Below are 64123 nucleotides of genomic sequence, written 5' to 3'. Positions count from 1 at the left end.
ACCTCTGTAAGGTCACCCCTACGCTCCAAGGAATAAAGTCCCAACCTGCCTGACCTCTCTCCATAACTCAGTCCCTTGAGTCCCGGCAACATCCTCGTAAATCTCCCTTTGCGCTCTTTCCAGTTTAATGGCATCTTCCCTATAACAGGGAGACCAAAACTGAACACAGTGCTCCAAATGCAGCCTCACTAACGTCCTGTACAACTGCAATATAACTTCCCAACTTCTGTACTCAGTGCCCTGACTGATGAAGGCCAGCGTGCCACAAACCTTCTTCACCACCCTGTCTACCTGCAACGCCACTTTCAGGGAACCGTGTACTTGTACTCCTGGGTCCCTCTGTTCTACAACACTCCCTGGGGCCCTGCCGTTCACTGTGAAAGCCCTACCCTCATTAGTCTTCCCAAAATGCAACACCTCAACTGATCCGAACTAAACTCCATTTGCCATTCCTGTGCCCACTTACCCAACTGATCCAGATCCCTCTGTAGATCTTGACAACAACCTTGTCAACGGCACCACCATTATAGTGTTATCTGCAAACTTACTAACCATGCCTTGTACAGTCTCATCCAAATTGTGGGTGTAGGTGACAAACATCAGTGGGCCCAGCGCCAAGCCCTGGGGAACACCACTAGTCACGGGCCTCCAGTCCGAGAAACAACCTTCCACCCTCTGAGCCAAATGTGTATCCAATCAGCCAGCTCTCCCTGGATCGCATGCGATCTCACCTTCCAGAGCAGCCTACCATCAGGCCTTACTGAAATCTATATAGACCACGTCTTGATGAAGGCCAGCGTGCCAGAAACCTTCTTCACCGCCCGGTCTACCTGAGACACCACTTTCAGGGAGCCGTGTACCTGTACTTCACGGTCCTCTGTCAAAGTCCTGACCTGCTCAATCGCTCTCCATAACTCAGTCCCTTGAGTTCTGCTCCTGCCCCTTCCCCACCTCCCTGCCCATCCTTGGCCCACCTTCCTCTCCTTCACCATCCCTCCTGTGTTAGTGCAGATACTCCTCAAGTCACTGTGAGGAGAACGTCCTGCTCCCTGTTCTCTGGGATAGCAGGTTTCTCCTGAATTCCCAAACGGATTTATCAGAACTCTGCACGGTGCTCCTGGTGTGGGTCTGACCCAGGGACGGGGAGACGGGACCCGTGCACGGTGCTCCCGGTGTGGGTCTGACCCAGGGATAGGGAGACGGGAACTGTGCACGGGGCTCTCGGTGTGGGTCTGACCCAGGGACGGGGAGACGGGACCCGTGCACGGTGCTCCCGGTGTGGGTCTGACCCAGGGATGGGGATACGGGACGGGAACCGTGCACAGTGCTCCCGGTGTGTGGGTCTGACCCAGGGATAGGGAGACGGGAACCGTGCACGGTGCTCCCGGTGTGTGGGTCTGACCCAGGGATAGGGAGACGGGACCCGTGCACGGTGCTCCCGGTGTGGGTCTGACCCGGGGATAGGGAGCTTCTATCCCGCTGTTATAAGACTATTGAACGGTCCCCTAGTATGATAAGATGGACCCTTGACCCGTCAATCTACCTCGTTGTGGCCTGTGCACCTTATTGTCTGCCTGCACTGCACTTTCTCTGTAGCTGGGACACATTATTCTGCATTCTGTTATTGCTTTTCCCTTGTATTAACTCAATGTACTGATGTGGTGAAATGATCTGCATGGATGGTAGGCAAAACAAAGTTTTTCACTGTACCTCGGTACATCTGACAATAATGAACCAATTTCCAAGAGGACAGGCTGAGCAGACTGTGCCTGTACTCTCTGGGGTTTAGAACAGAGAGACCTAGGGGTACAGGTACACGGCTCCCTGAAAGTGGGGTCACAGGTAGACAGGGTGGTGAAGAAGGCGTTTGGCACGCTGGCCTTCATCGGGGTCAGGGCGCTGAGTACAGGAGCTGGGACGTTATGTTACAGCTGTACAGGACGTTGGTGAGAACTGTGTGAAGTTCTGGTCGCACAGCTACAGGAAGGACGTCATTGAGCTGGAGGGGGTTCAGGAAAAATTCACCAGGATGTTCCCGGGACTGGAGGGCTCGAGTTACAAGGAGAGACCGGACAGGCTGGGACTGTTCTACCTGGAGTGAAGGGGCGTAGCTAAGGTGGGTCACAGTCTTTTCCCCCCAGGGTCTAAAACTAGAAGGCACAGGTTTAAGGTGAGAGGAGAAAGATTTAAAGGGGGCATGAGGGGCAAGCTTTTCACACAGAGGGTGGTGGGTATATGGAACGAGCTGCCAGAGGAACGAGCTACCTGAACAACATTTAAAAGACACTTAAATAAGGTACGTGGATGGGGAAGGTTTAGAAGGTTATGGGCCAAACGTGGGCAAATGGGACTGGCTTAGATGGGCATCTTGGTCAGCATGGACCAGTTGGGCCGAAGGCCTGTTTCCGTGTTGTACGGCTCTGTGACCCTCTATAATAGGCAAGGGCTTTTAAGGTTTGGGAGGAACATCTTGCACTAGCATTATCCATAAATTTTTCGATATTAATTTTGGTTTAGTGCGGGGAAGTGTGGTAGGTTGTGTGTTGCTCCAGATTCCAGCATCTGCAGTCTCTTGTGTCTCTGACTTGTGAACTCCATGCCTCAACTAATAAAGACGAGCGTGCCGTACGCCTTCTTTACCGCCCTGTCGACCTGTGCGGCCACTTTCAGAGAGTGATGGACTTGAACCATGAGATCCCCCTGTAAACTTTGATCACTTTGCACCAAAATGGACTTTGTTTTTTTGTTGTTCTGATTGTGTTCTTTCTTGTAAAAATTGTGTAATTTATGTTTTTCCTGTGAATGTTGAGTATCTGATGCTATGTGCCTGTGATATGAGACCTGGGACTCAACACTTTCCTCTGCACTATCTTTGACCTCCTGACCAACAGACCGCAATCAGTGAGGACAGGCAACAATACCTCCGGTACGATTATTCTCAACACTGGTGCCCCACAAGGCTGCGTCCTCAGCCCCCGACTCTACTCCCAGTACACTCATGACCGTGTGGCCAGATTCTGCTCTAACTCCATCTACAAGTTTGCAGATGATATCATCGTAGTGAGCCAGATCTCAAATAATGATGAGTCAGAGTACAGGAAGGAGAAAGAGAGCTCAGTGACATGATGTCATGACAACAACCTTTCCCTCAATGTCAGCAAATCTAAAGAGCTGGTCATTGACTTCAGGAAGGGGGGCGGTGCACATGCTCCTGTCTACATCAACGGTACTGAGGTCGAGAGGGTTGAGAGCTTCAAGTTCCTGGGAGTGAACATCACCAATAGCCTGGTCCAACCACATAGATGCCACAGCCAAGAAAGCTCACCAGTGCCTCTACTTCCTCAGAGAGCTAAAGAAATTTGGCATATCCCCGTTGACCCTCACCAACTTTTACCGATGCACCATAGAAAGCATCCTATCTGGATGCATCACTGCTTGGGACGGCAACTGCTCTGCCCGGGACCGCAAGAAACTGCAGAGGGTTGTGGACACAGCCCAGCACATCACGGAAACCAGCCTCCGCTCTGAAGACTCTGTCGACACTTCCCACTGCCTTGGTAAAGCAGCTGACATAATCAAAGAACCCCACCCACCCAGACATTCTCTCTTCTCTCCCCTCCTGTCAGGCAGAAGATATAAAAGCCTGAAAGCATGTACACCAGGCTCAAGGACAGCTTCTATCCCATGGTGATAAGACTATTGAACAGTACCCTGGTACAATACGATGGACTCTTGACCTCACAATCTACCCTGTCATGACCTGGCACCTTATTGTCTACCTGCACTGCACTTTCTCTGTAACCGTAACGCTTCATTCTGCATGCTGTATTGTTTTCCCTTGTACTACCTCGATGTACCGTGTAATGAATTGATCTGTATGAATGGCATGCAAGACATGTTTGTCATTGTACCTCGGTACAAGTGACAATAATAAACCAACACCATTGCTGCTGCAAGTAAGATTGTTCGTCTTGCCTGTGCACACATGTACGTGCGTACATTTGCAAATTATTTGCCAGTCGAAGAATAATTTGTGTGCATGCTTAGAACATAGAACATTACAGCACAGTGCAGGCCCTTCGGCCCACGATGTTGTGCCGACATTTTATCCTGCTCTGAGATCTATCTAACCCTTCCCTCCCACATAGCCCTCCATTTTTCTATCATTGTCGCCCTGGGAAAAAGTCTCTGACTGTCCACTCGATCTATGGCTCTTATCATCTTGTACACCTCTATCAAGTCACCTCTCATCCTCCTCCTCTCCAAAGAGAAAAGCCCCAGCTTGCTCAACCTATCCTCATAAGACATGTTCTCCAATCCAGGCAGCATCCTGGTAAATCTCCTCTGCACCCTCTCTAAAGCTTCCACATCCTTCCTATAATGAGGCTTCCAGAACTGAACACAATAAGGTACAACATATTTATTTATTAGTCATGTGTACATCGAAACACACAGTGAAATGCATCTTTTTGCGTAGAGTGTGCTGGGGGCAGCCCGCAAGTGTCTCCACTCTTCTGGCGCCAACGTAGCATGCCCGCAACTTCCTAACCTGTATGTCTCTGGAACATGGGAGGAAACTGGAGCACCCGGAGGAAACCCATGCAGACACACAGGGAGAACATACAAACTCCTTACAGACAACAGTGGGAATTGAACCCAGGTCGCTGGCGCAGTAATAGTGTCACGCTAACTGCTACACGACCGTGCCGCAATACTCCAAGTGTGGTCCAACCAGAGTTTGATAGAGCTGCAACATCACCTCACGGCTCTTGAACTTAATCCCCCAACTAATGAAGGCCAACGGGCACAGCAGTGTAGCGGTTAGCGTGACGCTATTACAGCACCAGCGACCCGGGTTCAAATCCAGCTGCTGTCTGCAAGGAGTTTGTAAGATATCTTATCTCATACGTCTTCTTAACCACCCTATCGACCTGCATGGCAACCTTGAGGCTTAAGAGTTTTTCATTTCCATATGCATTCACTGTTTTGAGAATAATTTGTTTCTGTTTAAGGACCTTAATTTGCACTTATGTGTCCCCAAACCTGGGAATAATTTCTGTTTGCACCATTTATTCAATGTAACTGCACTGTGTAATGAATTGACCTGTTCGATTGGTGTGCAATACAAGTTTTTCACTGTACCTCAGTACAAGTGACAATAATAAACCAATACCAATACACTTTGCAATTTAGTAAATTTTAAGTCTCTGCTGCTGCAAAACAGCAGATTTCAGGCGGTGATAATTGGATTTCATGGGATCCAAGGGGACAGTGCAGTGTGGATCCAGAATTGGCTGGCCCACAGAAGGCAAAGAGTGGTTGTTGAAGGGTCGTATTCTGCATGGAGGTCGGTGACCAGTGGTGTACCTCAGGGATCTGTCCTGGGACCCTTACTCTTTGTGATTTTTATAAACGACCTGGATGAGGAAGTGGAGGGGTAGGTTAGTAAGTTTGTGGATGACACAAAGGTTGGAGGTGTTGTGGATGGTGTAGAGGGCTGTCAGAGGTTACAGAGGGACATGGATATGATGCAAGGTTCAGTTGAGAAGTGGCAGATGCAGTTCAACCCAGATAAGTGTGAAGTGGTTCATTTTGGTAGGTCAAATATGATGGCAGAATATAGCCTTAATGGTAGGACTCTTGGCAGTGCAGAGGATCAGAGGGATCTTGGGGTCCGAGTCCATAGGACGCACGAAGCGGCTGCGCAGGTGAACCCTGTGGTTAAGAAGGCATACGGTGTATTGTCCATCAATTGGGGAATTTAATTTAGGAGCCGGGAGGTATTGTTGCAGCTATATAGGTCCCTGGTCAGACCCCACTTGGAGTACTGTGCTCAGTTCTGGTCGCCTCACTACAGGAAGGATGTGGAAGCCATAGAGAGGGTGCAGAGGAGATTTACAAGGATGCTGCCTGGATTGGGGAGCACGCCTTATGAAAGCAGGCTGAGGGAACTCGGCCTTTTCTCCTTGGAGCGACGGAGGATGAGGGGGGGACCTGATAGAGGTGTATGAGATGATGAGAGGCATTGATCAGGTAAATAGACAGAGGCTTTTCCCCAGGGCTGAAATGGTGGCCACAAGAGGACACAGGTTTAAGGTGCTGGGGAGTAGGTACAGAGGAGATGTCGGGGGTAAGTTTTTTACTCAGAGAGTGGTGAGTGCGGGGAATGGGCTGCCGGCAACGGTGGTGGAGGCGGATACGATAGGGTCTTTCAAGAGACTGTTGGATAGGTACATGGAGCTGAGCAAAATAGAGGGCTATGGGTAAGCCTAGTCATTTCTAGGGTAGGGACATGTTCAGCACAGCTTTGTGGGCCGAAGGGCCTGAATTGTGCTGTAGTTTTTCTATGTTTCTACATGTGGTGAGGCTCCCTCCACACCATCCCATCACACACTGTTGGGGTCCAACATAGTGTGAAGTTCCCTCCATTCCATCCTGTCACACACTTCTGGGATCAGACACGTGGTGAGGCTCCCTCCGCACCGTCCCGTCACACACTCCCGGGGTCGGACACGGGGCGAGGCTCCCCCCGCACCGTCCCGTCACACACTCCCGGGGTCGGACACAGGGTGAGGCTCCCTCCGCACCGTCCCGTCACACACTCCCGGGGTCAGACACAGGGTGGCTCCCCCCGCCCGTCCCGTCACACACTCCCGGGGTCGGACACGGGGCGAGGCTCCCCCCGCACCGTCCCGCCACACACTCCCGGGGTCGGACCCTCCGCACCGTCCCGTCACACACTCCCGGGGTCAGACACGGGGTGAGGCTCCCCCCGCACCGTCCCGTCACACACTCCCGGGGTCAGACACGGGGCGAGGCTCCCCCCGCACCGTCCCGCCACACACCCCGGGTCGGACACGGGGAGAGGCTCCCCCCGCACCGTCCCGTCACACACTCCCGGGCAGACACAGGGTGGCTCCCCCCGCACCGTCCCGTCACACACTCCCGGGGTCGGACACTTTTAAGACACTGTTGGACAGGTACATGGACCTGAGTGAAATAGAGGGCTGTGGGCAAGCCTAAGGTAGGGACAGGTACAGCACAGCTCTGTGGGCCGAATGGCCTGAATTGCGCTGCAGGTTATTTCCCACCCCCGTTTCTCTGATAGCGGACCTGAATGTGACTTGACCGACTGCGTTACCTTCGCCGTCAACGCTGGCTCCAAGGGGTAGGCGCTAGGGGAATGCAGCTGGGCCGGGCTGATTGACAGCCGCCGGCGTGACGTGGGACTACAACTCCCAGCATGCCCCCCGTCGTCTCCTCTCCCGCCCCGCTGCGGGGTTACGTCACCGCGTCGCTCAGCGGGGGGGGGGCGGGCCCGGCAGATCTCGCGAGAGCAGGCGGTGGTCGGGAGCCGGCGGGCCGTCGTCGGTTGAGGAGAGCGGAGGGATGGCGGCGGCGGCGGAGACTCGATTCGGTCGCTTTTCTCTCGCTCGTCCCGACCGCCGGAGGAGAGGAGGATGGCGGACCGAAGTACGCCAACCTGCCGGGCATCGTAAGTATAACGCGGGCGGCCGAACCTTCCAGAAAGCGCGCGGCCGCGCCCCCCGGCCGCCGCCGGGGCCGTGACGTCACTGGGCGGGGCAGGGGCGCCGGCCACGCCCCCAAGTGACGTCGCGGCCTCTCATTGGTTGGCACCCAACGACCTGTGGAGGTCTGGCCCTGGCCCGCCTCTTGGCTCAGCCCCGCCCCTTCAGCTTTTCAATGATTGGTCCCGCCCCCTGCCCGTCACACCTGGCCCGCCCCCTGCCACTCAGCCTGGGTACCGCCCCTGCTGTTCCAGGGCGGGTGATTGGCCCCGCCCCCTGCCACTCACCCTGGGTACCGCCCCTGCTGTTCCAGGGCGGGTGATTGGTCCCGCCCCCTGCTGTTGGAGGGTGGGTGATTGACCCCGTCCCCTGCCACTCAGCCTGGGTACCGCCCCTTCTGATCGAGGGTGGATGATTGGCCACGCCCCGGCCACTCAGCCTGGGTACCGCCCCCTTCTGTTCCAGGGTGGGCTGTGATTGGCTCTTCCCTCAGTACTGCCCATTTCTTTTCAAGGGCTGCCAATGATTGTCCCGCCTCCTGCCCCTCACCCTCCGTACCGCCCACTTCTGTTCAAGGGCTGGCAATGATTGGTCCCTCCTCCTGCCCCTCACTCTCCGTACCGCCCACTTCTGTTCAAGGGTGGCAATGATTGGTCCCTCCTCCTGCCCCTCACTCTCCGTACCGCCCACTTCTGTTCTAGGGCTGGCAATGATTGGTCCCACCTCCTGCCGCTCACCCTCCGTACCGCCCACTTCTGTTCAATGGCTGGCAATGATTGGTCCCTCCTCCTGCCCCTCACGCTCCGTACCGCCCACTGCTGTTCAAGGGCTGGCAATGATTGGTCCCTCCTCCTGCCCTCACTCTCCGTACCGCCCACTTCTGTTCAAGGGCTGCAATGATTGGTCCCACCTCCTGCCCCTCACCTCCGTACCGCCCACTTCTGTTCAAGGCTGGCAATGATTGGTCCCTCCTCCTGCCCTCACTCTCCGTACCGCCCACTTCTGTTCAAGGGCTGGCAATGATTGGTCCCTCCTCCTGCCCCTCACTCTCCGTACCGCCCACTTCTGTTCAAGGGCTGGCAATGCTTGGTCCCACTCTCCTGCCCCTCACTCCGTACCGCCCACTTCTGTTCAAGGGCTGGCAATGATTGGTCCCTCCTCCTGCCCCTCACTCTCCGTACCGCCCACTTCTGTTCAAGGGCTGGCAATGATTGGTCCCTCCTCCTGCCCCTCACTCTCCGTACCGCCCACTTCTGTTCAAGGGCTGGCAATGCTTGGTCCCTCCTCCTGCCCCTCACCCTAGTACCGCCCACTTCTGTTCTAGGGCTGGCAATGATGGTCCCTCCTCCTGCCTCTCACCCTCCGTACCGCCCACTTCTGTTCAATGGCCAGCAATGCTTGTGCTGACCAGGACTCCACGCCCTGTCTGACCAATGTTGTTGCGGCTGCAACGTGACGTCCCCATCTCTGTACTGAATGCCTTGGCCTATGAAGGCAAACAGATCCTTCCTCACCACTCTCTGCACCTGCCTTGCACTTCCAGGGAGCTACGTACTCGCATCCAAGGCCTCTCTGTATCTCAGTGCTCCTAAGGTCCCTGCCATTTTCTCTGCATGTTCTCCCAGGATTTGTCCTCCAAAGTGTATCACCTTGCACTTGTCTGGGTTAAGTTCCATTTGATGGGTGCTTGATAGTCGGTGTGGATATAAGATTATTAGTCACGCGTACATCGAAACACACAATGAGGTCCATCTTCTGCGTAGAGTGTGTCCCCCCCCTGCCCCACCCGCTCCAACTATCATTCCCCTCTCTCCCCAAACGCTCCCCATTCTCAGCTCTGTTACATATCTGAGTCCAGCACTGGCAGTGCCTTGTGTTGCTGCCTACCTCCCACAGCAGCCATCTCCCACCTCCGCCTCCCCCCCCCACCTCCGCCCGCCCTCCCCACCTCCGCCCTCCCTCCCACCTCCGCCCTCCCCACCTCGCTCCACCTGTTTGTTTTCTTTCCTCTGTCTCCTCTCTCTGTCTCCCTCTCTCTGTCTCCCTCTCTCTGTCTCCCTCTCTGTCTCTGTCTCTCTCTCACACTCTGTCTTCTCTCTCACTCTCTGTCTCTGTCTTGTCTCTCTCACACTCTCTGTCTCTCTCTCACACTCTGTCTCTCACACTCTCTGTCCTCTGTCTCTGTCTCTCTCTGTTTCTCTCTGTCTCTCTATCTCGCTCTCTGTCTCTGTTTCCTCTCTATCTCTCTGTGTGTGTCTCTCTCTATCTCACTCTCTCTGTTTCTCTCTCTCTCTCTGTCTCTCTATTTCTCTCTCTCTCTCTCTCTGTCTGTCTCTGTCTCTGTTCTCTTTCTCTATCTCACGCTCTATCTCTGTCTCTGTTTCTCTCTCTCTCTCTGTCTCCATCTCTCTGTCTCCCTCTGCCTCCATCTCTCATTCACCTGCCACCGTCTCCCAACTCCACCCTGCTCCTTTCCCCCAGCTGGCAGCACCTCCCCCTCACCTTCACCCCTCCCCAATCCTCTCTCACCACTCCCCCTCTCCCCTTATACCGGCTATCTCCCCTCTCCACTCTCAGTCCTGATTTGACCTGGACGTCGACTGTTCCCCTCCCCGCCCCCCCCCCAGATGCTGCTCGACCCGCTGAGTTCCTCTGGCACACTGTTTGTTGCTTCAGATTCCAGTGCCTGCAGTCTCCCGTGTCCCTCTTGGATCGGAAGATCTCCCCTCCACGGCCTCCAGCCCAATAGTGCCCCAACCACCTTCTCACTTCTGTCTCTACCCGTGATCCACAAAAAGGACCTCCCGGTGGCCATCCGCTTTGGTCGCCCCACCCCCCCAACCCCACCCCTCTTACCCCCACACCGACGTGTCCTCTGCTGCCACGTCGGGGCCGGCCGCAGGTTGGAGGGACAACACCTCGTGTTCCGCCTTGGGAGTCTCCAACCTGGCGGCCTCGACGTCGGTCTCTCTAACTTCTGGTAACCCCCCCTCCCCTTCTTTATCTCCCCACACCCCACTCCTTTGACTTCCCTTATTCCTGTGGCTCGCTCCCCCCGCCTCGATGACCTGCCCACCTCCCCTCCCCCTCCCCTCCCCCCCTCCCCTCCCCCATCCTTTATTCCATGTTCCACTGCCCTCCCCCACCGGATTCCTCCTCCTTCAGCCCTTGGCCTCTTTCTACCTGTCACCTCTCAGCTTATTACATCTTCTCCCCACCTACCTACCTACCACCTCTCCCCTGGAGTCACCTCTCCCCTGGACTCCCCCTCCCCTGCCTGCGTGTGCTCCTCCCCCTCCCCCCCTTCTTATTCTGGCTTCTGCCCCCTTCCTCTCCAGTCAGGATGAGGGGTCTCGGCCCGAAACGTCGACTGTTCATCTCCCTCTGCGGACGCTGCCCGACCCACTTGAGTTGCTTTTTGTGTGTTGCTCCAGATTCCAGCGTTGTTTTTGCCTGCTCCTGCCCCCCCCACCCCCCCAACCACAAGCATATCTCCTCAGACCTTGACTCTATGCGGTCACTTTCCCAACTACCATTTGGACAACTTCCAATTCACGTGCCCCCACCGCCTCTTCTCCTCCAGTCGTCATACACCTCCTTTCTCCACCCCCCACCCCCCTCCCCCCCTCCCCCCAGTCAGGGTGGCCTGAAAGCCCTTTGCTGCTTTCTGCGACAAATATCCAACCAGTTCCCCCCTCCCCTCCCACCCCAGCAACACTCTGCTCCTCCTGCCTGAACTTTTCTCGTCATCCTGTGACTCCAACTTCTCCCACTGATCTCCTTCTAGGGCCCGGCGTCACCTCTCATTTGGTGATTGCTTTCATTAGATGCTTTATTGCACCAGAATCAGATTTAAAACCACCGGCATGTGACATGAAATTTGTTGTACTGTGCAAAGATGTAAAATTACTATAAAAAAAGAGCAATAATGGGGTGGTGTTCATGGGTTCATGGACCGTTCAGAGATCTGATGGCGGAGGGGAAGAAGCTGTTCTTGAATCGTTGAGTGTGGGTCTTCAGGCTCCTGTACCTCCTCCCCGATGGTGGTAACGAGAAGAGGGCATGTCCCGGGGTGGTGAGGGTCCTCGGTGACGGCTGCCGCCTCCTTGAGGCACCGCCTCTTGAAGATGTCACAGCTGGGAAGCAGCTCCTGGCTGACTTCCCCAGTGATGTGATCAGCCCGAAGAGGGTGCCAGCAATCTGGGCTCCCAGGAGAGCAGTGTAGCTGGCGTTTACTGGAGCAGGGAGCAGATATTGCAGCGACCTGGCATCTCACTGCTTGGATGTAGGAAGCACAGCTGCCAATTAGCCCACGAGCAGCAGCGTGATCCACAACAGGATAAATCTTTTATCAGTTCAGCTGGTTGAGAGAGAAACGTCAGCCCAAGGACACCAGAGAGAACACCCTTCCCTCTCCCCCCCCCCCCGCCATTCTTCAAAATGGGGAAACGTGGGAAAATATAAACGTGCAACCATATAAAAATTTGCAGTGTTGCGTTCAGTTCTGGTCGCCGCGCCCCCCCCCCCCCCCCCCCCCCCCCCCCCCGGAAGTGTGTGGGGGGCTTCGGAAAGGGTACTTGGGTTGTTTTCTCCAGAGCGGCGGAGGCTGAGGGGAGACCTGACGGAGGTTTATAAGATAGTGAGATGCATAGATGGGGTAGACAGTCAGGATCTTTTCCAAAGGGTCAAATTGTGTATACCAGAGGGCGTGCATTTAAAGTGAGAGAGGGAAAGTTCAGAGGAGATGCGCAGGGCAGGTTTTTTTTTACACAGAGAGCGGTGGGTACCTGGAATGTGCTGCCAGGGGTGGGGGTGGAGGCAGATACGACAGAGGGGTTTGAGAGGCTTTTGGACAGGCCCATGGATGTGCAGGGGATGGAGGGAGGGGGACACTGTGCAGGCAGAAGGGATTAGGTGTCACTAGCTTAACTAGTTTGGCACAACATCGTGGGTCAAAGGTCCTGCTCCCGTGCTGTACTGTTCCATGTTCTACGTAATCCTTCCCCGCATCCTCTCTGGGACTTACTCCTCCTACAAGATGAGGTTGCAATATGGCGCCAGAGCGTGGCGACTCGCTGCAAGCTGCTCTCTACAGATCTACTCATTACCCTTACTATAATCGTTCTAACCCAATGTGACGGCACTGTGTAATGAATTGATCTGTACGATCGGTGTGCAAGACAAGTTTTTCACTGGACCTCGGTACAAGTGACAATAATAAACCAATTCCAATACCTGCAGCCCACATCCCAAGGTTCTACAGGTCGTTGGGTTAATTGGCTGCTGTGAATTGCCCCTGATGTGTAAGTGAGGGTTAGAATCTGGGGGAGTTGATGGGGACGTCGGCAGAATAAAATGGGTTAGGGTAGGATTAGTGTAACACAAAAATGGGCTGTTGATGTTAGCACAGATGGTGGGCTGAAGGGCCTGTTTCCGTACTGTCTGAATTGGCAAGGGGAAATTTGAGGAGGGATTTCCCCTCTGATGTGAACTGGATTGTGGATGCTGAGTCATTCGGTTAATTCAAGGCCTTGTAATGCAGAGTGCCCTCGTGAACCTTGGGTCAGACCAGCTGAAGGGACAGTGCAGGGCTGGTGGGACCTGGAGCCCTCTCACTTGCACAGTGGCGCAGCGAGTAGAGCTGTTGCCTCCCAGCCCCAGAGACCCGGGTTCGATCCCAACCTCCGGTGCTGCCTCCCCGTGAGATTTTTCCCTGGGTGCTCCCGGTTTTCTCCCACATCCTAACGGCGTGCGGGGTCGGTGGGTTAAATTGACCCCCCCGTGTGTGGGTTAGATTCCTGGGGTCGGTTTACAGCAGCCCATTAACGGGAGCGTGGGGGTCGGTGCAAATGGGTTGGTGATGGCTGGCATGGACTCGGTGGGCCGAAGGGCCTGTTTCTGTGCTGTGTGACTGGTGACCGGACATGTTAATGATGGGGTGATCTGGAATTTGAACCGACCCATGCCGTCAACAAGAACATAGAACTTAGAACAGTGGAGCAGAGGAACAGGATATTGTGCCAAACTAATTAAACTAGTAGTTAAATGCCTAACTAAACTAATCCCTTCTGCCTGCACAAGGTCCATATCCCTCCATCTTCTGCACATTCATGTGTCTAACAGCCTCTCGAACCCCTCTGTCGTACCTGCCTCCACCCCCACCTCTGGCAGCACATTCCAGGCACCCACCGCTCTCTGTGTAAAAATAAAACCTTTTTTCCTCTGAACTTTCCCCCTCTCTCCTTGAATGCATGCCCTCTGGTATTAGACATTTCCACCCTGGGGGAAAGACCAATGAGAAGCAGAGATAATTAAACACTTGCGGTACCACAACACAGAGTTGAAGCACAGAATCCACTACATTCTGCCCTTGTCTGCCTGGCCAATTTTAACCTGATCTCACAAGAGAAAGATGCTGAATTTACGCAGCACTCTTTCCGGATTTCTCGGGAAATCGCAGAGTACTCTCGTATTAGAATTGGTTTATTATTGTCACATGTACCGGGGTACAGTGTAAAACTTTGTTTTGCCTGCCGTTCACACAGATCATTTCACCACATCAGTGCATCGAGGTAGTACAAGGGAAAAGCAATAACAGAATGCAGAATAAAGTGTCACAGTTACAGAGAAAGTGCAGTGCAGGCAGACAATAAGGTGCACGGGCCACAACGAGGTAGGTTGAGAGGTCAAGGGTCCATGTTATCATACTAGGGGACCGTTCGATAGTCTTATAACAGTGGGATAGAAGCTGTCCTTGAGCCTGGTGGTATGTGCTTTCAGGCTTTTGTATCTTCTGCCTGACAGGAGGGGGAGAAGACAGAATGCCTGGGGTGGGTGGGGTCTTCGATTATGTCGGCTGCTTTCCCGAGGCAGTGGGAAGTGTAGACAGAGTCCATGGAGGGGAGGCTGGTTTCCGTGACGCACTGGGCTGTGTCCACAACTCTCTGCAGTTTCTTGCGGTCCCGGCAGAGCAGTTGCCGTACCAAGCCACGATGCATCCAGATAGGATGCTTTCTATTGTGCATCGGTAAAAGTTGGTGAGGGTCAACTGGGACATGTCGAATTTCTTTAGCCTCCTGAGGAAGTAGAGGCACTGGCGAGCTTTCCTGCCCGTGGCGTCCACATTGTTGGGCCAGGACGGGCTGTTGGTGATGTTCACTCCTGGGAACCTGAAGCTCTCAACCATCTCCACCTCAGCACTGTTGATGCAGACAGGGCATGTATTGCACCCACCTTCCCGAAGTCAATGACCAGCTCTTCTCTGTTGTCATGACACCATGTCACTAGGCTACTGTCTCTATCTTGGGCAGAGCAGTAAGGCCACGTGAGAGGTTCACCAATCCCTGCTGACTCTCGGATCAGCTCATATTTTCCAGCCATCCCCTCCCCGATGATCGATTCCAGTAAAAGCTCTTCGGGCTGACGTTCAGCTGGCCAGGCCTGCAGTCTCCTGGCTGCTACCTCCCCGTCTCGAGTAACAGGTTGCCGTTTCCCAGAATGTCGGCATCTTCGGAAAATCACAACTCCCCCTGGCCCCGCCCGCCTGCCTCCTGCCTCTCTGTGAGACTGCAGATGCTGGAATCTGCAGCAACACACAAAATGTTGGAGGAACTCCAGTGGGAAAGAGCGCAGAGGGAGATTTACCAGGATGTTGCCGGGACTCGAGGGACTGAGTTAAGGAGAGAGGTTGGGCAGGTTGGGACTTTATTCCCTGGAGCATGAGGGGTGACCTTACCGAGGTGTACAAACCCACGAGGGGCATCAATTGGGTGAATGCGCACAGCCTCCCCCCCCCCCCCCCCCCCAGGGTTGGGGAATCAAGAACTAGAGGGCACAGGTTTAAGGTGAGGGGGGAAAGAGATTTAATAGGGACCCGAGGGGCACCTTCTTCACCCAGAGGGTGGTCCGTACGTGGAACGAGCTGCCAGAGGGAGTGGGTGAGGCCTCTTCCATACACGCACCACCCTCTGGGTGAAGAAGTCGCCCCTCAGGTCCCTCACCAACCAAGAAGTTGGTGGTGGAGCTGTCCCGAAACCTCTCTGTGCTCTGTTACATCACGTACATCAAAAACCTCTGCACTGTACAGGTGCCCTCCGCAACCTCGGAGGCTCTCCCAGATTCCAACCAAGAATTCCCCCTCTGATTTCCCCAGACTCCTCACCTCAAACCTCTTGGACACTCTGCTTTCATGCTTCCACCTCTGCTAAGAGTTTCTTGCTCCCTACCGTACCTACACCTCTCGTAATTTTGTGCACTGCTGTCGTGTCCCTCCCCACCTCTCCAGCCTCCTCTGCTCTGGGGAAGACAGACCGTCCAGAAATTGGTCCGGTGGTACAGTGGGTAGAGCCACTGCCTCCCAGCCCCGGGGACCCGGGTTCAATCCCCACCTCCGGCGTTGTCTGTGTGTGTTTGTCTGTGTGCGTGTGTGCATGTCGGGCTGTCTGTGTATCTGCGTGTGTTATCTGTGTGTGTCTGTCTCTGTGTGTGTATGCGTGTGTTGTCTGCGTGTCTGTGTGTGTCTGTCTGTCTCAGTGTGTGTCTTTGTCTCTGTCTGTGTGTGCACGTGTCTGTGTGTCTGTCTGAGTGTGTGTGTGTCTGTCTCTTTGTGTGTCTGTGTGTGTGTTGTCTGCGTGTGTGTGTGTGTGTGTGTGTCTGTGTGTCCCTGTGTCCGTCTGTGTGCGCACGTGTCTGTGTGTGCGTGTATCTGTGTGTCCCTGTGTCTGTGTGTCCCTGTGTCCGTGTGTGTGTGTGTGTGGGTGTCTGTGGCGTCTGCACGTCTCCCCGGGGGCTTCGGTTCCCTCCCCAGGTCCCAATGACGTGCGGGGTCGGTGGGTTAATCGGCCGCTGTATGCCACCCCTCCCAGTGTGTGTGGGTGAGGGGGAGAATCTGGGTGGAGTTGGTGGGAGTGTGTGGGGTGGGGGGGAGATCGGCGCAGACGGGGTGGTCAACGGTCGGGGTGACTTCTCCACGTGGGTGTGGGAGGCGCCTGGCAGCGGAGGGGACCTGCGACCTTTGACCCAAGACCTGACCTCTGCTTCGCGTTCCAGGCCTTCAACGAACCCGACGTTTACGAGACGACTGACCTGCCCGAGGACGACCAGGCGCAGTTCGAAGCGGTAAGACCAGCAGACCTGTTTCTGACTGTTTATCTTCTAATAGTTTGGTGCTCCTGTCCAACCGCGGTTGATTCGGCTGTCCTAACGACCCCCCCCCCCCCCGGCCAACTTCACCTTCACCCCTTCGGCCAAAACTGGCCAGGTCCCGTGGGGTCTGTGGTAGTTGGGGGCAAAGCCCAGGACTGGAGAGCGTTCCCCCGCCGCAGCGTCCGGCTCCCGGACAGGGCAGAGATCTGCACCGCTTCCAACAGCAGTGCTTCGTTTGGCTTCGAGGTGTGGATTCTCCTTCCAATGCTTTACCTCGCCCCTCTTGAATCGTGAGAGATCGGAGCGGGAGTTGGGCCCCCATCCTGCCCCACCGACTGAACACCATCGTGGCTGATCTGCTCCACCCTCCCCCCTCCCCCGTCCTGGTTCCTCCGACCTCTCAAACATTTACCTCCCCCACCCCCCAGTGCTCCGGCCTCTAACCCCCCTCGGGGGCAGAGAATTTCTGAGATTCCCCTCCCTCCAAGAGAAGACGTCCCCACACACCTCAGCTTTAAGTGACCCCCACCCCCCCCAACTCTGTAACTGTGTCCCCTCGTTCGAGACCCTCCCACTGGGGGGAACATCTCCACACCTCTCCTGTGACGTCCCCCTCAGGGTCTGAGGTGTTTGTACAAGGGCACCCTCGTTCTCCTAAGCCCCCGAGGAGTAAGGTATAAGACAAGATAAGATATTTATTTATTAGTCACACGTACATTGAAACACACAGTGAAATGCATCTTTTGCGTAGAGTGTTCTGGGGGCAGCCCACAAGTGTCGCCACGCTTCCGGCGCCAACACAACACGCCCACAACTTCCTAACCCTGTACGTCTCTGGAACGTGGGAGGAAACCGGAGCACCTAGAGGAAACCCACGCAGACACACGGGGAGATCGTACAAACTCCCCACAGACAGCGGCCGGAATTGAACCCGGGTCGCTGGCGCTGTAATAGCGTCACGCTAACCACTACACTACCGTGCCACCCAAACTGACTTCTCTTCAGGGAGATGTTCAGGGCACTGAGGACAGGAGTTGGGGGGTTATGTTGCTACTGTACAGGATGTCAGTGAGGTCACACCTGGAGCACTGTGTGCAGTTCTGGTCACCCTGTTACAGGAAAGACTTGAGGGAGTGAGTTATGGAGAGAGGTCGGGCAGGTTGGGACTTTTTTCATTGGAGCGTAGGAGACTGAGGGGTGACCTTACAGAGGGGTATAAGACCACGAGGGGCATCGATAGGGTGAATGTTCACAGTTTTTTTAACAGGGAAAGGGAACCAAGGACTAGAGGGAGCAGGTTTAGGGTGAGAGGGGAAAGATTTAACAGGGGACCTGAGGGGCAACTTCTTCACCCAGACGGTGGTCCGTATGTGGAACGAGCTGCCAGAGGGAGGTACATTAACAACATTTAAAAGGCACTTGGACAGATCCGTGGATAGGTTTAGAAGGATACGGGCCAAACGCGGGCAAGTGGGACTTAGCTCAGCTCGGCATCTTGGCCAGCATGGACGAGTTGGGCCGAAGGGCCTGTTTCCACGATATATGACTTCCTGAAAATGAGAGCTGATTGGAGCCTGACAGGGGAGACGGTGGGGGGGGGGGGGGGGGGGGGTATTTCCGCCAGCTGGGATACCCGGAACCAGGGGTCCCAACCTCAGGATCGGACATTTAGGACCAAGATGGGGATAAATACCTTCATCCAGTTTCAGGTTCTATCCCCAGTTGCTGACTCTACCCAAGGCAGATTTTACATACGAAGGGAATCGAGGGACGTGGGTTTAGAACAGTCCAGCACAGCAACAGGCCCTTCGGCCAACCATGACGCCAGTTTAAATTAATCCTCTCTGCCTGCCCGTGGTCCATATCCTTCCATTCCCTGCCTGTTCATGTACCTGTCTAAATGCCTCTAAAATGTTGCTGTCGTATCTGCTTCCACCCCCACCCTGGCAGTGTGTTCCAGGCACCCACCGCCTTCAGTGTTTTTAAAAAAAAACTTGCCTCATTAATTTCCTTTAAACTTTCCCCTCTCGCCTGCAATAGTATTTGACATTCTACCCTGAGGAGAAAAACTGTTTGCCATATCTATGCCTGTCATGATGTTATAAACCTCTATCAGGTCTCCCCTCAGCCTCCGCCGCTCCGGAGAGAACAACCTGATTCTGTCCAACTTCTCTTTATAGCTCACGCCCTCTAATCCAGGCAGCGTCCCGGTGAACCTCTCCTGCACCCTCTCCAAAGCTCCCCCCCCCCCCCCCACACTCTTCCTGTAACGGGGCGACCAGAACTGCGCACAATACTCCCAAGTGTGACCTAACCACAGCTTTATACAGCTGCAGTGCGAGTTCCTGACTCTTGTACTCAGTGTCCTGACCGATGAAGGCAAGTATGCCATCCAGATCAGTGCAGGAGAGTAGTGCTGAGGTATTAGATCAGCTGCGGTCTTGTTGAATGGAGGAGCAGGACTTGAAGGGCCAAATGGCCGGCTCCTGCTCTTACCTCTGGTGTTCTGGAAAGGGTAGATGCTGGAACCTTCAGCGTCACAAGACGAAGCTGGGGGCACTTTGCAAGAGACCCCAAGTCCATGGGCAATCTCCTCCTGTGCCATCCCGCGTGCTTACCTGATTCTGAATCCAGGAGACGCATTCCTCCCGGATGCTGGGCTGGATTTTCCCCGTGACTCTGCTGACCTGTGTCCCTTGGTGCCCAGGAATTCTGGAGAGCCCCACTTCCCATGGTGCATGGTGGGAGGAGACTGAAGGAGCCTCACTTCCCATGGTGCACCCTGAGAGGACACTGAGGAGGCATCACTTCCCATGGTGTACTCTGAGAGGCCACTGAAGGAGCCTCACTTCCCATGGTGCACCCTAGAGGCCCACTGAAGGAGCCTCACTTCCCATGGTGCACCCTGAGAGGCCACTGAAGGAGCCTCACTTCCCGTGGTGCACCCTGAGAGGTCACTGAAGGAGCCTCACTTCCCATGGTGCACCCTGAGAGGCCACTGAAGGAGCCTCACTTCCCATGGTGCACCCTGAGAGGCCACTGAAGGGGCCTCACTTCCCATGGTGCACCCTGAGAGGACACTAAGGGCGCCTCACTTCCCATGGTGCACTCCCAGTGGACACTGAAGGAGCCTCACTTCCCATGGTGCACTCCCAATGGGCACTAAGGGCGCCTCACTTCCCATGGTGCACTCCCAGTGGACACTGAAGGAGCCTCACTTCCCATGGTGCACTCCCAGTGGACACTGAAGGAGCCTCACTTCCCATGGTGCACTCCCAGTGGACACTAAGGGCGCCTCACTTCCCATGGTGCACTCCCAGTGGACACTGAAGGAGCCTCACTTCCCATGGTGCACTCCCAGTGGACACTAAGGGTGCCTCACTTCCCATGGTGCACTCCCAGTGGACACTGAAGGAGCCTCACTTCCCATGGTGCACTCCCAGTGGACACTGAAGGAGCCTCACTTCCCATGGTGCACTAAGTTGCCTCATTCACTACTGCTTTGCTGGTGTCTTGGAATCTGCTAATGTTGGACTGGTTTTTGAATTGAAATGTTTACAGACTGTGGGGGGGCTGGTTTGTGGGACCAGGGTCTGTTAGATATGAACCCCCTGAGCCGACCTCCACCTTAACCCATTCACAAGTTCACCCCTCCCTCCTTCACCCAATCCCCCCCCCACCCCACCACCATCTCCCTGTTCCCCCACTATCGGGATGGAGAGAATGTATCTGTTCTGCACCATTTCTTTTGTGCACTGCACTGACCTGAGTTTTTCCTGACAATGCTTTCCCTTCCGACATCCCTTGCCTGGACGCTAGTTTGCTCAAGTAAGAGCTTGTTTTTTCAATGCTTGCGTTTCCTCTGCATGCTCTTGTCTCGTGCCCTGCATGCAGATCCAGCGTGCTGTGTCTCCTGTGTCTAAACTGTGTTTAACGCCCTTGGTGGTGGACGGAACCTTTCCCTGGAACCAAAGCAACCGTATCGGAGGGAGAGAGTGGTGTGTGTGTACGTGTGTGTGTGTGAAAGACAAGGTGGCAGCACATCTATAGAAGTTTGTTTTGGTATTGGTTTATTATTGTCACTTGTACCGAGGTCCAGGGAAAAACTTGTCCTGCACACCGATCGTACAGGTCAATTCATTACACAGTGCAGTTACATTGAGTTAGTACAGAGTGCATTGAGGTAGTACAGGTAAAAACAATAACAGTACAGAGTAAAGTGTCACAGCTACAGAGAAAGTGCAGTGCAATAAGGTGCAAGGTCACGACAAGGTAGATCGTGAGGTCAGAGTCCATCTCATCGTATAAGGGAACCGTTCAATAGTCTTATCACCATGGGTAGAAGCTGTCCTTGAGCCTGGTGGTATGTGCCCTCAGGCTCCTGTATCTTCAGCCTGATGGGAGAGGGGAGAGAGAGAATGACTGGGTGGTATTGGTTTATTGGAGAGGGGAGAGACTTGAAGAAAAGGTCGTGGTTGAGGCAGGTACAATTCCGACATAGTGCACTCAGTACGAGAGATGGGACGTCACGTTACAGCTGTACAAGATGTTGGTGAGACCACACTGGGAGTATTGTCTGCAGTTCTGGTCGCCCAGCTACAGGAAGATTCACGAGGACGTCGTCGGGACTGGAGGGCTCGAGTTACAAGGAGAGCCTGGACAGGCTGGGACGTTTTCCCTGGAGCGAAGGAGGCTGAGGGGTGACCTTATAGAGGTAGATAAGGTGGACGGTCACAATCTTTGTCCCCCAGGGTAGGGCAGTCCAAAACTGTAGAGGGCCCAGGTTTAAGGTGAGGGGGGAAAAGCTTAAAGGGGAGCTGAGGGGCAAGTCTTTCTCACACAGAGGGTGCTGGGTACATGGAACGAGCTGCCAGAGGAAGTGGCAGAGGGAGGTTCAATTTCGAGGTTTGACAGACATTTGGCCAGGTTCATGGGCAGGGAAGGTTGAGAGGGATTTGGACCAAACGCGGGCAAGTGGGGCTAGCTCAGCTCAGGCATTTTGGTTGGCAGCATCCTGGCGAACCTCTACTGCACCCTCTCCAAAGCCTCCACACCATTCCTGTAATGGGGCCATGTTCCAACATGTTCAAGACACTTGGACAGGTACATGGATAGATAAGATCTTAAATAGTCACACGTACATCGAAACACACAGTGAAATGCATCTTCTGCGTAGAGTGTTCTGGGGGCAGCCCGCAAGTGTCACCACGCTTCTGGCGCCAACATAGCACGCCCACAACTTCCTGACCGTACGTCTTTGGAATGTGGGAGGAAACTGGAGCACCCGAGGAAACCCACGCAGACACACGGGGAAACGTACAGACTCCTTACAGACAGTGGCCGGAATTGAACCCAGGTTGCTGGCACTGTAATAGCGTCACATAGAACAGAGAACAGTACAGCACAGAACAGGCCCTTCGGCCAACCAATGTTGTGCCGACATAGCTATTCCCTCCTACCTACAGAATGCCCAGATCCCTCCATTTTCCTCTCATTCCTGTGCCCATCCAAGACCCTCCTAAAAGCCCCCAATGAATTTGCCCCCACCACCCTATCAGGCAACACATTCCAGGCATCCACCACTCTCTCAGTAAAAAACTTATCCCTCACATCTGTTCTGATCCTACTCCCTCTCACCTTAAATGCATGCCCTCTGGTATTGGATCGCTCAGTAATGGGAAAAAGATATTGCTTGTCCACTCCTCATGATTTTATACACTTCCAACAGATCACCCCTCAGCCTTGGCCGCTCCAGAGAAAAGAGCCCAAGTTTGTCCAGCCTCTCCTGATAGCACATGCCCTCTAATCCAGGCAGCATCCAGGTGAACCTCCTCTGCGCCTTCTCTAAAGCATCGACATCCTTCCTATAGTGAGGTGATCAGAAGTGCACGCAATTCTCTAAATGCAGCCTAACCAGAGTTCTATAGAGATGCATCGTAACTTCTTGACTCCATTACTCAATACCTCGATTAATGAAAGCAAGCCTTCCTTAAGCCTTCTTAACCACCCTGTCTACCTGTGTAGCCACTTTCAATGAGCCATGAACTTGCACCCCAAGGTCTCTCTGCTCTTCAACACTGTTAAGGGTCTTGCCCTCGTGTACTACCTCTTGACATTAGTCCCACCAAGGTGCAACACCTCACATTTATCCATGTTAAACTCCATCTGCCATTTAAAGAATCGGATGATATTCCGGTTTGCTAATGACTACCATTGGTGAGTAAAGAAAGTGACTGAACTGGGAGGCCCTTGAGGATTGAGGAGATGATGGCAGGATTGGTGGAAAATTGGTGAAGGAACTTGAACTCAAGGATGTGACGTATTCCCCAAGAGCATCTGTGGAAATTCAAAGCATATATGTGTACATATCATTACCTAAGTACTTGAAAGTAGTTCAAGCCACGTAGCCAGAGGTAATAATGATATATCAACAAGTTGCCGATCTTGTTTCGTAATATCTTCTTTCCAAGTATCACATTGCCAGTCAGGATGAAGAAAATAACCAGTGGCATAACATACAATATCCAGCTGATTAACCTCCTAGTCACGCTAACCGCTACACTACCATGCCTGCCCGTAGGAAAGGCTTGGAGGGATATGGACCAAATGGAACAAGCTCAGATAGGCACCTTGGATGGCATGGGCAAGTTGGGCAGAAGGGCCTGTTTCCTCACTGTGTAACTCAACAGTTCCTCACCTGCTGCAATGTCTCTAACTTGTCCTTGGAACGTCCCGGACCCCTGAGCCCACAGCTCTCTGGGAGAAGGGGTTCCAGTGATCCACGGTCTTCTTGAGGCCACTGGGCTTAGGCCCAGGATGGCTGACTCCCTTCATCCTGAGACCCTGCTGCCCCTCTGGTTCTTCTGGATTCCGTCTTCTTCTCAAGCCTCTGCTGCTGGTGCCTCGGTACAGTGGGCATCATCATGGTTCAGTCACTGGTGGGGTCTGGGGTGGATCATCCCTGCCCCCTTGGTCGTGTCTCCGAGCCAACACTCCTCGAGGCAGTGGGAGTTCCGACCCAGTTTTACCTTCCAGAGACGGGGCTCAATCCTTGACCTTCCATCCCGAGGGCGTTCCCGCTGGCCATGAGCAGCCCAGTGCCCACCGAAGTGGATAGGGCAGTAAAGAAGGGAGTATGGCACGCTTGCCTTCGTCGGTCGGGCACTGAGTACAAGAGTCGGGAAGTTCTGTTGCAGCTTTATAAAACTCTGGTGAGGCTGCACCTGGAGTATCATGATCGGTTCTGGTCGCCCCCGATACAGGAAGGGTGTGGGGGGGGGCTTTGGAGAGGGTGCAGGAGAGGTTCACCGGACGCTGCCTGGATTAGAGGGCGTGAGCTGCAAGGAGAGGTCGGACAGACTTGGGTTGTTCTCTCCGGAGCGGCGGAGGCTGAGGGGAGAGGTTTATAAGATCACGAGGGGCACAGATAGAGTAGACAGCCGGTATCCTTCTCCCCCCCAGGGTTGAAATGTCTAAAACCAGAGGGCATGCGTTTAAAGGTGAGAGGGGAAAAGTTCAGGGGGGGGGTGGAGGTGGGGCAAGATTTTTTACACAGAGAGCGGTGGGTGCGTGGAATGTGCTGCCAGGGTGGGGGTGGAGGCAGATACGACAGAGGGGTTTGAGAGGCTGTTAGACAGCCCATGGGATGTGCAGGGAATGGAGGGAGGTGGACACTGTGTAGGAGGAGGGATTGAGTTGAATTTGGCACTGTGTCCGGCGCAGACATGGTGGTCCACGTCAGCGAGTGCTGGTGGCAGGGACAGGGCAGCTGTGGAGGGGGTGGAGGTAGCCTTGGGTTTAAAACTGGGATTGGCTGGGTACTCAGGAATCATCAGCCTGCCAGGATCTGCATTCCCTGCTAATTAACCCCGCCCCCGCCCCAGACCGGGTCTCTGTGGAGCTCGGAGGCAGCAGCTATACTGGCTGCACCACTGGTCACCTGAGCTGGGATTGATGGTCAGCCACAGACTCGAATAACCGTGCTGTGACTCTCTATGAATCCACAATAGTTACACGGCACGGAAGCAGGCCCTTCGGCCCAACTGGTCCATGCCGACCAAGATTCCCATCCAAGCTAAGCTGGGGTCCCTGGTTCTAGACGTCCCAGCTGGTGAAACCCCCCCTCCCCGTCTCCTCTGTCAAGCTCCAATCAGCTCTCTCATTTTCAGAAAGTCGTAGTCATACAACAGGAAACAGGCCCATCGGCCCAACCGGTCCCTGCCAACCCAGATCCCCATCCCAGCCGGTCCCATCTGCCCGCGTTTGGCCCCATATCCCTCTGAACCTTTCCCATCCACGGACCTGTCCGAGTGTCGTACCTGCCTCACCCACTTCCTCTGGCAGCTCGTTCCACGTACGACCACCCTCTGGTTGCCCCTCGGGTCCCCTATTAATCTCCTTCCCCCTCTCACCTTAAACCTGTGCCTTCTAGTTCTTGATTCCCCAACCCTGGCTGGGGGGAAGACTGTGCGCATTCACCCTATCGATGCCCTAGTGGATTTATACACCTTTATAAGGTCACCCCTCACGCTCCAAGGAATAAAGTCCCAACCCGCCCAACCTTTCTCTCCATGACTCAGTCCCTTGAGTCCCGGCAATGTCCTCGTAAATCTCCACCAACACCTTGTACAACTGCAACATAATGTCCTGACTTCTGCCTTCAGTACCCTGACCAATGGAGCCAGAGTGCGGAATTCACAGCTCATTAAAACAGGCGAGGGAACCACAGGGCACACCCTCCCCAGAGCAGACAATATGTGGGGCGTTGGGGTTATTTATAAGTGGCAGCAGAAGTGACTGGGTGTTCACGGAACGCAGGGTGTTGCATTGCGATGGTAAACATGCATCAGCTTCGCTTCAGACAGTTGACGATATTTTATTGAAGCTAAGGCAGTCTGTTGTCTGCTTTCCTTTGGGAAAGATGAATGGATTGATTAGCCTGTCCTATACCATCGCCACCCCCTCCCCGCCGTTCTCCCACTGTTGATGCAGCACAGCCATCTTAGGAGGTCCAGCATGGGAAACAGACCCTCCGGCCCCCGAGTCCGTGCCTGCCCTCCCCACACTGATCCCATTTTACACCCACCCCCCCGCCCCCCCCACCACCCCTTGCGCACACACTCAGCGGGCAGTTAACATACGGTCCCACACGCACACACACACCGGTACACGCAAAGTACATGCAAGCTCCACACCGACACACACGCACGCTGTGCAAACTCCGCACTGACATACACACACACACACACACACACACACACACACACACACACACACAGAGTCAGTCACACACACATGCGCACACACAAACACACACATACAGTTACAGACACAGTCAGTCTCTCACACACACACACACACACACACACACACACACACACACACACAGTCAGTCATGCGCACACACACACACAGTCAGTCATGCGCGCGCGCACACACACACACACACACACACACACACACACACACAGACGCACACACACGAGGTGAGGGGGTGGGTGCGGGAAGTCTCCCCGCGGTGTGCCGCTGAGATCTGGGGTGACCTGCCTTTAAAAATGGCAGAAGCAGATCTGTCGCAGGGAACCACTGGAGCTGCCGGAAAACAGAGAGGGGTAACCGACCAGCGAGCTCTCCCACGGGGCTGGCAAAGGCTCTGTGGGCCCAATGGTCTCTGTTGTGATTCCGGACAGGTGATGAAGATCACCAGGCAGCCAGGGTACGTTGAGACAGAGGGAAGGGGAAGATGTATTCTGTGCAGCAGGGTCCCTGGTACGTGTGTGGTTGTGTCCCTCCCTGTCTTTCTTGCTCTCTTCGCCTGTCTCTGTTTCTGCATCCCCTCCAACCCTCCCACTCCTCTCTCTCCCTCCCTCTCTCTCGCTCTCACCTGTCTCTGATATACTTTGCTCTCCTGCTCGAGCTCTTTTTACACTCCATTTTCTCTCTCAACCCTTTTCTCCCTCTCCCCTCCCTCTCTCCCTCCCTCTCTCCTCCTTCCCCCCTCCTCCCCTCCCTCCCTCCCCTCTCTCCCCCTCCCCTCTCTCCCCCTCCCCTCTCTCCCCCTCCCCTCTCTCCCCCTCCCCTCTCTCCCCCTCCCCTCTCTCCCCCTCCCCTCTCTCCCCCCCCCCTCTCTCCCCCCTCCCTCTCTCCCCCCTCCCCTCTCTCCGCCTCCCCCCTCTCTCCGCCCCCCCCTCTCTCCGCCTCCCCCTCTCTCTGCCTCCCCCCTCTCTCCGCCTCCCCCCTCTCTCCGCCTCCCCCCTCTCTCTCCGCCTCCCCCTCTCTCCCTCCCCCCTCTCTCCGCCTCCCCCCTCTCCCGCCTCCCTCCTCCCTCTCTCTCCCTCCTTCTCCCTCTCCCCCTTTCCTCCCCCTCCCTCTCCCCCTCCCTCTCCCCCTCCCTCTCCCCTCCCCTCTCCCCTCCCTCTCCCCCTCCCTCTCCCCCTCCCTCCCCCTCCCTCTCCCCCTCCCTCTCCCTCCCTCTCCCCCTCCCTCTCCCCCCTCTCTCCCCTCCCTCTCCCCTCCCTCTCTCCCCCCTCTCTCTCCCCCCCTCTCTCCCCCCTCTCTCCCCCCCTCTCTCCCCCCTCTCTCCCCCCCTCTCTCCCCCCTCTCTCTCCCCATCTCTCTCCCCCTCCCCTCTCTCCCCCCTCTCTCCCCCCCTCTCCCCCCCCTCTCTCCCCCCCCTCTCTCCCCCCCCTCTCTCCCCCCTCTCTCTCCCTCCCCCGTCTCTCTCCCCCCTCTCTCTCCCCCTCTCTCCTCCCCCTCTCTCTCCCCCCCTCTCTCCCCCCCTCTCTCCCCCCCCTCCCTCCCCCCCTCCTCCCCCCCCTCTCTCCCCCCCCTCCCCTCCCCCCTCCCTCCCCCCTCCCTCCCCCCCCTCCCTCTCCCCCCCTCCCTCTCCCCTCCCTCTCCCCCCCTCCCTCTCCCCCCCCCTCCCTCTCCCCCCCTCCCTCTCCCCCCATCCCTCTCCCCCCCCCTCTCCCCCCCCCTCTCCCCCCCCTCTCCCCCCCCTCTCTCCCCCCCCTCTCTCCCCCCCTCTCTCCCCCCCTCTCTCTCCCCCCCCCTCCCTCTCCCCCCTCCCCCTTCCCTCTCTCCCCCTCCCCTCCCTCCCCCCCTCCCGCCTCCCTCCCCCCCCTCCCTCTCCCCTCCCTTCTCCCTCTCCCCCTCCTTCTCCCTCTCCCCCTCCTTCTCCCTCTCCCCTCCTTCTCCCTCTCCCCTCCCTCTCCCCGCCTTGCCTCTCTCCCACTGTGCACCTCCTTCCAGCAACAGCCCTCCACCTCGCCCCTGATGGGGATAAACCCCCTGCAGTCCCTGGTGGGCTCAGACGCCGGCTGATGGTAATTTCCCCACCTGACGTCGTAATCGTTACTTTCCCGGGAAGGTGGCCCGGGGCGTAACTTTGTGTACGCCTGGGCAGGCGGGAACACACATGGAGACCTCACGGTGACTGTTGTCTCCTTTTGCCAGGCAGTTACCCCCACCCCCCTCTCCCCCGCACCACCCCCCGCTGTAACTGTGCATGCCTGTCTGCTGCTTCCAAACACTTAACCTGTTTTGATTAACGAAATGAGGCAGGGGTTGGCGGCAGAGGGCTTGTAGCTGGTGTGCGTGTGTGCACGTGCGTGTGTGTGTGTGTGCGTGCGTGCGTGTGGGTGTGTGTGTGCCCATCTGTGTAAACACTATTAATGTGGTGCTAGGCTTGTGCTATCAGCTTCATTAATATCTCACTGTGTGTCTCTCTCTCTCTCTCTCTCTCTCTCCTTTGCTCCCACCGCCCCATCTTCTCACCACCCCCCCCCCCCCCCCACCCCCCCTACTACTTTTGGTACTATTTTGGAATTACAAGGAGCTGGTAAGAATACACGTTGGTGGGGGGGAGGAGGGTGGGGGGTGTGGGGGTGCGAAATGAAGCCCTTTAACCCTTTGTGGGGGGGGGGGGGTGAGTGGGCTGCAATGTTAGAACCTGGAGCCACACACAAAAGCTCTGGAGGAACTCAGCGGGTCGGGCAGCTTCCGTGGAGGGAGCTGAAGGACGGTGGACGTTCGTCTGGATAGCCGGTGAGGGGAAGGGCTGGGGGCACACGACAGGTGGATCCAGGTGAGGAGGGGGCAGGCAGGCAGAGGAGGTGGGGACGGAGGTCAGCAGGTGATTGGGGGGTGGGGGGGCTGCGGGAGTTGGGATTTGTTGGGGGGGGGGAGGTAGAGAATGGGACCAGATCAAGGGAGGCGGGAGAGGGGAACAGTGGAGGGGGACCCAGTGGGAGGGGCGTTTGTGGGTGACAGACAGATGGAGTGGTTGGAGGAGGGGGAAGGAGGGTGATCAGGGCGGGGGGCTGGGGTGGGTTGTAGGTCAGGAAGAGAGAGAAAACGTATTGGTTTATTATTGTCACTTGTACCGAGGTTCAGTGAAAAACTTGTCCTGCACACCGATGGTACAGGTCAATTCATTACACAGTGCAGTTACATTGGGTCAGTACAGAGTGCATTGAGGTAGTACAGGTAAAAACAGTAACAGTACGAAGTAAAGTGTCCCAGCTACAGAGAAAGTGCAGTGCAATAAGGTGCAAGGTCACAACAAGGTAGGTCATGAGGTCAGAGTCCATCTCATCGTATAAGGGAACCGTTCAATAGTCTTATCACCGTGGGGTAGAAGCTGTCCTTGAGCCTGGTGGTACGTGCCCTCAGGCTCCTGTATCTTCTACCTGATGGGAGAGGGGAGAAGAGAGAATGTCCCGGGTGGGTGGGGTCTTTGATTATGTCGGCTGCTTCACCAAGGCAGCGAGAGGTAAAGACAGAGTCACAAGATCGCAAGACAAAGGAGCAGAAGTAGGCCATTCAGCCCATCGAGTCTGTTCTGTCACTTCACTATGAGCTAAACTATTCTCCCATCTAGCCCCAGTTCCCGGCCTTTTCCCCATATCCCTTGATACCCTGACTGATTAGATACCTATCAATCTCCTCCTTGATCACCCCCAATGATCGGGCCTCCACAGCTGTACGTGGCAACGAATTCCATAAATCCACGACCCTCTGGCTAAAGAAATTTCTCTGCATCTTTGTTCTAAGTCGGTACCCTCTAATTCTAAGACTGTGCCCTCTAGTCCTGGACTCGCCCACCAAGGGAAACAGCTTGGCCACATCTACTCTGTCCAGTCCTTTCAACATTCGAAGTGTTTCTATGAGGTCCCCTCTCATTCTTCTGTACTCCAGTGAGTACAGTCCAAGAGCCGACAGACGCTTCTCATATGTAAGCCCTTTCATTCTGGGAATCATCCTCGTAAATCTCCTCTGAACCCTCTCCAACATCAGTACATCCTTTCTAAGATAAGGGGCCCAAAACTGCACACAGTATTCCAAACGAGGTCTCACCAGTGCCCCACAGAGAGGAGGCTGGTTGCCATGGAAAGGGACAGGTCAGCTGAAGCTGGAGACATCAGTGTCCATGCTGTTGGGGTGCAGACCGCCCAGGGGGAATACAAGGTGCTGCTCCCCTAGTTTGGGTTGGGCCTCACCCTGTCAGTGGAGGAGGCCGAGGACAGGCAGGTCGGTGTGTGGCGGAGGGGGCAGGGGTGTTACAGTGGCTGGCAACCGGAAGCTCCAGATGGCACAGTTCATCGTCCCATTCCTCCTTCCCGACACAAGGGGCGGGCGGTCTTAAGCCTCACAGTTGATGGCAGTGCCAACACCCCACCCCCTGCCCTCCTCGCCATCCGGGATGTGCCTGTCAAAACCCCCCCCCCCCCCCCCCCCCACAAGTGGGGGCCGCCACAGCTATTTGGAAACCCGTTCACCGCCTTCCGTGGAGTCACGTGGCAAGGAAACAGGCCCTTTGGCCCGCCGGGTCCGGGCCCACCATCGCCCCACCATTTTATTCCACACCCCCCTCACATTCCCACCGACTCCTCCCCCACATTCTACCCCTCACCCACACGATTCGCAGCGACCGATTAACCCACCAACCCCACACGTCATGGGGCTGTGGGGTGGGAACCAGAGCACCCGGGCTGTCCTTGGAGAGACTGCTGGTCACAGAGGGTGGCGAACTCTCAACCCCAGGGCGGGGGTTTGTGGAGGGGACTGGGGGTTGGGGTATCTAAAGAGGAGCTCTTGGCTCAGAAGGCGTACAGCACGCTTGTCTTCATTAGTCAGGGCACTGAGTTATGAGTTATGTCAGGGAGTTATGTTGCAGCTGTATAAAACTCTGGTCAGGCCGCATCTGAAGTTTTGCATTCAGTTCTGGTTGCCCCCGTTACAGGGAGGGTGTGTGGGGGCTTTGGAGAGGGTGCGGGAGAGGTTCACCAGGACGCTGCCCGGATTAGAGGGCGTGAGCTATAAGGAGAGGTCGGACAGACTCGGGTTGTTCTCTCCGGAGCGGCGGAGGCTGAGGGGAGAGGTTTATAAGATCACAAGAGGCACAGATAGGGTAGACAGCCGGGATCTTTCTCCCCCCACCCCAGGGTGGGAATGTCTAATACCAGAGGGCATGCATTTAAGGTGAGAGGGGGAAAGTTCAAAGGGGATGTGCGGGGCAGGTTTTTTTAGGGAGCAGTGGGTGCCTGGAATGTGCTGCCAGGGGTGGGGGTGGAGGCAGATACGAAAGAAGGGTTTAAGAGGCTGTTAGACAGGCCCATGGACGTGCAGGGGATGGGGGGAGGTGGACACTATGTAGGTAGAAGGGATTGGGTGTCAGTTCAGCACAACATGGTGGGCTGAAGGGCCTGTTCCTGTGCTGTACTGTGTTCTTTAAGCTGGGGGAATTTGAGGGCTGTGCAGAACTGCTGCCTTCCAACAGAAGGGGTTTCAGTTCCGGGGAGATGGGGGGGGGAGATGGGGGGATCTGTCAGAGGGTTCGCAGAGAGATGTGAAGCCATGGAAGGTGCAGAGCAGCTTTCCCTGCTGATGACGGGGTCGTGGGTGGGGCAGGCTGAAGTTTACCAGAGGTTCCCCTTGAGGCTGCAAGGGTGGGGGGGAGTGAAGGTGGGGGAGTGAGTGAGAGGGGTGGGGGGGGGGTGGGGGGCCATTATTTGCAAGGAGGTACCAGCCCCAGATCCCTTTTTCGCCCTCAGGTGGGTGTCTATTTTCTCAGGGGCCCCTTGTTCAGAAGGGGAGATTCAGGAGACAGCAGAGGCATACAGCATGGAAACAGGCCCTTCAGCCCACCCGTCCGTGCCGACCAAGATTCCCATCCAAGCCGGTCCCATTTGCCCGCGTCTGGCCCATATCCCTCTGAACCTTTCCCACCCACGGACCTGTCCGAGTGTTGTTAATGTCCCTGCCTCACCCACTCCCTCTGGCAGCTCGTTCCACGTACGGACCACCCTCTGGGTGAAACAGTTCTTATTAAATCTTTCCCCCTCTCACCTTAAACCTGTGCCCTCTAGTTCTTGATTCCCCAACCCTGGGGGGGTGCGGGGGGGGAAGACTGTGTGCATTCACCCTATCGATGCCCCTCATGGTTTTATACACCTCCATAAGGTCACCCCTCACGCTCCAAGGAATAAAGTCCCAACCCACCCAAACTCTCTCCGTAACTCAGTCCCTCGAGTCCCGGCAACATCCTCGTAAATATCCCTCTGCGCTCTTTGCCACCTCAATGGCATCTTTCCCACAGCAGGGCAACCAAAACCGAACGCGGTGCTCCAAGTGCGGCCTCACCAATGTCTTGCACAACCGTGACATAACGTCCCAGCTCAGTGCCTGGGCTGATGAAGGCCGGCAAAACAGAAGAGCCGGGGAGGGGGTCAGATGGGTTCAAAGCCAGGAACATAGAACATATACCAGTACAGCACAATACAGGCCCTTCGGCCCACAATGTTGTGCCAATCTTTAAACCTCGCCTCAGACTATCTAACCCCTTCCCCCCACATATCCCTCTTTTTTAAATTCCTCCATATGCTTATCTAGCAATCTCTTGAATGTGACCAATGTACCAGCCTCCACCACCACCCCAGGCAGCGCATTCCATGTCCCAACCACTCTCTGGGTGAAAAACCTCCCTCTGATATCTCCCTTGAACTTCCCACCCATTACCTTAAAGCCATGCCCTCTTATATTGAGCATTGGTGCCCTGGGAAAGAGGCGCTGGCTGTCCACTCGATCTGTTCCTCTTAATATTTTGTACACCTCTATCATGTCTCCTCTCATCCTCCTCCTCTCCAAAGAGTAAAGCCTGAGCTCCCTTAGTCTCTCCTTATAATGCATCCTCTCTAAACCAGGCAGCATCCTGGTAAATCTCCTCTGCACCCTTTCCAACGCCTCCACATCCCTCCTATAATGAGGCGACCAGAACTGGACACAGTACCCCAAGTGTGGTCTAACCAGAGTTTTGTCGAGCTGCATCATTACCTCGTGGCTCTTAAGCTCGATCCCACGACTTATGAAAGCTAACATCCTATAAGCTTTCTTAACTACCCTATCCACCTGTGAGGCAACTCTCAGGGATCTGTGGATATGAACCCCCAGATCCCTCTGCTCCTCCACACTGCCCAGAAGGGTACAGACGGAGGGAAGCAGGGAGCGAAGGTGATGGGCTGGCGAAGGCAGGGGGATGCCAGGAGAAACCGTTCCCCACAGCGAGAGGGTGGGGATAAGTGAAGGGGGGGGGTGGTTCAGACGCAGGTTAGAAAAGGGCTACGGGTGGGGAAGGTCTCGGATTCAGACGTGGCCTCCCCCCACCCGACGCCCAGCTGACCGCCCTCCTCCCCTCTGTGCAGGAGGAGTTGAACAGTGAGAGCGTGGAACGCATCGTCGTCAACCCCAATGCGTCCTATGACAAGTTCAAGGACAAGCGGATCAGCACCAAGGACATCGGTGAGTGACCGTCGGCCTGAGACCTTTAGGGGTGGGGGGGTGCAGTTACCGGCTTCCCAGAGGGCAGCCACACTCTGGACCGGCACTTGTGTCACCGAGGCAGAGGAGGGTACAGAGCAAGCTTAGAGTTAAGCTCAAAGTGGGGTTCATTGTCACACACGCACAGGTCCGTGTGTGCACGGGGGCAATGAAACACTTCCCTGCTGCAGCATCACAGGCACAGAGCATCAGAGACACAACATTCACAGGGAAAAGCATGAATTCAACACAATTTTTACAAGAAAGAACACACTTAGTACAAAAAAACATTGTAGTGCAAAGCGGTCCCAGTGTTGCTGTACTGAGGCAGTGATCAGGGTTGTGCCGGTCGGTTCAAGAACCGAATGGTTGAAGGGAAGTCGCTGTTCCTGAACCTGGTGGTGTGGGGACTTCAGGCTTCTGTACCTCCTGCCCGACGGGAGCTGCGAGAAGATGGCACGGCCCGGAAGGTGGGGGGATCTTTGACGACGGACGTTGCCTTCTTGAGGCAGCGCCTCCTGTAGATACTCCCGACGGTGGGGAGGGATGTGCCCGTGATGTATCGGGGTTGGGTCCACTGCCCTTTGCAGCTTCCTGCCCATTCGAATTGCCGTCCCAGACCGTGATGCAACCGGTCAGGACACTTCCAACGGGACATCTGTAGAAGTTTGTCGGAGTGTTCGGTGACAAGACAGTTGGACAGGTACACGGATGGGAAGGGTCTAGAGGGATATGGGCCAAACGAGGGCAGGTGGAACTGGCTTATGTTGGTCAGCACGGACAAGTTGGGCCGAAATGCCTGCTCCCAACTCGCCTTCCACCTCCCTCCCTCCCTCGCCTCTGGCTCCTGCTCCCTCCCGCATCCCACCGATCCTCCGCCCGCTTGCCTCTCGCCCCCGCAAGCCCTGAGTGCGAGCAGCCCAAGCGCCCTGGTGACAACGCGCCTGTCTTCCCTGCCCCGCAGATTTCTCTGACCGGATCAGCAAGGCGAGGCGGACTGGATACGAGTCAGGGGATTACGAGATGGTGAGTATCGGAGCTGGCCCCTTTCACCCGCGGCTGCTGTCTGAGATCCCTCCGGGGAGGCGGTCCCAGTCGTGGAGGTGGCTTCTCCTCGTCTGCTTCCGAGACCACCTCCCGAACCAGAAGGGGAATTCCGTTCTGGTCACCCCCATTACGGGGAGGGTGCAGTGGAGGTTCACCAGGACCAATGCACAAAGTGCGGGGGGAGGGAGGGCTGTAGGGGAGGGAGGGAGTCACAGAGACAGGGAGGGGAGTAGGGGAGGGAGGGGGTCACGGAGACGGGGAGGGGTGCAGGGGAGGGAGGAGGTCACGGAGACGGGGAGGGGTGCAGGGGAGGGAGGAGGTCACGGAGACGGGGAGGGGTGCAGGGGAGGGAGGAGGTCACGGAGACGGGGAGGGGTGCAGGGGAGGGAGGAGGTCACGGAGACGGGGAGGGGTGTAGGGGAGGGAGGAGGTCACGGAGACGGGGAGGGGTGCAGGGGAGGGAGGAGGTCACGGAGACGGGGAGGGGTGTAGGGGAGGGAGGAGGTCACGGAGACGGGGAGGGAGGGGGTGACGGAGACGGGGAGGGGCGTAGGGGAGGGAGGGGGTCACGGAGACGGGGAGGGGTGCAGGGGAGGGAGGAGGTCACGGAGACGGGGAGGGGTGCAGGGGAGGGAGGAGGTCACGGAGACGGGGAGGGGTGTAGGGGAGGGAGGGGGTGATGGAGACGGGGAGGGAGGGGGTGACGGAGACGGGGAGGGGCGTAGGGGAGGGAGGGGGTCACAGAGATGGGGAGGGGTGCAGGGGAGGGAGGGAGTCACGGGGAGCGGGGCAGCATCCATGGAGGGAAATAAACGGTCGACGTTTCGGGCCGAGACCCTTCATCTGGACTGGAGAGGAAGAGAGCAGAAGCCGGAATAAGGGGGTGGGGGGGTAGGAGCACACGCAGGTAGGAGAGAGGGGAATCCAGGTGAGTTGGGGGAAGGTAGGTGGGTGGGGGGGGAAGATGTAATAAACTGAGAGATCATGGGTGGGGGAGGGGGAGGAGCACAGGTGGGCAGGGGATGGGTGAGCCCAGGTGATATGCCGTCCAGGGGAGGGGGGATGATAGGTGGGTAGGGGAGGGGAGTGGGGAGATGTAATAAGCTGAGGGGTGACAGGTAGAAGAGGCCGAGGGCTGAAGGAGGAGGAATCCGGTAGGAGAGGGCAGTGGACCATGGAATAAAGGTTCACCAGGACACTGCCGGGATTAGAGGGCGTCAGCTACAAGGAGAGGTTGGACAGACTCGGGTTGTTCTCTCCAGAGCGGCAGAGGCTGAGGGGAGAGGTTTATAAGATCACGAGAGGCACAGATAGAGCAGACAGCCGGGATCTTTCTCCCCCCACAGGGTGGAAATGTCTAATACCAGAGGGTGTGCATTTAAGGTGAGAGGAGGGAAAGTTCAGAGGAGATGTGTGGGGCAAGTTTTTTTTACACAGAGAGCAGCGGGTGCCTGGAATGTGCTGCCAGGGGTGGGGGTGGAGGCAGATACGATAGCAGGGGTTTAAGAGGTTCTTAGGCACATGGATGTACAGGGGATGGAGGGAGATGGACCGTGTGCAGGCAGAAGGGATTGGGTGTTATAAGCTTCGTGAGTTGGGTACAACATGGTGGGCTGTTCCTGTACTGTTCTATGTTGTATGTGAAGGGAGCAGACACAGGGGAACGCCAACTCCCCCGCCTCAGGTTCCCCTCGGGGTCTCGCACCATCCCAGCCCCGTCACTAAGGGGAGCGCTCGCGCCCTCTGTGGAGTCGGGAGAGCATGCATTCCCGGCATCGGTCCGAGGGGATCGTCCCGAGGTGCTGTGCAGACCTCTGAGCCGATGAGGTGGTCTCACCAAGGTCACAGCTCCCAGGGGTTCCAACTGGGGCTGTGGAGAGGGGCTGGGATGTCCAGAACTAAAAGGAGAGTTGGGGTGGGGGGGGGGGGGGGGGGGCAGGCGGTAACACAGGTCACGGGGAACACTGGAGACCGCAAGAAGCTGGATCAACGCACAGAGCGCTGGGGGAACTCAGCAGGTCGGGCAGCATCTGTGGCGGGAGATGGACGATCGACGTTTCTGGGCCGGATCCCTCCTCTGGACAGTCCAGATATGCAGGCAGAGGTGGCAAGACCTTGGTGTGACCTCTCCTCCCCTCCCCCAGAGGGTGGGTTCGGGTGGGGACCTCTCCCTGGCCGGACCCTGGTGTGACCTCTCCTCTCCCTTGTTCCCCCCACAGCTGGCTGAAGGATGCGGGGTCAAGGAGACCCCCCAGCAGAAGTACCAGCGCCTGCTGCATGAGATGAAGGAGCTGTCCGAGGAGGTGGAGCACATCAAGGTGGGATGCGGGCTGGGTGGGGGGGGGGGGGGGGGGGGTCTCGCCATCTCCCTACCCGCCTCCCCGGTCCCTGACCCAACTGCAATGTCCGTCTGACACCGCATCGTTCTCACAGATTCTGTTCTCCTGTTCACATCCCCGCACCCCTCCCCGTCTGTGTGATCCCCTCCCTCCCCTACACCTTCCCCGTCTCTGTGAGCCCCTCCCTCCCCGTCTCCGTGACCCCCTCCCTCCCCCACACCCCTCCCCATCTCTGTGACCCCCTTCGGGCCCCGCACCCCCCCCCCCCCCACCCCGCCTTGTTTAAAGGCTCGGGCACGGTGTGACGGGAGGGCGGGTCCCCAGCTCCCTCCCTGACGGGCCTCGCGTCTGCCCGGCAGAATTCCGTGAAGGACTCCGCGGCGGAGGAGAAGCTGACTCCGGTGGCCCTGGCCGGCCAGGTGGCCTCCCTGAAGCAACAGCTGGCCACCCTGCAGCTGGAGAAGGTGCTGGGACCCGACGCAACCATTGACCTGACTGATCCCGAGGGAGCATTGGCCAAGTAAGTGGGGGAATGTGTGCGGGGGGAGTGGGGGCTGCTCTGATGATGTTCTCCTGGGGAACCTTGGGCTATAAGGTTCCCTCAAAAATCATTGGTATTGGTTTTTTATTGTCACTTGTACCGAGGTCCAGTGAAAAACTTGCACACCGATCATACAGGTCAATTCATTACACAGTGCAGTTACATTGAGTCAGTACAGAGTGCATTGATGTAGTACAGGTAAAAACAATAACAGTACAGAGTAAAGTGTCACAGCTACAGAGAAAGTGCAGTGCAATAAGGTGCAAGGTGACAACAAGGTAGATCGTGAGGTCAGAGTCCATCTCATCGTATAAGGGAACCGTTCAATAGTCTTATCACAGTGGGGTAGAAGCTGTCCTTGAGCCTGGTGGTACATGCCCTCAGTCTCCTGTATCTTCTACCCGATGGGAGAGGGGAGAAGAGAGAATGACCCGGGTGGTCAGTCGAGTTTATCGTTGTATGCTCATGCACAGGTACAGTGAAAAACTAAAGGGCATGTACTCAAGGCGAGAGGGGCTAAGTACAGAGGACATGTGCGGGGCAAGTTTTTTTACACAGAGAGCAGTGGGTGCCTGGAATGTGAATCAGAACCAGGTTTATTATCACTGACATATGTCATGAAACTTGCTGTTTTGCGGCAGGAGTACAGCGCAAGACAGAGAAATTACTGTAAATTACAAAACTGCAGTGCAAAAGAGGAATTACAAAGTTCATGGACCTTCAAGGAATCTGATGGCGGAGGGGAAGAAGCTGTTCCTGAATCGTTGAGTGTGGGTCTTCAGGCTCCTGTACCTCCTCCCTGATGGTAGTAACGAGAAGAGGGCGTGTCCCGGGTGGTGAGGGTCCTTAGTGATGGATGCCGCCTTCTTGAGGCACCGCCTCTTGAAGATGCCCTCGATGGTCGGGGAGGGTTGTGCCTGTGATGGAGCTGGCTGAGTCTACAACCCTCTGTGGCCTCTTGCAACCCGGCGCGTTGGAGCCTCCGTACCAGGCGGTGATGCAACCAGTCAGAACGCTTTCCACCGTACATCTGTAGAAGTTTGCAAGAGCCTTTGGTGATGGACCAAATTTCCTCAAACTCCTGATGAAGTAGAGCCGCTGGCATGCCTTCTTCGTGATTGCATCAATGTGTTGGGCCCAGGACAGATCCTCTGAGATGTTGACGCCCAGGAACGTGAAGCTGCTCACCCTTCCCACCGCTGACCCCTCAGTGAGGACTGGTGTGTGTTCTCCTGACTTCCCCTTCCTGAAGTCCACAGTCAGTCCCTCGGTCTCGCTGACGTTGAGCGCGAGGTCGTCGTTGTGACACCGCTGGACCAGCTGATCTATCTCACTCCCGTACACTGCCTCGTCGCCGTCTGAGATTCTGCCAACGACAGTGGTGTCATAGGCAAATTTTTAGATGGTGTTTGAGCTGTGCCCGGCCACACAGCCAAGAGTGTAGAGAGAGTAGAGCAGTGGGCTACGCACGCATCCTCGAGGTGCACCTCGAGTGCAAACTTCACCTCATCGTCTGTATGCGCTCAATACTGCATTTTACAGGTAACTGGTTTTTTGTCGTTCCTTCCCCGCCCCCTCCCTCCTTCCCCACCTCCTCCTACCCCCCTCCTCACCCTCCGCCCTGCTCCAGGCGCCTGCTGGCCCAGCTGGAGGCCACCACCAGGGAGACGGGCTCGGGCACGGCCGGGAAAAGCCCCGTCAGAGGAGGGGAGGGGAACGCAGTGACGTACGAGCTGTACTACAGGCCGGAGCACACCCGCTTCACCCAGGCAGCAAAGGTAACGGGGACTGGGGGAGAGGGGGAAGGGGAGGGAGGGGGTCGTTAGGGGGAAGGGGGTTCGATAAGGGGGGAAGGAGGGTGGGAGGGGAAGGGGAGGGAGGAATGGGAGTGGGGGAAGGGGAGGGAGGGGAGATGGGAAGGAGTGAGGAAGTGGGGCAGGAGGTGAGGAGAGGAGAGGTGACAGGAAGGAGTGTGCAAGGATGAGGGAGCAGGGTAGGAGGAGGGGAGAAGGACACCGGGGCAGGAGAGGTACCTGAGCAGCCAGCTGTGTCCAGCTGTTCACCTGCCCTCAAGGACCCTGCCTCCCCCCCCCCAAACAACACAAATCCATGGAGCGTCGGCCCTCTCTGCAGGGGTCTGTTGCCCAGTTTTGGTGACAGATTGGGTGGGGAAGGGGTGGAGCGCTCCATCTCCGTCTGGGGTGGGTGGGGAGGGATGTGTGAGGGTGGCCAGGGTGAATTACCTGTGTGTTCCTCTCACACAGCTGGCAGAGCTGGAAAAACGTATGGCAGACCTGGAAGCAGCTGTGGGCACCAGCTCGGACAGACAGGTACACACCTGGGCCAGGTACACACCTGGGGACAGACAGGTACAAACCCGGGACAGACAGGTACACAGCTGGGACACGTACACACCCGGGGACAGGCAGGTACACACCGGGGGACAGGCAGGTACACACCCAGGGACAGACAGGTACAAACCTGGGACAGGTACACAGCTGGGACACATACACACCCGGCGACAGGCGGGTATACACCGGGGGACAGGCAGGTACACACCCAGGGACAGACAGGTACAAACCTGGGACAGGTACACAGCTGGGACACGTACACACCTAGGGACAGACAGGTACACACCTGGGGACAGGTACACACCCTGGACAGGTACACACCTGGGGACAGGCAGGTACACACCAGGGGACGGACAGGTTCACAAACAGGCAGGAAATGGGGGGGGGGGGGGGGGTGTGGGCCATGTGCAGGCAGCTATGAGAAGCTTAGATTAGCATCATGGTCAGCACGGACACTTTGGGCCGAAGGGCCTGTTTCTCTGCCGTTCTACGTTTCACGGTGGGCAGAGATCTCTGCACGACCTCTGGTGACGCCTGGTTCTTCCTTCACACAGAACCCATTGACCGTGGGACTGCAAGACGCCTCTCTCATGGTGAGCTCCTCCCTTCCTTCACGGGGTAATCGGGAGGGTGTGGGTTCCATCCTGGGGGGGCAGGGAGGGGTGTACGTGGCAGGGACTCAATGGGCCGAAGGGCCTGTTTCCGGTGCTGATCTATAAGGGCCCTTGGGAGGGTCACATGGTGGGTGTGGGAGGCGCGATCGCTTAGTTTCAGGTACGTAACATGGTTCCGTCAGTGAGTCAGAGAGAGGAATGGCATCGCTGGTGTGGGTGAGTCCCTCTCTAAGGGCACAACGACCTCACAGCCAGGCCTCTCAGGGTGATGGCAGTCAGTGGGGACTCCTCCGGTGTAGAGAGAGCCTCACCCTGTGTCTGACCCTGGGAGTGTGTGATGGGACGGTGCGGGGGGAGCCTCACCCTGTGTCTGACCCCGGGAGTGTGTGACGGGACGGTGCGGAGGGAGCCTCACCCTGTGTCCGACCCCGGGGGTGTGTGACGGGACGGTGCGGAGGGAGCCTCACCCTGTGTCCGACCCCGGGGGTGTGTGACGGGACGGTGCGGAGGGAGCCTCACCCTGTGTCCGACCCCGGGGGTGTGTGACGGGACGGTGCGGAGGGAGCCTCACCGTGTGTCCGACCCCGGGGGTGTGTGACAGGACGGTGCGGGGGGAGCCTCGCCCTGTGTCCGACCCCGGGGGTGTGTGACGGGACGGTGCGGGGGGAGCCTCGCCCTGTGTCTGACCCCGGGGGTGTGTGACGGGACGGTGCGGAGGGAGCCTCACTGTGTCAGACACGCCGACCACCACCCGGGAAGTGGTGTTATTTATCTCCCCTGTGTTCCAGGGAGCTGTTGAGATACTCCAGGCCAAAGTGAGCACGTTGGACCCAGCTACATTGGACCAGGTCGAAGCAAGGCTGCAGGTGATTCCTGGGGCCGGGGTACAGAGGGGTCTGATGAGTTGTCCAGCCGATAGCCCTGTTCACTGTCTGACCTTCAGTGCCCTGGACCTGGGCATTCAGCACGGCTGTGTGGGGAGGAAGTGATTAGTGTAACAAGAGGCAATGTCTGCTTCCCAGCGAAGAGACGCAGGAGACAGCAATGTTTTGGGGGGGGCGGGGGGGGGGCTGAGGGAGGGCCACATCGAAGGATGTGTGGTGCTGAGGGAGGTGTGGTGCTGAGGGAGGGCCACATCGAGGGAGGGGCAGTGCTGAGGGAGCGCCACATCGAGGGAGGTGTGGAGGGAGCGCCACATCGAGGGAAGGGGCAGTTCTGAGCAAGGGCCACATCGAGGGATGTGTGGTGCTGAGGGAGTGACGCTACTGAGGAAGGGCCACATCGAGGGAGGGGTGGTGCTGAGGGAGGGCCACACCGAGGGATGTGTGGTGCTGAGGGAGTGACGCTGCTGAGGAAGGGCCACAACGAGGGAGGTGTGGTGCTGGGTGCTGAGGGAGGGCCACACCGAGGGAGGGGTGGTGCTGAGGGAGGGAGGTGTTGAGGGAGCACCACATCGAGGGAGGGGCAGTGCTGAGGAAGGGCCACATCGAGGGATGTGTGGTGCTGAGGGAGTGACGCTGCTGAGGGAGGGCCACACCGAGGGAGGTGTGGTGCTGGGTGCTGAGGGAGGGCCACACCGAGGGAGGTGTGGTGCTGGGTGCTGAGGGAGGGCCACACCGAGGGAGGTGTGGTGCTGGGTGCTGAGGGAGGGCCACACCGAGGGAGGTGTGGTGCTGGGTGCTGAGGGAGGGCCACACCGAGGGAGGTGGAAAGGAACGCAGAATTGTGTCACAGTCACAGAGCAACACAGCATGGACCCTTCGGCCCAACTAGTCCATGCCAACCATGGTGCTCACCCAGCTAGTCCCAATCGCCTGGGTTGGGCCCATAGCTCTACAGACCCTTCCCCTCCTGTCCATGTGCTTCTTAAATGACCCTGTTGTGCCTGCCTCACCCACTGGCAGCTCGCTCCACGTACAGACCACCCTCTGGGTGAAGAAGTTGCCCCTCAGGTCCCCTAGTTTCAGACTCCCTGACCCTGGGGAAAAGACCGTGACTGTCCACCTTATGGATGATGCCTGTCATAATTTTAAACACTTCTGTAAGGTGGTCCCTCGTTCTCCTACGTTCCAAGGAATAAAGACCTACCCTGGCCGACCTCTCCCTGTGACTCAGGCCCTTGAGCCCGGGCAACATACTCGTAGATCTCCCTCTGCGCTCTTTCCAGCTCAGTGGCATCTTTCCCACAGCAGGGCGACCGGAACTGAACACAGTGCTCCAAGTGCGGCCTCACCAACAACTTGTACAGCTGTAACGGGACGTCCCAACTCCTGTCCTCAGTGCCCTGACCGACGAAAGCCAGCGTAGAATGGCTTCTTCACCGCCCTGTCTACCTGTGACCCCACTTTCAGGGAACCGTGTACCTGTACCCCGGTGTCCCTCTGTTCCACCACACTCCCCAGAAGACCCACAGGTCTGCACGCAGTACCCCAGCTGTTGCTGGACCAGGAGAACAGGCTTGGTGGGGGTAGTGTTTGATGGGCCCAGCCTGTTCACAGGTCTGCACACACCCCCTCCGCGCCCGGCCTCGTCTGACACCGGCGTTTTTGCTTCCTTCCCGCAGAGCGTTCTAGGGAAGCTGAACGAGATCGCCAAACACAAGAAGGCCAACGAGGATGCAGAGACCCAGAGCAAGGTCAGGGGGCTGGGGGGGAGGGAGGGGAGGGGCCGCGCTCTCGACCCGCTGGGGATATTCTTGGGGCTGATGGAGCCTGTCCGATCCCACTGTGCTCCATCCCGTCCGCTTCAGGTCCCCTGTGGTCCCTGCACCCCGTCCCCTCCCTCACCCGTACTCCCTCGCCCCCCCCGTCCCCTCCCTCACCCGTACTCCCTCGCCCCCCCGTCCCCTCCCTCACCCCCCGTCCCCTCCCTCACCCGTACTCCCTCGCCCCCCGTCCCCTCCCTCGCCCCCCGTCCCCTCCCTCGCCCCCCCGTCCCCTCCCTCGCCCCCCGTCCCCTCCCTCACCCGTACTCCCTCGCCCCCCGTCCCCTCCCTCACCCGTACTCCCTCGCCCCCCCGTCCCCTCCCTCACCCCCGTCCCCTCCCTCACCCGTACTCCCTCGCCCCCCGTCCCCTCCCTCGCCCCCGTCCCCTCCCTCGCCCCCCGTCCCCTCCCTCGCCCCCCCGTCCCCTCCCTCACCCGTACTCCCTCGCCCCCCCGTCCCCTCCCTCACCCGTACTCCCTCGCCCGTCCCCTCCCTCACCCGTACTCCCTTGCCCCCCCGTCCCCTCCCTCGCCCCCCGTCCCCTCCCTCACCCGTACTCCCTCGCCCCCCGTCCCCTCCCTCACCCGTACTCCCTCGCCCCCCCGTCCCCTCCCTCACCCCCCGTCCCCTCCCTCACCCGTACTCCCTCGCCCCCCGTCCCCTCCCTCGCCCCCCGTCCCCTCCCTCGCCCCCCGTCCCCTCCCTCGCCCCCCGTCCCCTCCCTCGCCCCCCGTCCCCTCCCTCACCCGTACTCCCTCGCCCGTCCCCTCCCTCACCCGTACTCCCTCGCCCCCCCGTCCCCTCACCCCCCGTCCCCTCCCTCACCCGTACTCCCTCGCCCCCCGTCCCCTCCCTCACCCCCGTCCCCTCCCTCGCCCCCCGTCCCCTCCCTCACCCGTACTCCCTCGCCCCCCGTCCCCTCCCTCACCTCCCCGTCCCCTCCCTCACCTCCCCGTCCCCTCCCTCACCCGTACTCCCTCGCCCCCCGTCCCCTCCCTCACCTGTACTCCCTCGCCCCCCGTCCCCTCCCTCGCCCCCCGTCCCCTCCCTCACCCGTACTCCCTCGCCCGTCCCCTCCCTCACCCGTACTCCCTCGCCCCCCCGTCCCCTCACCCCCCGTCCCCTCCCTCACCCGTACTCCCTCGCCCCCCGTCCCCCCCTCACCCCCGTCCCCTCCCTCGCCCCCCGTCCCCTCCCTCACCCATACTCCCTCGCCCCCCGTCCCCTCCCTCACCTCCCCGTCCCCTCCCTCACCTCCCCGTCCCCTCCCTCACCCGTACTCCCTCGCCCCCCGTCCCCTCCCTCACCTGTACTCCCTCGCCCCCCCGTCCCCTCCCTCACCTCCCCCTCCCCTCCCTCGCCCGTCCCCTCCCTCACCCGTACTCCCTCGCCTCCCCGTCCCCTCCCTCACCTCCCCGTCCCCTCCCTCACCCGTACTCCCTCGACCCCCCGTCCCCTCCCTCACCCGTACTCCCTCGCCCCCCCCGTCCCCTCCCTCACCTCCCCCTCCCCTCCCTCGCCCGTCCCCTCCCTCACCCGTACTCCCTCGCCCCCCCCGTCCCCTCCCTCACCTCCCCCTCCCCTCCCGTCCCCTCCCTCGCCCGTACTCCCTCTGTTTCTTGCTCTTTTTCCTTCCCTGTTCTCTCCCCCCTTCCCCCGGCCCCTCCCCTCTCTCACTACCCCACTCCCCCTCCCTCTCCTCTCCCCCACTCCCCCTCCCTCTCCTCTCCCCCACCCCCTCCCTTCCCCCCTCCTCTCCCTCACCCCTCCCTTCCCCCTCTCCTCACCCCCACCCCTCCCTTCCCCCTCCCCCTCCCTCCTCTCCCCCACCCCCTCCCTTCTCCTTCCCTCACCAGCCCACTCCCTCCTCCCTTCCCCTCCCCCACCCCCTCCCTCCTCTCGCGCACTCCCCCCTCCCCCCACCCTACTCCCCCTCCCTTCTCCCCACACTCTGCCCCCTCCCTTTCCTCTCCCTACCTCTTCCCCCCCCTTGCCTGCTCTCTGCCCCTCCTCACGCTCCCTGTCCCCCACCCCTCACGCTCACCTCTCCACCTCTACCTCAGTGTGTCGTGCTCCCCCCCCCCCCCCCCCCCACCGTGAGCCGGGGTTACAACGTGTGTGTGGTCCGCAGATCGCCCAGCTGTATGACCTGGTGCAGAAGTGGGATGGGATGGTCACCACCCTGCCGCAGGTCGTGGAGAGACTGGTGGCCGTGAAGGATCTGCATGAGCAAGGTGAGGGAGCATCCCTACCCCGTGTGTGTGTTTGGAGAGTGTGTATCTGTGTCAGTGAGAGTGCCTGTGTGTGTATCTGTGTATCAGAGTGTGTGGTGTGTGTGAGAGTGTGTCTGTGTGTGTGGAGTGTGTATCTGTCTATCAGTGTGAGTGTGCGTGTCAGTGAGAGTGTGTGTGAGAGAGAGAGACTGATGGACATGGGTTGTATGTCTGTCGTGTGTGTGCGCGCGTGCAAGAGGCAGCATGCTGTATGGTGTGTGTTTGTGGAGTGAGTGTGGGAGAGGCCGTGTGACGGTGCTGTGTTTGTGTCCATGCGCGCGAGAGACCGTGTGACATGGCAGTGCGCGCGACCGTGAGAGGCTGCGTGTTGCTGTCTGCGTGCGCGCGGAGGTGCTGAGACCGGGTGACGTTGCGTGTCCGTGTGCTGACAGACTGCGTGATGTTGTGTGTCCATGCGTTGACAGACTGCGTGACGTTGGGTGTCCGTGCGCTGAGACCTGGTGACGTTGTGTGTCCGTGCGCTGACAGACCGCGTGACGTTGCGTGTCCGTGCGCCGAGACCCGGTGACGTTGCGTGTCCGTGTGCTGACAGACCGCATGACGTTGCGTGTCCGTGCGCCGAGACCCGGTGACGTTGCGTGTCCGTGTGCTGACAGACCGCATGACGTTGCGTGTCCGTGCGCCGAGACCCGGTGACGTTGCGTGTCCCTGCGCTGACAGACCGCATGACATTGTGTTTCCCCTCCAGCGATGCAGTTTGCTCGGCTCCTGGCTCACCTGGACTCCACGCAGCAGATGATCACCAGTACCATGAGGGACAACAACTCTCTCCTGACACAGGTACCGCGCCCCACCCTCCCTCTGGTCTACCCCTGCACCCGCAGCGGTTCCAGGACAGTGTCAGTCCTCGGGACGCGAGGCAGGGGAGCCGGCCGGGGAAGGTTGGATCAATGGAGTTCAGTTGGAGTGAGGGGGAGGGAAAGGTGGGAGAGGAGGGGGGGGGTGGAGAGGAGGAGGAGGGGGGAGAAAAGGGGGAGCGGGGCTGAGGGGTGAAGTGAGGTGGATAGAGGGAGGAGGGAAGGGGTAGGGAGGGTTGAGGGGGGTGGGGAGGGAGGGGGGAGGGAAGGGGAGGAGATGGCTGGGGAGGGAGGGGGAGGAGATGGCTGGGGAGGGAGGGGGGAGGGAAGGGGAGGAGAGGGCTGGGGAGGGAGGGGGGAGGGAAGGGGAGGAGAGGGCTGGGGAGGGAGGGGGAGGGAAGGGGAGGAGAGGGCTGGGGAGGGAGGGGGGAGGGAAGGGGAGGAGAGGGCTGGGGAGGGAGGGGGAGGAGAGGGCTGGGGAGGGAGGGGGGAGGGAAGGGGAGGAGAGGGCTGGGGAGGGAGGGGGAGGGAGGGGGAGGAGATGGCAGGGAGGAGGAGGGCAGGGGGAGGGAGAGGGGAAGGGAGGAGGAGGGCAGGGGAGGGAGAGGGGAAGGGAGGGAGAGGGTGAGGGGAGGGAGTGGGAGAGTCGGAGGGCAGGATGATGGGAAGGGAACTGGAAGGGGATTGAAAGTGGGGAGGGGGAGTGGACGGGAGCTGGGGGAAGGCAGGAGGGGGAGTGACAGGGAACATCAGAACATCAGAAATAGGAGCAGGAGTGGGATCCGGCCTGTCAAGCCTGCCCCGCCATTCAATACATCATGGCTGATCCGCCCGTGGACTCAGCTCCACCTACCTGCCTTTCCCCCATGACCCTGAATTCCCCAACTGTGCAAAAATCTATCTAACTGTGTCGTACATATATTTAATGAGGGAGCCTCTGCTGCTTCCCTGGGCAGAGAGTTCCACAGATTCACTGCTCTCTGGGAGAAGCAGTTCCTCCTCATCTCCGTCCTAAATCTACTCCCCCGAATCTTGAGGCTATGTCCCCTGGTTCTAGTCTCACCCACCAGTGGAAACAACCTTCCTGCCTCTATCTCATCTATCCCTTTAATAATTTTATATGTTTCTATAAGATCCCCTCTCATTCCACTGAATTCCAGCGAGTATAGTCCCAGTTGACTCAATCTCTCCTCATAGGCTGACCCCCTCATCTCAGGAATCAACCTGGTGAACCTCCTCTGCACCGCCTCCAAAGCCAGCATATCCTTCCTCAAGTCAGGAGACCAGAACTGCACGCAGTACTCCAGGTGCGGCCTCACCGGTACCCTGTACAGTTGCAGCATAACCTCCCTGCTCTTAAATTCAAACCCTCCAGTAATGAAGGCCAACATTACATCTGCCTCCCCGATAACCTGTCGCACCTGCAAACCAACCTCTTGCGATTCATGCACAAGCACTCCCAAGTCCTTCTGCACAACAGCACGCTGCAATCTTTCACCATTTAAATAATAATCTGATCTTCTACTTTTCCTTCCAAAGTGGATGACCTCACATTTACCAACATTGTACTCCGTCTACCAGACCCTTGCCCACTCACTTAACCTATCTGCAGCTCTCTGCAGACCCTCCGCATCCTCTGCACAATTTGCTTTTCCACTCAATTTAGTGTCATCAGCAAACTTCGATACACTTGGTCCCCTCTTCCAAATCGTTAATGTACATCATGAACAGTTGCGGGTCCAGCACTGACCCCTGCGGCACCCCACTCACCACTGATTGCCAACCAGAGAAACACCCATTTGTCCCAACTCTCTGCCTTCTGTTGGTTAACCAATCCTCTATCCATGCGAATACCTTCCCCCCAACTCCACGCATCCTTATGGATAAGTCTTCTATGCGGCACCTTATCGAACACCTTCTGGAAATCCAAGTATACCACAGCCACCTGTTCCCCTCTATCCACTGCGCTCATTATATCCTCAAAGAACTCCAGTAAGTTTGTCAAACAGGACCTGCCCTTCCTGAATCCATGCTGTGTCTGCCTGATGGAACCACTTCTATCGAGATGTCTCGCTAGTTCTTCCTTAATGATAGCTTCAAGCATTTTCCCGACTACAGACATTAAGCTAACTGGCCTATAGTTACCTGTCTTTTGCCTACATCCTTTCTTAAACAGTGGTGCGACATTCTCTGTCTTCTGATCCGCCGGGACCTGCCCAGAATCCAGAGAATTTGGTAAATTATCACTAACGCCTCTACTCTAACTTCCGCCATTTCTCTCAGTACCCTGGGATGCATCCCATCTGGACCAGGGGACTTGTCTACCTTCAGGCCCACTAGTTTACTCATCTCTACCTCTTGAGTGACAGCGATTGTATCGAGGTCCTCACCTCCCATCGCATCCATGCCATTTTTTACAAAAGTTTACTCACTCAGAGCACGACAAAATGACGCACAGTGTCGAAACCAATGCGAGAAAGCACTACGCAGGCGCATAACTACATCAGATAACGCTAACTTAAACGACCACAAAACACACCACTTCACATCAGAATCCCATTCACACCATCCACAACACGTGCCTGAGGGGCCCACCGAGCGCAGACCTCACCCAGGGTGCCTGAGGGGACCGTGCGCTCCCTCTCCAAGGGCACCCGCGCGCGGACGTGAGCCCGGGGGACAGGGCAGGCAGGCGGACCGGCTGGAACCCTCGGCCGCCTGCCGCCGGGACCCGTGGACGGCCAGCTTGGCCGGGCCCAGCAGAAGATCCCACCAGGAGATCCCCCGCTGCACCGGGTAACCGTAGATCACCGGCGTGGGGCTGGAGTGCAGCCAGAACTTGAGCAGCAGCCCCTTTGGATAGGCGAAGAGGGGCTGTGACCTCGCGCACCCCGCGTACATGTGGTATACTGTCTCCGCCCAGCCGCAGAAGGGACAGGCAGCCGGGATGTCGGTGAACCGGCTCAGGAAACAGTTGCACGGCACCGCCCGGTGCAGCACCCTCTACCCCCCAGGTCCGTAACATCTCCCTTTGGCACATTAGACGTGTCCTCCACCGTGAAGACCACCGTTTCCACATGACCCAGTACTCATTCCCCCTTCCCGTCCTCCAAGGGACCTCCGTTCACTTTAGCTGCCCTATATAACCATGAAAACGTTTACCATCTGTCCGTACGTTTGGTGCTAGTTTACCTCCACAACCCACCTTCCCTGATTTGCTTCCTCGGTGGTTCTTTGTTGCTTTTTAAAGTTTTCTGAACCTTCTGGTTTCTCCCACTGCTCTCGCCGACTTTGCAATGCAGGTCGGGGAGCGAGAGGTGGCGGGGGGGGGGGGGGGGGAGTGGGAGTGGAGGGGCAGTGAAATGGGGGAGTGAGGGGGGAGGAGGAGGGGGGAGAGTGAAATGGGGGAGAGGAGGGGAGGGAGCGCTGAGCTGGTGGACACGGATTCAGCAGGAGCTCTGGGAATTGTGGGGGGGGGGGGGTGGTGGTGGTGGAAACACTGAAGGGAGAACATGGCGGGGAGTCTAGGGGAGGGGAGAGAGAGAGCGACCGTGCCAGGAGCCAGCAGGCTTTGTGGTCAGAGTGTCCCCCTCCCCTGGTGCGTACTCCCACCCTGACCCACCCCCTCTCTCCCCCCGGCAGGTACAACAGACCATGAAGGACAACATGGCCCTGGTGCAGCAGAACTTTGTCACCCTGGACGCCCGTGTGAGGAACCTGGCGGCGTAGGAACCCCGGCTGCTCACTGCCTGCGGGAGGGGAGGGTTGGGGTTGGGGGGGAGGGAGGGGGAGGGTTCAGCACATTATTTAACCATCCGAAGCTCAGCCCCACAACCCTGCCCCGCCTCTTCCCTCCCCTCGGCCGGGACAGATGGACACCACACCTCTCGTCATCCCCCCCATCCTTCCCGTCTGTAACCCAAGCCCCTCCGCCCTGGACGGGCAACCCTTCCGGACACTAACTGCTCTGGCGCGCGCCCTCGCTTGTAGACGCATTAAAGGGCCGCGGCCCCGTTCTGTCTCTTGCTCCAGCCTTCTGTCTCGTGTCTGTGTCTGACCCCGGGTGTGTGTGATGGGACGGTGCGGAGGGAGCCTCACCCTGTGTCTGAGTGTGTGATGGGACGGCGCAGAGGGAGCCTCGCCCTGTGTCTGACCCTGGGAGCGCGTGACGGGACAGCGCGGAGGGAGCCTCGCCCTGTGTCTGACCCCGGGAGTGTGTGACGGGACGGTGCGGAGGGAGCCTCGCCCTGTGTCTGACCCCGGGAGCGCGTGATGGGACGGTGCGGAGGGAGCCTCGCCCTGTGTCTGACCCTGGGAGCGCGTGACGGGACGGCGCGGAGGGAGCCTCGCCCTGTGTCTGACCCCGGGAGTGTGTGACGGGACGGTGCGGAGGGAGCCTCACCCTGTGTCTGACCCCGGGAGCGCGTGATGGGACAGTGCGGAGGGAGCCTCGCCCTGTGTCTGACCCCGGGACGGTGCGGAGGGAGCCTCGCCCTGTGTCTGACCCCGGGAGCGCGTGACGGGATGGTGTGGAGGGAGCCTCGCCCTGTGTCTGACCCCGGGACGGTGCAGAGGGAGCCTCGCCCTGTGTCTGACCCCGGGACGGTGCAGAGGGAGCCTCGCCCTGTGTCTGACCCCGGGAGCGCGTGACGGGACGGCGCGACGGGACGGCGCGGAGGGAGCCTCGCCCTGTGTCTGACCCCGGGAGCGCGTGACGGGACGGTGCGGAGGGAGCCTCGCTCTGTGTCTGAATGTGTGATGGGACAGTGCAGAGGGAGCCACTTCTCCTGCCATGCAGGGGAACACCACCACACACCCCACTTCCCCCCACCCCCCGTAGGTCCCCCTCCCCTCCCAGTCCCACACCGCCCTGACAGCTGCGTTGGGGAGCTGCAAATGCAGCTGGAGTTCGAGGAGTGCAGGGTGAAGGTGGGGTCTGTACACACACACACGAGCCAGCAGTGGATCAGTCCCTGACATCCACACCCCCAGCCCAGGGAGCCCGCCACAGTCACACACACGGGCGGGCCACCTTACAATCCAAACAAGTTGTGTCAAAACCCTTCAGAAGTTGCTCTGGGAGGAACATACAGGAGGGAGAGATGCAAGGAGACCTCGCTGTGCATCCGACGGACACCTCCCTCCCCTCACCACCCACTCCTCGGACAGCCACTGGTCCACTCTGCCTCACCTGCGAGTGGGGGTCTGTATCGGGGCGGTTCCCCCGAGATCTGGCCTGCCTCAGCCGTTGATCTTCCTGGGCTTGTCCTTGGCTGGTTTGTCCTCTGGTCAGGCTGGAAGAGGGGAGACGTCAAGGTGGAGTTTGTTGGCAGACGCACAAGTCCGTGTGTGCACAGGGGCGATGAAAAGCGTCCCTGAAGCAGCATCGCAGGTACAGAGCGTCAGAGACATTACAACCAAATTTAAAGTCTGTTGCAGTGCAAAGTGGCCCCGGTGTTAGAAACATAGAAAACCTACAGCACATACAGACCCTTCAGCCCACACAGCTGCGCCGAACATGTCCCTACCTCAGGAATTACTAGGCTTACCCACAGCCCTCTATTTTTCTCAGGTCCATGTACCTATCTTGAAAGACCCTATCATATCCGCCTCCACCACCGTTGCCGGCAGCCCACTCCCCGCACTCACCACCCTCTGAGTGAAAAACTTACCCCTGACATCTCCTCTGTACCTACCCCCCAGCACCTTAAACCTGTGTCCTCTTGTGGCCACCATTTCAGCCCTGGGGAAAAGCCTCTGACTATCCACCCGATCAATGCCTCTCATCATCTCATACACCTCTATCAGGTCCCCCCTCATCCTCCGTCTGTCCAAGGAGAAAAGGCCGAGTTCCCTCAACCTGCTCCGCAGTCCAGGCAGCATCCTTGTAAATCTGCTCTGCACCCTCTCTATGGCTTCCACATCCTTCCTGTAGTGAGGCGACCAGAACTGAGCACAGTGCTCCAAGTTGCTGCGCTGAGGCAGTGATCAGGGTTGTGCCGGTCGGTTCAAGAACCGAATGGTTGAAGGGAAGCCGCCGACCCTGAACCTGGTGGTGTGGGGACTTCAGGCTTCTGTACCTCCTGCCCGACGGGAGCTGCGAGGAGACGGCCCGGCCTGGATCCAATACCAGAGGGCGTGCATTTAAGGTGAGAGGGGGTAGGTTCAGAACAGACGTGAGGGTAAGTTTTTTTACTGAGAAGAGTGGTGGATGCCTGGAATGTGTTGCCTGATAGGGTGGTGGGGGCAAATTCATTGGGGGCTTTTAAGAGGGGCTTGGATGGGCACATGAATGAGAGGAAGATGGAGGGATCTGGGCATTCTGTAGGTAGGAGGGATTAGCTATGTCGGCACAACATTGTGGGCTGAAGGGCCTGTGCTGTGCTGTACTGTTCTATGTTCTATATACGGACCACCCTCTGGGTGAAGAAGTTGCTCCTCAGGTCCTCTTTGACAGTCTTTTCCCCCCAGGGTTGGGGAATCAAGAACTAGAGGGCACAGGTTTAAGGTGAGAGGGGGGAGAGATTTAATAGGGGAGCCGAGGGGCAACTTCTTCACCCAGAGGGTGGTCCGTATGCGGAACGAGCTGCCAGAGGGAGTGGGCGAGGCAGGGACATTAACAACGTTTAAAAGACATCTGGCAGGCCAACTGGAAGGAGAAAGTGTACAGTTAATGGTAGGCCCCTGAACAGCACAGAGGGATCTTGTGGTCCAAGTCCATAGTTCACTGAAAGCGGCTTCGCAAGTAGATAAGGTGGTAGAGAAGGCGTACGGCGCGCTGGCCTTCATCGGTCGGGCGTTTAGTTGGGAGGTCACGTTGCAGCTGTATAAAACTCTGGCTGGGCCGCACTTGTGTGCAGTTCTGGTCGCCCCCCACCCCCGTTACAGGAAGGGTGTGGGGGGGGCTTTGGAGAGGTTCACCAGGACGCTGCCTGGATTAGAGGGCGTGAGCTACCAGGAGAGGTCGGACAGACCTGGGTTGTTCTCTCCGGAGCGGCAGAGGCTGAGGGGAGACCTGATGGAGGTTTATAAGAGGCACAGACAGGGCAGGCAGTTGGAATCTGTTCCCCAGGGTCGAAATGTCTAACAGCAGAGGACACACTTTTAAGGTTGGGGTGGGAGGAAGTGTCAAGGCGAGGTGAGGGGCAGGTTTTTTTTACGCAGAGCGGTGGGGGCCTGGAATGGGTCGCCAGGGCTGGGGGTGGAAGCAGGGAGTCTGATGGAGTTTAAGAGGTGTTTAGATAGACACAGGAATATGGAGGGATGTGGGTGGTACACGGGGAGGACACGTGGTATACATCGGCATCAAGGTCAGCACCACATGGTGGGCCGAATGGACTGTCCAATGCAGGAGTGGTCTGTTTGGACAGGTCCGTGGATAGGAAAGATTTTAGAGAGACATGGGCCAAGCACGGGTAAATGGGACCGGCTTAGATGGGAATCTTGGTCAGCAGGGACCAGTTGGGCCAAAGGGCCTGTTTCCGTGTTGCGTGACTCTGTGACTCCATGGACACGGCCAAGAAAGCTCACCAGCGCCTCTACTTCCTCAGGAGGCTAAAGAAGTTCAACACGTCCCCATTGACCCTCACCAACTTTTACCGATGCCCCACAGAAAGCACCCTATCTGGATGCATCACGGCTTAGGATGGCAACTGCTCTGCCCGGGACCACAGAGAGTTGTGGACACAGCCCAGCGCATCACGGACACCAGCCTCCCCTCCACGGACTCTGTCTACACTTCCCGCTGCCTTGGTAAAGCAGCCGAGATAATCAAAGACCCCCACCCACCCCGGACGTTCTCTCTTCTCCCCACGGTGATAAGACTATTGAACGGTTCCCTTAGATGGACTCTGACCTCACGATCTACCTTGTTGTGACCTTGCACCTTATTGCACTGCACTTTCTTTGTAGCTGGGACACTTTGTACTGTTATTGTTTTTACCTGTACTACATCAATGCGCCCTGTACTACCTCAATGCACCCTGTACCACCTCAATGCACCCTGTACTACCTCAACGCTCCCTGTACTACATCAATGCACCCTGTACCACCTCAATGCACCCTGTACTACCTCAACGCTCCCTGCACTACATCAATGCACCCTGTACCACCTCAATGCACCCTGTACCACCTCAATGCACCCTGTACTACCTCAGCGCTCCCTGTACTACATCAATGCACCCTGTACCACCTCAATGCCCCCTGTACTACCTCAATGCGCCCTGTACCACATCAATGCCCCCTGTACTACATCAATGCCCCCTGTACTATCTCAATGCACCGTGTGATGAATTGATCTGTACCAACGGCAATGCAAGACAAGTTTTTCACAGGAATGGACCTCGGTACAAGTGACAACAACAAACCAAGACCAATAAATCCCAATTTCGCCCTCAATTCGTCCAACCTCTTGATGCAGACCCCGCCTCAGCACCCTGCACACCTCCCCCCTCCAGAATAAGCCTCCCTGCAGGCTGACCACTCATGAGGCCAGTTGCACGGTGCTGTGTCTCCGACGCCGCCGATTGCACGGAGTTGCATCATGTTCAAAGGCATTTGCCCCCGCCCACCTCTGAGTCACACACCAAGCCGAGCTGTCAATCACGCCCCGCTCCCCCCCGCCATTGGTCGGGGCGCGCCGAGCGGCGGCGCTGAGTGGCCCGGCGGCGCTGTCAATCACCGCCCACATTCCCGGGGCCAAGTCCAGCGGATCGAGATCGCTGACTTCATTCCGGCGGCTCCTTCGCGAAGATGGTCAACATGAGAGATCGGCTCTCGGCACCGCAAACTAACCCTTGCCCGTGTGATCCGCAGCAATGCAGAGCCGCAGTAAGTCTGCACCTTTCAATTACGTCGCAAACCTGGTTTTTATCGTTGAAAATCTCGATTAAGACGTTTAGTTCCTGCTCAGGGTGTCTGTACGCCAGTCAGTCACACACACACAGCAGGGAATCCAGCCGGTTCCAACCCCATCGATGTGCTCAATGCAAGCCTCTCATAGTTTTATATACCTCGCCAGGTTCCCCCTCCCATCACCCACAGGATGCTCCAAGTTTGTCCAAACTCTCATCATTACAGCGGATGCCCAGAACTTTTGTGCTTAGATGACTGGAATGAACTTCAGGTCTAAACTGTCTGACTTGAACATGGGGGAAATTAGAGGAGTGGTTGATGGGGTGTGGCAGCCCGTGACAAAGACACAGTGACTTCGATTAAATGGACACTGATTAAGTGGTAAAGTGAGGAGGAAAATGATAGAAATGTTCTCAGGTGCATCTATGTCAATGCAAGGAGTGTTGTAGGTGAGGCGGATGAATTTAGGGCGTGGATTGACACGTGGGATTATGACATTAGTGAGACTTGGATGCAGGAGGGGCAGGACTGGCAGCTTAATGTTCCGGGCTTCCGTTGTTTCAGACGTGATAGAGGGGTTGGGATGAAAGGGGGAGGAGCGGCGTTACTGGTCAGGGAACAGATCACGGCTGTGCGGAGACAGGACAGCCCGGAGGGCTCGTCTACAGAGGCCATATGGGTGGAGCTGAGGAACAGGAAGGGTGTGGCCACACTAATGGGGTTGTATTATAGACCGCCCAATAGTCAGAGAGAGTTGGAGGAACAAATCCGTAGGGAGATAGCAGACTGATGTAAGAAACAGAAAGTTGTGATAGTCGGGGATTTTAACTTTCCACATATTGACTGGGACTCCCGCACTGTGAAAGGGCTGGATGGCTTGGAGTTTGTCAAATGTGTTCAGGAAAGTTTTCTGAATCAATATATCGAGGTACCAACAAGAGAGAGTGCAATACTTGATCTCCTGTTAGGGAACCAGGCAGGTCAGATGACAGAAGTATGTGTAGGGGAGCATTAGTGACCATAATGTCATTAGTTTCAAGATAATTATGGATAAGGACAGGTCTGGTCCTCGAGTGGAGGTTCTAAATTGGAGAAAGGCCAATTTTGTGGAAATGAGAAAGGATCTAGTTAGGGTGGATTGGGATAAGTTGTTTTCTGGCAAGGATGTGCTCAGTAAATGGAAAGCCTTCAAAGATGAAATTTTGAGAGTGCAGAGTTTGTATGTTCCTGTCAGGATTAAAGGCAAAGTTAACAAGCATAGGGAAACTTGGTTTTCAAGGGATATTGGTGATCTGGTTAAGAAAAAGAGAGAGGTGTATAGCAGGTATAGGCAACTAGGAACGGATGAGGTACTTGAAGAGTATAGGAAATGTAAGAAAATACTAAAAAATGGAAATCAGGAAGGCAAAAAGAAGACATGAGGCTGCTTTGGCAGATAATGTGAAGAAACCTACAGGTATATTAAGAGCAAAAGGATAGTAAGAGACAGAATTGGTCCCCTAGAAGATCAGAGTGGTCGTATATGTGTGGAGCCTCAGGAGATGGGGAGGTCTTAAACAGTTTTTTTGCATCAGTATTTACTCAGGAAACTGGCATCGTGGACATGGAAGGAAGGGGAACAAGCACTAGTGTCATGGAACATATAGAGATTAAAGACGAGGAGGTACTTGATGCTTTACAGCAAATAAAGGTAGATAAATCCCCAGGGCCTGACAGGATATTTCCTCGGACCTTGAGGGAGACTAGTGTAGAAATTGCAAGGCCCTGGCAGATATATTTAAAATGTCCCTAGCCATGGGTGCGGTGCCAGAGGACTGGAGGGTAGCTCATGTTGTTCCATTGTTTAAGAAAGGCTCAAAGAGTAAAGCAGGTAATTACAGGCCAGTGAGCCTGACATCAGTAGTGGGTAAATTATTGGAAGGTGTTCTGAGAGATAGGACATATAAGTATTTGGACAGCCAAGGGTTGATTAAGGATAGTCAGCATGGCGTTGTGCGTGGTAGATCGTGTTTAACGAATCTTGTGGAGTTTTTTGAGGAGGTCACTAAGAAAGTAGATGAAGGTAAGGCTGTGGACGTTGTCTACATGGACTTTAGTAAGGCCTTTGACAAGGTCCCACATGGGAGGTTAGTTCAGAAGGTTCAGTCAATGGGTGTCCATGGAGAGGTTGTAAACTGGATTGGAAATTGGCTGTGTGGGAGAAGACAGAGAGTGGTTGTGGATGGTTGTTTCTCAGATTGGAGGCCTGTGGCTAGTGCTGTGCCTCAGGGATCTGTGTTGGGGCCATTGTTGTTTGTTGTCTATGTCGATGATCTAGATGATAATGTGGTAAATTGGATCAGCAAGTTTGCTGATGACACTAAGATTGGCGGCTTTGTGGACAGCGAGGAAGGCTTTCAAAGCTTGCAGAGGGATCTGGACCAAATGGAAGAATGGGCCAGAAAATGACAGATGGAATTTAATGCAGACAAGTGTGAGGTGTTGCATTTTGGAAGGACAAATCAAGGTAGGACACACACAGTAAATGGTAGGGCACTGAGGAGTGCGGAGGAACAGAGGGATCTGGGAGTTCAGATACATCATTCCCTGAAAGTGGCGTCGCAGGTAGACTGGGTTGTAAAGAAGGCTTTCGGCATCCTGGCATTCATAAATCAAAGTATTGAGTACAGGAGTTGGGATGTTATGGTGAGGTTGTATAAGTCATTGGTGAGGCCAAATTTGGAGTATTGTGTGCAGTTCTGGTCACCTAACTATAGGAAGGATGTCAGTAAGATTGAAAGAGTGCAGAGGAGATTTACTAGAATGTTGCCGGGTCGTCAGGAGTTGAGTTACAGGGCAAGATTGAACAGGTTAGGACTTTATTCCTTGGAGCGCAGAAGAATGAGGGGAGATTTGATAGAGGTTTACAAAGTGATGAGGGGTATAGACAGAGTTAATGCGAGCAGGCTCTTTCCACCGAGATTAGGAGAGATAAGTACGAGAGGACATGGCTTTAGGGTGAAAGGGGAAAGGTTTGGGGGAACATTAGTGGGAACTTCTTCACTCAGAGAGTGGTGGGAGTGTGGAACAGGCTGCCATCTGACGTGCTAAATGCGGGCTCACTCTTTAGTTTTAAGAGTAAATTGGACGGATACATGGAGCGGAGAGGTCTGGAGGGTTATGGACTGGGGGCAGGTAAATGGGACTAGCAGAATAATGTTTCAGCACAGACTAGAAGGGCCAAATGGCCTGTTTTCTCTGCTGTAGTGTTCTATGCAGCTCTATAAAACTCTGGGTAGACCACACTTGGAGCACTGTGTCCAGTTCTGGTCGCCTCGTTATAGGAAGGATGTGGAGGTGTTGGAAAGGATGCAGAGGAGATTTACCAGGATGCTGCCTGGTTTAGAGTACGGATTATGAGAAGAGACTAAGGGAGCTGGGGCTTTACTCTTTGGAGAGGAGGAGGATGAGAGGAGACATGATAGAGGTGTACAAAATATTAAGAGGAATAGATAGAGTGGACAGCCAGCGCCTCTTTCCCAGGGCACCAATGCTCAATACAAGAGGGCACGGCTTTAAAGTAATGGGTGGGAAGTTCAAGGGAGATATCAGAGGGAGGTTTTTTACCCAGAGAGTGGTTGGGTCATGGAATGCGCTGCCTGGGGCGGTGGTGGAGGCAGGTACATTGGTCAAATTCAAGAGATTGCTAGATAAGCACATGGAGGGATTTAAAATAGAGGGATATGTGGGAGGAAGGGGTTAGATAGTCTGAGGCGAGGTTTAAAGGTTGGCACAACATTGTGGGCTGAAGGGCCTGTATTGTAACAGTAACAGTACAGAGTAAAGTGTCCCAGCTACAGAGAAAGTGCAGTGCAATAAGGTGCAAGGTCACAACAAGGTAGATCGTGAGGTCAGAGTCCATCTCATCGTAGAAGGGAACCGTTCAATAGTCTTATCACAGTGGGGTAGAAGCTGTCCTTGAGCCTGGTGGGACGTGCCCTCAGGCTCCTGTATCTTCTGCCCGATGGGAGAGGAGAGAAGAGAGAATGTCCCGGGTGGGTGGGGTCTTTGATTATGCCGGCTGCTTCACCAAGGCAGCGAGAGGTAAAGACAGAGTCCATGGAGGGGAGGCTGGTGTCCGTGACGCGCTGGGTTGTGTCCACAACTCTCTGCGGTTTCTTGCGGTCCTGGGCAGAGCAGTTGCCGTCCCGAGCCGGGATGCATCCAGATAGGATGCTTTTTATGGGGCATTGGTAAAAGTTCAAATTTCTTCAGCCTCCTGAGGAAGCAGAGGCGCTGGTGAGCTTTCTTGGCCGTGGCGTCCACGTGGATTGTCCAGGACAGGCTGTTGGTGATGTTCACTCCCAGGAACTTGAAGCTCTCGACCCTCTCGACCTCAGCACCATTGATGTAGACAGGTGCATGTACACCGCCCCCTTTCCTGAAGTCAATGACCAGCTGTTTAGTTTGGTTGACATTGAAGGAAAGGTTGTTGTCCTGACACCATGCCACTAAGCTCTCTATCTCCTTCCTGTACTCCGACTCATCGCTGTTTGAGATACGGCCGACAACGGTGGTGTCATCTGCAAACTTGTAGATGGAGTTAGAGCAGAATCTGGCCACACAGTCATGAGTGTATCGGGAGTAGCGTCGGGGGCTGAGGACGCAGCCTTGTGGGGCACCAGTGTTGAGAATAATCGTGCCGGAGGTATTGCTGCCTGTCCTCACTGATCGCAGTCTGTTTGTTAGAAAGTCAAGGATCCAGTTACAGAGGGAGGTGTTGAGTCCTAGGTCTTGGAGTTTGGTGACAAGCTCGCTTGGGACTATTGTATTGAAGGCAGAGCTGTAGTCAATAAACAAAAGTCTAACGTAAGTGTCCTTACTGTCCAGATGCTCCAGAGCTGAGTGTAGGGCCAGGGAGATGGCATCCGCTGTAGACCTGTTTCGGCGATAGGCGAATTGCAATGGGTCCAGGTTGTCTGGGAGGCTGGAATTGATGCGAGCCATGACCAGCCTCTCAAAGCACTTCATGGTGGTGGATGTCAGAGCCACTGGTCGGTAGTCATTGAGGTTCGTTACCTTGCTTTTCTTTGGTACCGGGATGATAGTGATCTTCTTAAAACAGGAGGGAACCTGAGATTGAAGCAGGGAGAGGTTGAACATGTCCGCAAATACTTCGGCCAGTTGATCAGCACAAGGTCTAAGCACGCGGCCCGGGACACCGTCTGGGCCAGGTGCTTTCCTCGTGTTCACTCTCCAGAAGACTGATCCTACGTCCTCAGCGGTGATCACAGGTTCAGCTGCGTTGGTGGCTGGCAGGGTGGGTGGTGACAATCCACTTCCCTTCTGTTCAAAACGCACGTAGAATGCGTTACGTTCATCCGGAAGGGATGCGCTGTTGTTAGCTATGCAACCCGACTTAGTCTCATAGCCTGTTATGGCAATGTAAGCCCTGCCATAACTGACGGCTGGTCAGGGACTCTATTTTGAGTTGGTATTGCCTCCTGGCATCCCTGATAGCTTTCCGAAGGTCATACCTCGATTTCTTGTACAGATCAGGATCCTCATTTGTGTGCAGCAGACCTCTCCTTCACCCTATTGATGCCCCTCGTGGGTTTATACACCTCTGTAAGGTCACCCCTCACGCTCCAAGGAATAAAGTCCCAACCTGCCCGACCTCTCTCCATAACTCAATTCCTCAAGTCCCGGCAACGTCCTTGTAAACCTTGGTCCATCTGAACCCCACCAGGTCTGTACCCCTGCGGGTCATGGATCTTTGAGTGCACACCCAAATCCTCAGAGTCACTCCCTGTGGAAACAGGCCCTTCAGCCCATTGACTCTGCACCAACCACGGACGCGGTTGCAGTTGTACAGGACGTCGGTGAGGCCGCACTTGGAGCACTGTTCAGTTCTGGTCGCCCTGCTGCAGGAAAGATGCCATTGAGCTGGAACGAGCGCAGAGGGAGATTTACGAGGACGTTGCCGGGACTCGAGGGACTGAGTTATGGAGAGAGGTCGGGCAGGTTGGGACTTTATTGCTTGGAGTGTGAGGGGTGACCTTACAGAGGTGTATAAACCCACGGGGGGCATCGATAGGGTGAATGCCCACAGTCTTCCCCCCCCAGCGTTGGGGAATCAAGAACTAGAGGGCACAGGTTTAAGGTGAGAGGGGGTAGGAGATTTAATAGGGGACCTGAGGGGCAACTTCTTCACCCAGAGGGTGGTCCGTACGTGGGACGAGCTGCCAGAGGGAGCGGGTGAAGAAGGTACATTAACAACACTCGGACAGGTCCGCGGGTGGGAAAGGTTTAGAGGGACAGGGGGCAAACGCAGGCAGATGGGACCGGCTGGGATGGGAATCTCGGCTGGCAGGGACCAGATGGGCCGAAGGGCCTGTTTCTGTGCTGTGTGACTCTGAGCTGCTGATGGACCGGTACAGACTACAGGCCGGGAAGGGTTTTGTGAGGCAGGGTTGCGGTCGATCTTATGGAGCAACCCTCCAGCAGGGAGTGTCCGCACAGAAGCCCCCACCGACTCTCTGTTGCACTTTGCCTCCATAGGTTTCGAGACATTCACCAGCGTGTGTACAGGCGACGTGACACAAGGTACGGCTGCACCCCACGGTACAAGCGTTGAAGTAACTCCCGGAAGACGGATCGCCCCTGCGGTGCCAGACAGGAGGAGGCTCGACGCCCCCTCGGGACAGAGCAGCCCGCTCGACTGGCACCCAGTCCCACCCCCAACCTGCCCTCCCCTCCACCACCGGCGCACAGTGACCGCAGTGTGCGCCGACTACATAATGCACCACGGTCCCTCGCCCAGGCTACCCCGACAGCACCTACAGGTCAGGGGTGTGGCAGGACACTCCCCACTTCCCTGGGTGGGGTTAGTCCATGCACTCCACATCCGCCACATTACCCCTCCGCCGTCTACAGGTCAGGGGTGTGACGGGACACTCACCACTTCCCTGGGTGGGGTTAGTCCAATGCACTCCACATCCACCACATTACCTCTCCCCCCATCTACAGGTCAGGGGTGTGACGGGACACTCACCACTTCCCTGGGTGGAGTTAGTCCATGCACTCCACATCCGCCACATTACCTCTCCCCCCATTTACAGGTCAGGGGTGTGACGGGACACTCACCACTTTCCTGGGTGGGGTTAGTCCATGCACTCCACATCCGCCACATTACCCCTCCGCCGTCTACAGGTCAGGGGTGTGATGGGACACTCCCCACTCCCCAGGGGCGAGTGCGGGTCCAACGACTCTCGAGAAGCTCGACACCGCCCAGGACAGAGCAGCCCGCTCGACCGGCACCCCATCCCACCCCCACCCTCCACCAACGACGCACGGTGACTACCGTGCGCACCGGCTACACCACGCACCGCGGTCCCTCGCTTGGGGCTACTCCGACAGCACCTCCCAAACCCGACACCTCCCCCCACCCAGAAGGACACAGGCAGCAGGTGCAGGGGAACCCCCCGCGGGGTCCCCCCTCCCCCACCATCCCGACTGGGAAATATATTGGCCGTCGCTTCCAGTCTGAAACCTGACCAATATATTACTGACCAATACGTGTTCCTGTGACTGGGGTCTGTGTGTTATCCGTGTGCTCAATGGAGGGTGGCTTTCCCTTTACGTGTAGGGGTGTTGCCCACATGTGCAACAGCACGTCTGTGTTCCAAGCCCTGCGTATTTGCCCGTGCCCCGTGATCCAAGAACATGGAACTCTACACAGCACAGTGCAGGCCCTTTGGCTCACCATGTTGTGCCGACCTACATAAACCTACCAGCGTGGCAGTCAGCGTGATGCTATTACAGCGCCAGCGACTGGGGTTCAATTCCCGGCCGCTGTCTGTAAGGAGTTTGTACGTTCTCCCCGTGTCTGCGTGGGCTTCCTCCGGGTGCTCTGGTTTCCTCCCACATTCCAAGGACGTACGGGTTAGGAAGTTGTGGGCGTGCTATGTTGGCGCTGGAAGCGTGGCGACACTTGCGGGCTGCCCCCAGAACACTACGCAAAAGATGCATTTCACTGTGTGTTTAGATATGCATGTGACTAAAGATATCTTATCTAGCCCACCACGAATCTAACCCTTCCCTCCTGCACAGCCCTGATTCCTCCGTTTTTCTTACATCCATGAGCCTATCTAAGAGTCTCTTAAATGTCCTGTTGAATCAGCCTCTCCCACCACCCCCGGCAGTGCGTTCCAGGCACCCACCACTCTCTGTGTAAACAACCTACCTCTGACATCTCCCCTGAACATTCCTCCACTCACCTCAAATGGATGTCCTCTGGTGTTGGCCATTGCCGCCCTGGGGAAAAGGTGCTGGCTGTCCACTCTGTCTATGCCCCTCATGATCTTGTACACCTCTATCAGGTCACCTCTCATCCTCCCTCTTTCTAAAGAGAGAAGCCCCTGCTCACTCAACCTATCCTCATGAGACATGCTCTCCAATCCAGGCAGCATCCTGGTAAATCTCCTCTGCACCCTCTCTAAAGCTTGCACATCCTTCCTATAATGAGGCGACCAGAACTGAACACAATACTCCAAGTGTGGTCTGACCAGAGCTGCAACATCACCTCGCGGCTCTTGAACTCAATCCCCCGACTAATAAAGGCCAACACACCACACGCCTTCTCAACAACCCTATCGACCTGCGCGGCAACCTTGAGGGATCTATGGACGTGGACCCCAAGATTCCTCTGTGTAGAGAACCTACCTCTGACATCTCCCCTAAACTTTCTTCCATTCACCTTAAACTGATGTCCTCTGGTGTTGGCCATCGCTGCCCTGGAGAAAAGATGCTGGCTGTCCACTCTATCTATGCCCCTCATAATCCGATACACCTCTATCAAGTCACCTCTCACCAGAGAGAAAAGCCCCAGCTCGCTCAATCTGTCCTCATGGGACATGCTCTCCAATCCAGGCAGCATCCTGGTAAATCTCCTCTGCACCCTCTCTAAAGCTTCCTCATCCTTCCTATAATGAGGCGACCAGAACTGAACACAATACTCCAACTGCGGTCCGACCAGAACGCATCTGACAGCGGTCCGTGTTCCCCACCCTGCGTATTGCGCGGACGTTAATGGGCGCGCTGTTCCCCCCCACC

General features: G+C 56.8%; 2 protein-coding genes across 2 annotated transcripts in view; both read left to right on the top strand.

The window, feature by feature from the left end:
- The first annotated feature begins 7228 nt into the window (after nt 1-7228).
- dctn2 (dynactin 2 (p50)) lies at nt 7229-50208 on the top strand. Its single transcript, XM_052009381.1, has 14 exons — nt 7229-7495; nt 16578-16646; nt 33374-33470; nt 34453-34514; nt 36755-36853; nt 37234-37394; nt 39046-39193; nt 39680-39745; nt 40321-40359; nt 41169-41246; nt 42944-43015; nt 45218-45320; nt 46069-46160; nt 49820-50208. Exons 1-14 carry the CDS (start codon nt 7244-7246, stop codon nt 49904-49906), a joined length of 1425 nt encoding a protein of 474 aa, XP_051865341.1. The 5' UTR covers nt 7229-7243; the 3' UTR covers nt 49907-50208.
- Nucleotides 50209-54873: 4665 nt separating this feature from the next.
- ddit3 (DNA-damage-inducible transcript 3) overlaps nt 54874-64123 on the top strand; it is a 10930-nt gene continuing 1680 nt past the window's right edge. Inside the window, exons 1-2 of the mRNA XM_052009421.1 lie at nt 54874-55006; nt 61571-61615. Coding sequence (XP_051865381.1) covers nt 54994-55006; nt 61571-61615 — 58 coding nt within the window. The 5' untranslated portion in view covers nt 54874-54993. The remainder of the gene's footprint in view (nt 55007-61570; nt 61616-64123) is intronic.

Source organism: Pristis pectinata, chromosome X (assembly GCF_009764475.1).
Source record: "Pristis pectinata isolate sPriPec2 chromosome X, sPriPec2.1.pri, whole genome shotgun sequence".
NCBI lineage: Eukaryota > Metazoa > Chordata > Chondrichthyes > Rhinopristiformes > Pristidae > Pristis > Pristis pectinata.
This window is presented reverse-complemented; position numbering and strand designations above follow the sequence as displayed.

Coding starts and splice junctions, on each gene's coding strand:
- dctn2 (XM_052009381.1), top strand. CDS start 7,244: ATGCCCCCCGTCGTCTCCTCTCCCGCCCCGCTGCGGGGTTACGTCACC. Junction 37,395..39,045: donor CCCGAGGGAGCATTGGCCAA/GTAAGTGGGGGA, acceptor GCCCTGCTCCAG/GCGCCTGCTGGCCCAGCTGG. Junction 43,016..45,217: donor ATGCAGAGACCCAGAGCAAG/GTCAGGGGGCTG, acceptor TGTGGTCCGCAG/ATCGCCCAGCTGTATGACCT.